Source organism: Triticum urartu, chromosome 1A (assembly GCF_056163025.1).
Source record: "Triticum urartu cultivar PI428250 chromosome 1A, HENAU_Tu73, whole genome shotgun sequence".
NCBI classification, from domain to species: Eukaryota; Viridiplantae; Streptophyta; class Magnoliopsida; order Poales; family Poaceae; genus Triticum; species Triticum urartu.
This window is the reverse complement of record NC_141873.1, coordinates 512,897,342-512,969,430: the sequence shown is the minus strand read 5'-3', so window position 1 is coordinate 512,969,430 and position 72,089 is coordinate 512,897,342. Positions and strand designations below refer to the sequence as shown.

Sequence of the window (72,089 nt, the reverse complement as noted above, 5' to 3'; positions counted from 1 at the left end):
ACCAAAAGTTTAACCAGAATCAGACGTGGTAGCTGGATGGTGTGCACTTGGCGTACTTGTCTGCCGCTTCCTGACCACCATGGTCACCGAGCCGAAGCACGAATGCGAAGCTGAGGGAGGCCCACTCCAGCACGAAGATGGTGGCACCTAGGCCACGTATGAGCCTGAGGATGGTCGTGCCATCTTTCTCCTGGACATAGGACCACAACTCAGCGAGGAAGTTGGCCGTTCAGGTGAACGCAAGCAGCGCCACGGTGCCATGGAAGATGTTGGTGTGGACAGCATCGTTGTGTGTGCATTGTTGTGGGCTCCAGCACTAGCGGCATGGGTGGTGAACGAGACGGAGTAGCTAACCGCGGTGAAAAGGGTGGTGAGCGTGTGGAGAAAGACGAGGAGCACTACGACATGTACCTTATTCAGAGACATTTTGATACGTGGGCTTACATGTTTGAAGGCATTCAGAAGTTGTGTGCTAGAAATGGTCTAGAAGGGAAAGGCCCTATAAGGCAATTTTTCAGAACGCCTCCAAATATTTCTAATAAGTGCCTCCAAAGATTATTTCTGGCGTTCCTTAAACTGACTCCAAAATATTGTTTGGGTATTATTCAAATCACCAAACTTTGTTTTTAAGGTGATCTTCGAGAATTTCCCTTATAGGCTATGACTATCCGAGGCCTTTTCTCAAAGTGCCACTCGTACCAAGAGGCGTTTCAGAAAATCGCCACCAGCAAAGCGTCTCCAGTTGGGCTAAGTCCCTTCACATGGAGGTGTGTTGGCAGCCCAACACCAGCCCATAAGTCCAACACATGTCAGCTGATCTTCGCTGCATCCAACGGCTGAGAGTGCTTCCAAGGGAAGTGAAGCAAGGAGAAAACCCTAGCCACTCCACCCTGCTGGTGGTGGCTTTCATTTGTGAGAGTGAGACAGAGAGCACACAAGAGAAAACACAACCTGAAAGAGAGGAAGAAGAATAAGCAGAGATTCTGTCCAGATTTGCTGCATCTGACTAGACAGTGTTTAAGCTGGTGGTTGGAGGCTCTAACGTCTTTGGATCGACCCCAAACTTGGTGAGCTCATTCCTTACTTTGAGTACTTCGATCTGGTTAACTAGTTTGAGGATTGGGTCAGTGGAGCATCAGATTTGAGAGTTGTTTTGTCAGCTCTGACTACTGCAGTTTCAGAATAGAGTAGTTTTGGAAGACGAACAGTTTGGGTAGGAAAATGATGTCCGATTAAGCTGAAATTTGGAGGGGATGTAAAGAACTCATGTGTCTACTTGTCTGCAAAATTTGGTGTTGTTTGGTTTAGCAGTTTAAGAGCAGTTTGCAAAACACTGAAGGGTACAAAAGCTGTGTAAACTCTGCTTTGCTGAAATCTTGCCTCTTGAGGGTGTTGTTGTTGCCGGTTGGCAATGTGGAGAGTGTGTTGTAAATCTCTCTAGAGGTTCTAGAGCGGACTTTGCACTCATCATTCTCATAGTGAAGTTGTGTGGACGGGTCGGTCTACGGCCATGGTTTTTTACTCCTCAAGTTGAGGAGGTCTTTCCACGTTAAATCATGTGTCACATGTGCATGTTGTTTGTGTTATTCCGCTGCTTACTTGTTGGTTGAAGCTGTCCTCAAAGTTCATCAGAAGTGGAGGGGGCTGTGTAGTGTGCATATTTGCCGTGTCGGTGAATTTGTGCAGTGCATTGTTGCTGTCCAGCCTCAACAAAGTGGCATCAGAGCTTTGGTTTGCTTGTGCAAATTACTGACTTTCTTGTAATGAAAGATGGAAGTGAATACCAGCAGGATGATATCTTTGAATGGTACAAATTACCAAGCATGGAAGGGCAAGATGGAGGACTTGTTGTATGTGAAAAAATACTAGAAGCCAGTGTTCTCCACTGAGATGTCGGAGGGCATTGAGGAAGGTCAGTGGAAGGTACTTCATCGCCAAGCTTGTGGGTTTATTCGGCAATGGGTCGATGACAATGTTTTGAACCATATCATTGAGGAGACACATGCACACACCTTATGGAAGAAATTGAAAGAGTTGTTTGCCCGAAAAGAAGGTACAAACAAGATGTTCTTGATCAAATAATTGATGTGCTTGAGGTACAAAGAGGGCACTCTAATTGCAGATCATGTGAATACATTTGAAGGCATTATAAATCAGCTTTCTTCAATGGGAATAACATTTGAACATGAAGTGAGAGATTTGCTACTCCTAGGCTCATTACCGGACAGCTGGGAGAACTTTAAGGTCACGGTTTGCAATTCAGCACCTAATGGAGTTGTCAATTGGAATCTTATGAAAACCAGGGTACTAAATGAATAGTCAAGAAAGGTGGCTGAAGCTAGTTCTTCCTCACATTCAGAGATGTTGGTCACTCAGTCCAGGGGGAGAAAAAAGAGCAGAGGTCTAGGTAAAGGGGCAGAAAAAGGTAGAAGCAAATCAAAAAGTAAGTATGCTGATTATGAGTGCCATCACTGCCATTAGAAGGGCCACATTAAGTGGCAATGTGACAAATGGAAGGAAGAAAAAAAGAAGAAGAAGAAGAAGCATGATCAGAAGCAAGTTGACAGTGATAGTGACACAAAGGGCAACCGAGTTACTACAGTAGAAGAGGACGTCATGCTTGTTATGCATGAAGAAAATAAGGGCAGATTTGGTTCCACTGTTGACGAGAGGATCACTGTTGTTTCTGATGAAACCATCAACCTTGTGGGTGGTGATGAGATGATTTGGATACCGGACAGTGGTGCTACCATTCATGCTACATCTCGCATAGAGCTCTTCACTAACTATATATCAGGTGATTTTGGTGTTGTGAAGATGGGGAACAATGATAGAGCAGCCATCATTGAAAAAGGAGATGTGCATTTGGAGACCACAAATGGTACAAGGTTAGTCCTCAAATCTGTGAGGCATGTTGAGGCACTTCGTCTCAATATTATCTCGGCTGGTTTGCTTGATGGAGATGATCACTTGAGTAGTTTTGGAAAAGGGCAGTACAAGCTCACCAAAGGCAACATGATTGTTGCCAGAGGTAAAATGGTCTCAGTGTTGTATCATGTTCATGCTAAGCTCTTTAGTGCTTCTGTCAATGCACGAGAGAAGGATGATCATTGTGCTCTATGACACAAGAGACTTGGGCACATGAGTGAGAAGGGGATGACAGTGCTAGTGAAGAAAAAATTGTTGAAGGATGTGAAAGGAGTTCACATCAAGAAATGTTCAGATTGTCTAGCAGGGAAGCAACACCGAGTTGCCTTCAAAACTCTACCTCCTCACAAGAAGCCCGAGAAGCTAGACTTGATACATTTTGATGTTAGCAAAATTTCGGTAAGATCTCTTGGTGGTGCTAAGTACTTTGTGACTTCTATTGATGACTTTTCCAGGAAAGTTTGGGCCTTCACTTTGAGGACCAAAGATCAATTACTAGGTGTATTCAAGCAATTCCAAGCCTCGATTGAGAGAGAAACTGAGAAAAAGATCAAGTGCATTCGCACTGATAATGGAGGAGAGTACATTGGGCCATTTGATGCATATTGCAAGCAGGAATGTATTAGGCATTAATTTACTCCCTCGATGACACCACAGCTGAATGATCTTGCTGAGAGGATGAACATGACAATTGTGGAGAGAGAGAGAGATGCTTGTTGTCAAGTGCAAAGCTACGTAAACACTTGTGGGATGAAGCTTTGTTGACTGCAGTTTATCTTATTAATCTCTCACCAAGTTATCCTTTGCAGGGAGATGTTCCTAACAGGGTATGGTGTGACAAGGACGTCTCATATGACCACCTGAAGGTTTTTGGGTGCAAGGCCTTTGTTCATATTCCTCAAGATGAAAGGTCAAAGCTTGATTCGAAGACACGACAGTGTATCTTTCTTGGCTATGGTGGTGATGAGTTTTGCTACAAGCTATTTGACCCTATAGCAAGGAAAGTTGTGAGAAGCCGTGATGTTGTGTTTGTTGAAGACCAAACAGTTGAGGATGTTGTGAAGACAAAGGGGCAGGTTCCTCCTCAGCAGCAGCAAGACAAGATTGATTCTGACACAGTTCCTGCAGCTCCAGCTCCTGTGCAAGTTGAAGCAGATGCAGAAGATTGACAAGATGATGTACATGGTGGTGCAGGTGAAGAAGATGCTCCCCAACAGCAGAAGCAAGAGTATGATGCTGAATTTGATGATCCGGATCAGCAGGAAGCACCAGCACCAGAAAGTCCACCAGCTGCTCCACTCAAAAGATCCAACAGGGGTCGAATTCCTTCCAGCAGGTATCCCTCAAATCAATACGTGGTGTTATTATCTGACGGTTTAGAACCTGAATGTTTTGCAGATGCAATGGAAGATGAGCATAAGAAAGAGTGGAAAAATGCTATGCAAGAAGAGATGGATTCCTTGCATAAGAATCATACTTATGATTTGGTGAAGTTGCCCAATGGCAAGAAAATTTTGAAAAACAAGTGGGTCTACAGAATCAAGTAAGAAGAGCACACATCACATCCAATGTACAAGGCCAGGCTAGTTGTAAAAGGATTCGGCCAGAGAAAAGGCATCGACTATGATGAGATCTTTTCTCCGATTGTGATATGACATCCATAAGAGTAATCCTTGGCATGGTAGCAAGTCTCAACTTAGAGGTTGAGCAAATGGATGTGAAGACTGCATTCCTTCATGGTGAGTTGGAGGAAGAAATATACATGGAGCAACCTGAGAGATTTCTTGTGAAAGGCAAAGAAGACTATGTGTGCAAGCTGAAGAGAAGTCTCTATGGCCTGAAACAAGCACCAAGACAATGGTACATGAAGTTTGAAACTGTCATGGGGGAGCAAGGCTACAAGAAGTGTAGCGCAGTATGTTTATTCAGAGGTTCTCAAATGATGATTTCATCATATTATTGCTCTATATTGATGATATCCTGATTGTTGGTAAGAATATCTCTAGGATTTCTAAGTTTAAAAAGGAGTTGAGCAAATGTTTTGCTATGAAAGACTTAGGTCCAGCAAAGAACATTCTCGGGATGAGAATTGAGTGAGACAGAAATTGCAACAAGTTGTACTTGTCTCAAGATAAGTATATTGAGAAGGTACTTTAGAAGTTCACGATGGAAAATGCTAAAGTTGTGAGTTGTCCACTAGTAGCCCATTTCAAGTTGAGCAGAAAGCAATGTCCTACCACTGATGAGCAGAAAAAGGAAATGCATCATGTTCCTTATGCTTCAGCAGTTGGCAGTTTGATGTATGCTATGATGTGTACAAGGCTTGACCTTGCTCATGCAGTTAGTACTGTGGGCAGATTCATGTCTAATCCATGAAGACCTCATTGGGAAGCCGTGAAGTGGATTTTGAGATATCTTCGGGGCAGCACAAATCTGAAACTTTGCTTTGGTGGTGGTGAAGCCAAGTTGATTGCCTTTTCAGATTCTGACATGGCTGGAGATATTGACAGAAAGAAGTCTATTTCAGGTTAATTGGTTACCTATATAGGGGGAGCGGTGTCATGCCAAAGTAGGCTGCAAAAGTGTGTTGCATTGAATACAACCGAAGCTGAATTCATTGCATTAACAGAGGCGAGCAAAGAGCTATTGTGGCTGAAACGATTGGCTTGTGAGCTTGGTTTTAAGCAAGACAAGTATGTGTTGTTTTTTGACAACCAAAGTGCTATCTACTTGAGTAAGAATACAAGCTTTCAGTCAAGGTCTGAGCACATAGAAGTCCACTATCATTGGATTTGAGATGTGTTGTATTCCAAGCAAATGCAACTTGAGAAGGTTCACACTGATGACAACAGGGCTGATATGTTGACTAAATTGGTGACAAGGAAGAAACTTGAAGTATGACGTCGGCTCGCTAGCATGACTGCTGGAAGGCAGTGAGACCCTCCATGATGTCGGGAGGGGGAGTTTGTTGGGCTAAGTCCCTCCACATGGAGGTGTGTTGGCAGCCCAACACCAGCCCATGAGTCCAACACATGTCAGCCGTTGATCTTTGCTGCATCCAACGGCTGAGAGTGCTTCCAAGGGAAGTGAAGTAAGGAGAAAATCCTAGCCACTCCACCCCTGCTGATGGTAGCTGTCATTCGCGAGAGTGTGTGTGTGTGACAGAGAGAGCACACAAGAGAAAACACAACCTGAGAGAGAGGAAGAAGAAAAAGCAAAGGTTCTGTCCAGATTTGTTGCATCTGACTAGATAGTGTTCAAGATGGTGGTTAGAGGCTCAAACGTTTTTGGATCGATCCCAAACTTGATGAGCTCGTTCCTTACTTTGAGTACTTCGATCTGGTTAGCTGGTTTGAGGATTGGGTCAATGGAGCATCAGATTTGAGAGTGGTTTTATCAGCTATGACTCCTGCAGTTTCAGAACAGAGTAGTTTGGGGAGACGAACAGTTTGGGTAGGCAAATGATGTCCTATTGAGCTAAAATTTGAAGAGAATGTCAAGAACTCATGTGTCTACTTGTCTGTCAAATTTGGTGTTGTTTGGTTCAGCGGTTTAAGAGCAGTTTGCAAAACACTGAAGGGTACGAAAGCTGTGTAAACTCTGCTTTGCTGAAATCTTGCCTCTTGTGGTTGGTGTTGTTGTTGCCGGTTGGCAACATGGAGAGTGTGTTGTAAATCTTTGTAGAGGTTCTAGAACAGACTTTTTACTCATCATTCTCATAGTAAAGTTGCGTGGACCGTGAAGAAATAAGACAGATCAGGCACATCGGCTATCCAAATCGAGTTGGTTGGTGTTGCTTCCAGCCAGATTCGATAAAGCTGATCGGTTAGCTAATTGGCACCTTCCGCCATCAGCAAATAGTTCACTGCTTGATCAAAACATCGCCGTAAAGCATCTCGGTCCGGAGGAAGCGAGGCATATCCGAGCATGTGCCAACATTGTCGGCCGGATAAACAGGTCACAATGAGGGCGAAAAATCTGCTCCATTTTGTACACACTCCATTTTTACTGAAGGAGGAATACCCTCGCCTGTGCAACCTTTGGTGCACACAACCATTGATTAAAAAGTATTGAGTAACAATCTTTAGAATAACTAAAAGGAAATTACAACTTCAAAGGCCACAACTGGTCAAATAGGATAAAATACCTACACATATTCCAATATTGTATCGTCATTCAAACTGATTATCATGTGCTACTGTCTCTTAATGGTTGCATCCATAAGTTATAAGTTCCCTCACATCCGCATGGTAAAGTAGTGACCACGTATGGATCTATAAGTCATAACTTCTATCAAAAATCATTTTGACAGTTCGAAATAGCTCAAACTCATGCACAATCTCCCACACAAATTCGCGACGTAGTATTAGGCTCTACCCCACCTAGCCAGTTTATCAAGTAGATTTGATATGCTAGTCGGTGTAGGAACATTAATATACACGTGAATAGTATGCCACAAAATCTTGGCAAGCTGGCAAGCTAGAAACAGATGAATTGTTTTCTCTTGGTCACAAAAACAACATTCTTTACTACCTTATTATCTATGCTTAGAACAATTGTCCTTGATGAGAATGACAACATTTTCACAAACCACATAAAAATATTAATATTTACCATAATTGTAACTTCCAAACGTTCTCACCTTCGTAAGAGATCTAAACGAGTTTGCTACGGCTCAATCGATCCTCCCTGTCGCTGGCTTGCCTTTTTAAGAAAAAACTGAAGATATTAGAATCGAACCTTGCAGCTGTTTAGTGCGTAATCCTCTTGGTAACCAACCCAGCTAGCTCCGGTAAGAAAGATCACGCACGTCGGCCATTCAAATCGAGTTCGTGGATGTTGCTTTTGTTAGAATAAATCCGAGACATACCATTAATCATCCGAGGAGCAAGCAATCACACGAGCACGACACCAAGATTTGTTAACGAGGTTCACTGATATGGCTACATCCCGGGGCTTGAGTACAGGCGCTTCTTCCCGTAACACCGTCACAATACCGCACACGGTCACCCGGGCGCCGGCACACGCCGCCGGCTCCCCCTTGCTTGCCTATTCTATTATGTTGGCATATGTTACATCGTGTGTCTATCCCCACTATTTATGAGAGGCCTATGATACAAGTGTCCTATTAGGACACGACTCCATATACTATCTAAACACAATACTACTCAGAGTCCAATTGTAACCTACCTTATACACTATATTCGACACAACTCTAACAAACTCCACCTTGGCGAATATTCTCCACCACCTTGAATTCGTCAATGCGTCAAACTTTCATGTACATTGGACTTGAGCTTATCCCATGAGCATCGCTGCTACTCCAAAGACTCCATGTGACTCCACCTGCAACTTGTAGTCCCTTCTTTTCTTGACCATAGTCAACGCTCGAGAAAAATTAAGTTCATCTTTACTCTAGTCTGTGCTCCCAACTTCCAAGTATCCGCCCGATGCCATCACACACTGATCACTGACCTGCGTGAAAGTGAACAACTCACATATTGGGTGTCACATAAGAGTTACCTGAACTCAATATCGCCGCTCCTTTCTTGACTGCATGTCTGAAACATGAAGGAATTTCACCGTTGCTTGTAGTCATCCCGAGTCAAATTCCCAGTTGTCTCACCACATGTATGACCACCAGAGCCCTGGCCTGTCTCCATGTCCCGTGCATACCGCACGCCTCCCTGCTATTACCGCGTTGAGCCTCCGCTGTCCTGGTCGAGTCTCAAGGTCGCGAACCCACACCACTCAACCCCCACTGCAGAGTACCATTGATCATCACCAAACCGATGACGAGTTTCACGCTTCCATCATACCATTGGGCTCCAGTCCAAACTACGTGCCACTTGCTTTTTCCCCGCTGAATAGGCTTCGACTCTCTGTGCACTTACGCCGTAGCCCCTTAATTCAGCTCCACCTTCAACATGACTCCATGGTAGATGATCATTCCACCCTCGCATCCCGTCAACTTCAAGCTCTCGTGTGCACCGTCTTGAATCAACCCTGCGCCATAGTCTTGTCGAAGCCACACAAGCCCTCAAGTATGCACCACGTGTTTCCGCGCCCAAAAGTCGGTCTCCATCAGCATCACGCTCCTATGTCGCCGTCGCCGATCCCGCACCGTCTTCTGTACCAACCGACGTGCGTTGATCCGTCAGACTAGATAGTCTGACCCAGCCAAACCTTGTCCAACTGCGTGACTACACCACAACACCCAATTGGGGGCAATTAACTGTCAGGAGAAATAGTAGAATAAGGGCAAACCATATGCCAGGAATTTTAGTACTGCCGGTAGAAGTACTTAAGGGCAGAGTAACTGCCGGAAGAAGATGAGCAACGAGGGCACCTAAACTGCCGGCAATGACAAACGCTTCTTAGGTCACTCTAACTGCCGGGAGAAGTACCCCTCAGCCCATTATCTGCCGGGGACTGAGTTGCACGAGATATTGGGCCTAAACGTGCGCTAGCCCCCAAGCCCAATTTTCCTTCCCCAAATCCCTCCACCCAGACCCACCGCCGCCACCCAACCACTCCACCGCTATCCCTTCCAAGTTCCAAACCCTAGTCCTGGCCACCCCGTTCTCCCTTTCCCTGTGCGCCGCCGCCCTACCTCTCTTCCTCCGTTGACCTCCAATTCGGTGGAAGCAGCCCAGCCTAATCATGGCCGGATCTAGCCGCACTGGTCATTGGTGCTGCCGGATCTGGCCGCCTCCGGGCCTCATCAACGCCGCCCCGGTTGTTCACCTCTCCACCGCCACTTCCCCCATCGCATATCATCCGCCTCGCCCAGATCCATGAGAGGGTAAGACCTGGAGAGTAGCCGCATGTCTCCCGAGGATCTGTTCCCGGCGGACCGTCCATGGACTTCCTCTACCGTGGCAGATCGACCACGAGCTACATCGACATCAAGCGACATCGAGCGTTCCCCTTCTTCGTGGGGCGTGCACCTTCTGGGGGTGTAGGCGTGCAGCACCTGCTGCTATGGAGGACGGATGGCGCGGTGCTACTATCATCATCATCGGGCTCAAATTCCTGTATGTATGGATCAAGATGCCATCCCCTGTTTTTTTCCTTCCATTTCTGTTTATAGAGTAAAGCAAGGACACACTCACATTCAGAAAGCACCAATTAAACCTTGTGTATCAAATAACCATTATTGTAGGAGAATTATGAAGTAATTTTCATTTACAAAATTATCTAGTATTCTGATAACGTGATGGAACTTTTACCTTTAATTAACCAATATACATAGCAGTATGCATGGTTTAAGCCTTGAGCATTAGTTCAGTTATGCGTACATTCTGTGAAGCTTTGTTGCTCCAATTTGCCATATGGTGGAGAAACCATATAGTTGAGTTTGTCCTTATCAGCTATAATAGCAAAAGTATATGGTCCTATTTCAGCTTCGAATAGCCAGTTCTATTTCAGGTCAAAGAGTCAGTTTTAAAAACAAAACAAGAAAAGGGTCAGGTATAGCATACGAGGTCAGATAGAAGATTCTTAGAATGTAGGCCATATTTCGTTTTAAAAAGAAGGCTATGATACTGATATTTACTTTCAGTTCTTATCCATCTATCGAAGATAAATATTGCGGGTGAGATTGTCGCCCAAATATGAACAGTTCGGAACCTTCGAACTTGTGCAATGTTCTTCTGCTAACAAAATCTCAAGATTTGGCAATTTTCATCTGTTGTTTCGATTATGTTACCTTATTCAATTTTTTTGCCTTTGTGATATGTAATCTCGCACCTCATCGGCTTTCTTCTGATACAGAATGGCATGTATTTATATGTGTCTTTGAGAAAAATATTGCATCATCGTTATTATATCAGTATATGCCATCGGAGAAAACATAAGGTGCAGTTGAGAATTAAAACAAATATTTTACATTTTGTATTGTGTTCGGTTGTCGAAAACTAAAAGTATAAATACCAACTACACTTTACTCGTTCTGTTGCTAACCAAGTAACCGTCACTACAGAAGCTGGCATGTTCATTTGAAAAATAGATAAAAGAGGGAAAGGGGATACCAGAAGATACAAGCATGTAAGCAATAGTTCTTGTGATTATATTTACCAATGAACATTATGGTTGATTGCTTAAAAATCTTTGCTTCTAATGAAGCTGGAAGTGGATTCTAAGTGTATGGCAGAAGCAGCAATGCGACGAGAAGCAAGGTGGGGAAATAAGCCTTGTACTCACTTACCTCTTTACATTGTTTAGATCTGTGGCTGTCTCACCCCTTGTAAAGTAGTAATTTTTGAAACCGGTTTTCTCCAAGGCATTAGTTGCACCTTTCTTGTACATGTGTATCCTATATATTAGCAAAAACTGTGAAATAGCATAATGCCGTGTTGGAAACTTGGAATTCACGATTGCACTTAAAATGGCCGTTATCTTCATGATAGCTCCAAGCTTTATTCTAGAAGCGTAGTTTAGTTAGATACTGTCAGCTCATGTTGATTCGGAACTTGAGTGTAGCATGATGAAAAATCGGAAGTAGTATGCTGCTTTTACTTGGTAGAAACATGACTTGTCCTCTTGGCACAGTATACATCTCATTGTACTGCCAGTGCATTTAATTGATTAATTGATTCCAAGGCATTCCTAGTAAATAGTATAGCAAAGCTTAATCACCAAATTGGCACACTGGCGATCAATGTTTATTATGAAGGTAGATTTATTTCAATCTGAAAGAAGAACCTTGCATTAATTGAGGCATAATATGCAGCCTCTGAACTATGGCAAAGTTCGCAGTTTTTATTTATGCCTACACTAGAAAATTACTTCACTGGTTATACATCATCAAACCATAATACAGTTATATCTTGCAGCAATACTTATATCAGTAATGACATCACTCGGAATTAAGTGATGGCTATATGTCTTGTGACAGGTTTGACAATGACCTCAAGATCAGCAATATGCTCCTGAACTGATACCTTATGCATGATTCATAAGTAACATAGATTGGTGTTAACCAACACAGGTGGTCAATTCTTTGCTCGATGAACTTCTCGTGCCTACTTTGTTATTTCTTTGCAATTTCACCCTTCTGGATGTAATCAGATTGGTATTGTATATGAGCCAAAGTTGAAAATTGTTTTTAGTCATAAACAGAGTTGATATATTTGCTTTTACTTCTCTGAGTTACTTTGATGTCAGCTTTCATAGTACTAATTGATCTATTTCTTTGCATAACTATATCATGTATAATACTCCCTCCGTCCCATAATATAAGAGTTTTTTTGACCTCTTATATTATGGGATGGAGGGAGTAGCTTATAAGATGCATTGATTTCTGTTCTTGTAGCCAGCTATGACCAATGTATGCATAGGTCCAGAATTTGTGAATACTATAAAGAAAACTATAGTATCTTGTCTACAAGATTATACATTGTAATTCTTATGTATATTGTTGCAGGTTTCTCAAATATACACAAGTTGCTGGAGGTTTGAAGATCTACAAGTTGCTGGATGTTTGGATGATCTAACAAGTTGGTGGAGTGATAATATATATTACCTTCATCCCAAATTACTTGTCTTAGACTATAACGTGTCTAGATACATCCGTATCTAGACAAAAAATTTGGGACAGAGGGAGTATGTAATATGCCTTGTTTGTTGAGCCTGGAGATGTTGTTAAGTTTCACTTTACCATTTTGATGGTTGTTTTGGCACATAAGCCAGGGAATGCTCATTTTGATTGTGCCACAATTTCTTTTCCTAGAAACCGATGTACTTTGCATTGTGGCACAATGTTATGTATTTGATTCGTTAATGTTATTGAATGAGACCTTGCATGTAACATTGATTAAAGTGTATGTATAACTTTGTGATCTGTACTGATTTGCCTCAACATACTGATTGTGTATTAAAATCAGGGATATGTTCCACTGCTTGTGAAGCAACACGTGTGATGGCAGAATACACTGGTCACGGCAGGCAAATTGCCGAGTAAACGTCTTTGCATAGGCAGTCAAACTGCCGGTAAGATGTAGTTCCTACTATGTGAATAACATGCCGGGAAAAAACAAACTGTTGGCAAATACACTGGCCACGGCAGACAAACTGCCGGGAGAAGTAATCCCCGGCAGCCGTTCTCGTGGCAGTTCTATCTGCCGGGAGAACCACTGTCCTGGCAGTTTGTCTGCCCTTTAAAGAGCCTTCTCCCGACAGTTTTACTGTCCTTACATCAGTGTTGTGGCGTAGTCACACGCTCAAGGCTCCCACTTCCATCTTAGCTGACAAGACTTTCCGCAACGCCGGCAAGCATCCCTATTGTGCCAACAAATCTTTCACCCTTGTCTGCCATAACCCAAGGTTTTCAGTTTCTGAACTTCTTCACCTCAAACCTGGTACCCATTGACGTCATGGTTCTTTGTACGGCTGACCCTGTGAAAAAAATACCTGAGCTTTGCACACAATGCCCCATGTACACAAACCGAACCTCCGATCTTCCGGTACTACTAGCAATTCCAACCAAAAAATCCTTCTGGTCCTCACGTGTAGCAGCTCCTTTGGCACTAATTACAATGCTGGCCGTTGCCTTGCTTTGCCAACCCTACTGTGCTATTCCAATGAAGCGTAATCTGATGGATTTTCTTTTCGCCGATTCGATCTGTTGCTTTTGCCTCCTGCCTGAATGCACGTGTCTTTTTTTTGTCCAAACAAATCTCATGTGTTTGCATCAGCATGTACATACGCATGCAGCCATGGCTCATGTACCACACGCTAGCAGCCTGCCACGAACAGCATGTCCCGCCTGCACCCACGGGCTCTGCCAGGCATCTGGGCCACCGTAGCTGCTGCCACCCGTGCGCGCCTCGGACTGGACCGCCTAGTGTCCATGTTCCTTCCATCACCGCATCGATCTTGCCGAGATCGAGTCGATATAGAATACCAACACACCTCGTCTGCTCGATCCGACCTCGCGGAGAATTCGCCCAAAGATACGACTGCCCTAGCGAGTCCGCACCCACCATGATTCCTCTTGTCCGCTTCCGCCTGCTGCTGCATGTTTCAGCCGTTGTACGCTCGTCCGATCGATCCGTGGATCGACCGCCGCACGTCTCAAGCACACGCGCTGCCGCCGATACTTCTGCCTTTGATTACTTTTTTTCAATCTCGCCGAGAACCATGCCGCAGCCGGCTGCATTTCAGACTCAATTCTTTCTTTAGATCAACAACCCATAATCTCCAGACAACCTAGCTCATGATATCACTTGTTAGAATAAATTCAAGGCATACCGTCAATTATTCGAGGAGCAAGCAATCACACGACCACGACACCAAGGTTTGTTAACGAGGTTCATAGATATGGCTACATCCCGGGGCTTGACTACGGGCGCTCCTTTCCGTGACACCGTCACAATACCGCACACTGGCCACCCGGGCGCCGGCACACGCCGCCGGCTCCCCCTTGCACGCATGTGCTATTATTTTGACATAGGTTACATCGTGTGTCTATCTCTACTATTTATGAGTGGCCTAGGATACAAGTGTCCTATTAGGATACGACTCTATATCCTATCTAAACATAATACTAATCAGAGTCCAACTGTAACCTAGCTTGTACACTATATTCTGCACAACTCTAATAGCTTCCAGCCAGATTTGATAAAGCTGATCGGTTAGCGAATTATCACCTTCCGCCATCACAAATATTTCACCGCTTGATCAAAACATCACCGTAAAGCATCTCGACCCGGAGGAAGCGAGGCATATCTGAGCATGTGCAAACATTGCCGACCGGATAAACAGGTCACAATGAGGGCGGAAAATCTGCTCCATTTTGCACACACTCCGTTTTTACTGAAGGAGGAATACCCTCGCCTGTGCAACCTTTGGTGCACACAACCATTTATTAAAAGTAACAATATTCAGAAGAATTAAAAGGAAATTACAACTTCAAAAGCCACAACCGGTCAAATAGGATAAAATACCTACACATATTTCAGTATTGTATCGTCATCCAAATTGATTATCATGTGCTACTGTCTCTCAATGGTTGCACCCATAAGTCATAAGTTTCCTCACATCCGCATGGTAAAATAATGACCACGTACGGATCCATAAGTCATAACTTCTATCAAAAATCATTTTGACAGTTCAAAATAGCTCAAACTAATGCGCAAACTCCCACACAAATTCGCCACATAGTATTAGGCTCTACCCCACCTAGCCATTTATTAAATAGATTTGATATGCTAGTCGGTGTAGGAACATTAATAGACACGTGAATAGTATGCCACAAAATCTTGGCGAGCTGGCAGGCTAGAAACAGATGAATTGTTTTCTCTTGGTCACAAAAACAACATTCTTTACTACCTTGTTATCTATGCTTAGAACAATTGTCCTTGATGAGAATGACAACCTTATTCACAAACCACATGAAAATATTAATATTTACGATAATTGTAACTTCCGAACGTTCTCACCTTCCCAAGAGATCCGAACGAGTTCGCTACGGCTCAAGCGATCCTCCCTGTCGCTGGCTTGCTTTTTTTTAAAAAAAATAAAGATATTAGAATCAAACCTTGCAGCTGTTTAGTGTGTAATCCTCCTGGTAACCAACCCAGCTAGCTCTGCTCTATGAATAAAACAACATTTTGTTTTGTTTTAGTGTTCCTTTGCATCTACAGCCAGAAAACTAGAAAATAAATTTGATGCGTGTGTGGTGCCTTGGACTCGCACCTGAGTCTCAGGTAACTAAGTTGTACCCCATTAACCAGCTCACCTAAATTACTTTTGTCTTTTTAGTGAAAAAACTAACCTTTGAAATACAGGAAAACCAAGAGAGCGTATATAAAACCTATTATTCATGGTGATTTTTAGCCACATTTCTGTGGTGTATCATTCACATGATCAAAGATAATTTGGTGTACGTCACAAACACCTCTATGAAAATCCTATAGTAAATATGTAGTTACCTAGTAGAATATGCTACATTATAACCAATGTCAACTTTTTAGTTACACAACTGCATAGTCCATACTAAACAGTTGGTAGCTAGTTATTCTTTTTGTTGGTTATTACTTATATGTACACACACTTTGATTCATAAAACAAAAGTTATTGAAACATACCCTGGTAATTTTCGTGTAAATAGTACGGTAGCTTATACATCGCAGACCTGATAATTTAGATACAAACACGACGGTAACTTTGACCTGAAGAAATAGTTGTTGAAACATACCCTTGGTAATTTCTATGTAAATAATTTGTAACTTCCGGACGTTTGTATCTTTCCAATAGACACGAACAATCGTTTGATCGCACAACCCCGTACACCAGCCCAGCCCATGTCCAGATCGGTATTTATTTTTCACATATTGATAAAAGTAAAAGTAATCGTCTAAAGTGGGACTCAAACCCACGACCCCTAAAATGTAGCAGCAGTGTAGTAACCAACTCCCCCTGCCTTGATTGTTGTCCAATAAGTAGAAATATGACAGTTTACCTTTTTTCATTTTCATATGAGCCAAAAAAATCATTTTTCTTGTGTTTTTTTAGATTTCTCAAGTTGTTTTGTAGTCCCCCATATACCAACGGGTTGTATACTTTGCCCATGTAACCTCGTTGTAAATATCATGGCAACTTCACATGAGGGATCTTTTGAGTTGAAACATACCCTGGTAACTTCTGTGCAGATGTCATGGTAATTTATGAACCGGGACTCGATAACTTGCATATAAATGTAATGGTAACTTCGACCGAGGGTGAAAAAATTATTGAAACATCTCTCTGGTAATTTATGTGTAAACAACACGGTAATTTCTGCATGGCAAACCGATAACTTAGGCACAAACACCATGACAACTTTCACCTGAAGGAAAAAAGTTGTCAAAATGTACCTCGGTAACTTTTGTATAAACATCATCGTAATAACGCATCATATACATGATAACTTAGGTACAAACACCATGATAACTTAGACCCCGAGGATTTATTTTTTTGAAAAATATAACCTCAATAACGTTTGCGAGAATATCATGGTAATAGAAGCACTGCAAACCTGATATTTAGGTGAACCCGGGGGGATTTGTTGAAAAACATATTTCTGGTACTTTCCGTGCAAATAACACGGTATTATACACACAATAAAGTCAATAACTCACTACAAACCCTACGGTAACTTTTTACCCCGGGATAAAAGTTTGTTGAAAACATACCCTGATAACTTGTGTGTAAATAACATGGTAATATACATACATCAGAGCTGCTAACTTACTTAATCCAGACATGGTAACTTTTTGACCAGGGAGAATTTTTGTTAAAAAATACTCCCAATAACTCATGTGTAAACAACATGATAATAAACCACTAGTAGAAAAAGGGTCAAATGTGAAGCACATTAGTGCCGGTTTGAATTTGAGCCGGCACTAATGTGACCATTAGTGCCGGTTCCAACGGCTAGGCGGGCGGGCATCATTAGTACCGTTCGTGGGCAACCTTTAGTACCGGTTCATGCCACGAACCGGTACTAATGAGGCCAGTGCGGCTGTGGTCAGGCTGGGGCCCCCACGAAGACCTTTAGTACCGGTTCATGGCATGAACCGGTACTAGAGCTTCTTAGTAAGCTGATTTTTAGTCCCACATCGTCAAGAGAGAGGCAGTATGAGCGGTTTATAAGCCGTGAGTGCAGAGACAATGACGAAGAGGTGCAATGCTCACACACACATACACACACACATTGTTTTTACTTATTTTCTATTTTCTGTTGTTTAGATTAATGTTAGATAAATTACGTAGATAATAATATTAGAATGTTAATGTTAGCTAGATGAATTATATGGAAAATATGTTAAATATTAATGTCAATTTTAGATGAATTAGCTAGATATTAATTAGGTATATATATAAGATTTGAACTAGTTGAATTAATATAACTAGTTTATTTTTAGTATGAAAATTAATAGAACAAGTTTATTTTTAGTAAGAAAATTTAGGTATATGAGATTTGATGATCTAATCAAAATATTACTATATAGAACTACCTACTTCATTTTAGTAAGAAATTGATAGAACTAGTTTATTTTTAGTAAATGCTTAGTTGAATTAATAGAACTAATTTATTTAGTTGAATTAATAGAACTAGTAAGTGTTTAATGTTTCACCTATATATGAACATATGTTAGATATTAATGTCAAACGTTAGATGAGTTAGATATAAATTATATGTTAGATATATATTTAATTTAGTTATATGAGATTTCATTATCTAATTAACATTTTATTATATAGAACTAGCTACCTTATTTTTAGTAAGAAAATTAATAGAACTAGTTTAGTTGAATTAGTTGAATTAATTAGTTGAACTAGTTAGTTGAATTAGTTCAATTAATTAGGTATATTTTTCGTAAGTGCTTAGTTGAATCAGTTCAATTAATTAGTTGAACTAGTTGAATTAACAGAATTAGTTGAATTAATAGAACTAATAAGTGTTTAATGTTTCACCTATGAACATAGGAATGTCGTCTGACAATGAACACGATTTTATTATGTGCGAATACTGCGAAGACCAGCGCGGCCTGTGCGGCAGAAATTTTCTAGTTGATGATAGACGCTTCAGCATCAAGCTGGATGAAAACTTCGAAGTGGATACAGTAAGTCACAACGACAAGTCTTTTTTCGTAATTAAGCATGACTTATTCTTCATTTGCTTCAACTTTTAGTTTTAATTTTTCACTATTCTACTAGCGTATCCCCTGCCATGCAAGAATTTTTGTCTTGGATAAGATAGGTTTCAGTCCTAACGAAACTATGGAGGTAAAAAGAGTTTACTTGAAGACCGAACATGGTTGTACCTTCAACGTCAAATTATACAATGCAGACACATACACCTATTTTGAATGCAAAACTTGGCAAGCATTATGCAAGGCTTATGCATTTGAGCCTGATATGGTTATCACCTTTGATATTTGTCTGGAAGATGATATTAAAGGTAATAGAGACATCTGGATCGATGTGCAGACGCCTCCAATTCTACCATTATGTGAGTTTCTCAACCATATTTATGTCTTTGATATGAGATTATTTGAACCAGTTGAATAATTAATAGATCTCAATTTATATTGACAACTTACTTCCAATCAAGCAAACATGTCCGGCGCTTGGTAGACAGGACCGTCCACTGTCCCGGGGCTGAACTAAACTGCGAGGAGACAAGTCATTATGTTTCATGGCTTGAGGATCTTGATGTTGTCAAGACAAATTTCTTTTCTGCACTTAGAAATGTTAGTACTCAAAACGTGCGACCAATAGTGTTCGTACTGAACTACGGTCACATATATTTAGGAAAGATGGTAAGATTTCTACTATTTCTCCTCAGTGCATCTTTTGCATACATTATTTTTTTAAGCTAAACTTCATTGCTAAGTATGTTACTATACGATGTTCTTCAACAGGGACTCCCGATGAATGTTGTGCCTGATTGGATCGAGACTAAAGGTACCATGAATATTGTTAGCTTACGGCCAAGATATCCTACAATGCACTTTAGTGCATTCGGGATTTCTAATAACGAGGAATGCTTAAAGTAAAATACCGGAGCAAAATTGTGAACGATCATAGAGAATTACTAGGGGGCAGCAATCAGAAGTGCAACCCACGATTAGGAGACAGGTTTATCTGCATGCTCCAATATGATGAATCAGCAAAGCTATACATGTTTTATGCTATTTTACCTGAGAGAGAGCAGCATGAGTGATTAATTAGCTAGTTCATGCTCTTAGTACTTGTCCTCTCATGTCCGTGTTCTTCGTCCTGAACTTAATCTCAAAGAGTGATTTGCTTTTGTGGTGTTATGAACGCTTGTAATATCATTACCATGTTGAACTCGATGATATCTCTGCTATGAAAACCGTTGGTGATGATATATATGATGCAAGAGTTTTTATATTAATATGATGATGATGATGATGATGATGAGTTATTATATCATTTATGAAAGAAACTGCATATTAGTTTCAACTGGATGGATTCTAGCTAAGTGATCAAGTATATGCCATATCCATATTACCTCGATCACTTAATTAGGTGATCAAGTATATATAATATGGATATGACATATACTTGATGACTTAGTTAGGATCCACGCATCCAGTCAAACTAATCTGCGGTGCATTCACCTAATGACTTAACAACTCATTATAATGTAAAACAATCACTAAATTAAATTGAAAACACAAAATTAAAGTAAAAATAAAAAATAAAACCAAAACACACCCAAACATTTAGTACCGGTTGGTGTTACCAACCGGTACTGATGTCCTACGCGCGCACAGAGCTGCCTCGTGCCACGTGGTTGCCCTTTAGCACCGGTTCGTGCTGAACCGGTACTAAAGGGGGGCCTTTAGTGCCCACAATTTAGTGCCGGTTACCGAACCGGCACTAAAGGGCCTTACAAACCGGTGCTATTGCCCGGTTCTGCACTAGTGAACGCGCATGAGAGCTGATAACTCATATACAAAATATCACGGTAATTTTTGACCAAGGGGTTGAAAATTGTTGAAAAACATAACCCGATAACTTTTATGCAACATGATAATATACACAATAAAGCTAATAACTCACTGCAAACATCATAATCACCTTTTGATCTTGGGATAAAAGTTTGTTGAAAACATATCCCGGAAACTTTTGTGTAAATGACATGGTAACTTTGTATGACAGACGTGATAACTTACATAGCCCAAATGTGATAACTTTTGGTCCTAAGAAAAGTCATCAGAACATATCAACAAAGGATCTAGTTTTAAAGATCTCGTCGAGACGATTTTTTTGTGGAGACGGCTTTTCAATCGGGGCGACGGTTTGAGCTACAAAACATTTTGAAGTTTGAAAAAAAAAGAATCTAGAATGACATCAGCTTTTCATCCTTTAGTGTATATATGCATGTAATTAGAAGGAGGAGTGCACCTGAAAGAAAAATTAGTCATTCTAATGCACGCATCTATATAAGTAGTGTGAAGTAAGGATCGTTCTTGCCTATTGCTAAAATCCGAACATATGATAGTTATAAAATTCCTAATACTAGTTAAAAGGACTTTGGCTTTCCAGATATGCGGGGATCGGGAAACGGGTCTAGTGTTAATGAAGTATGTGTACATTTATTTAACAGAGTACACACCTGAGGAAGCTAATCTCCACCGGAGAGAATCAAGTTCCTTAGATAAGGTGACTTCCATTAGTCTTGGAACCAAACTAAGTCACGCAACCTATGTGTCCCAACAAAGAGCACGTCTGAACTGGATGTTCAAGGGTACCTACCACAATATTGTGCTTACATACGTCTTCTTACATTGTACAATATTATAGAGTATTCGATATTGTAAGGCTACATGCATATCTCCCAACCAAGTATCCCCCCATAATCGAGTGGTGTGCCCATCTTCAATAATAAATTTACTCATATCAAAGAATGCGGCCTTAGTCCTCATCAAGCCATTTCAAAAGGGCGAATCGTTCGGTTGAGCCGACAGTTGAGACAAGGTCTTGGGATACTAGTTACGTAATAACTGTATCCACACTTCATCCTCCTCGGATGATAAACAATATAGCCATTTAATGAGTAGACATTTAGTTTTAATATCCAAATTATCTATGCACAAACCTTCTTGCTGTCTTGGATGACACAAAATATACCACCTTGCTACTTTGTCTTATGCTCGTCGCTCTACCAAAAAAACAGTGATCTATAGAAATGCAATCTTTTCCAGACCCCCACGGGCACTTTAAAGAATGAGAGCATAAACATAGGCAGACTTGTCTGCACCGAGTTCACGAGGACCAGCCTACCTCTGTACGACAAAAGTTTGCCTTTCAAATGGCTCAACTTCTTTTCAAACATATCCTTAATGCATTTCATCTCTTTGTTGGTTAATTTACGATGATGGATCGGCATCCCCGGATAACTAAATGTGAGAGACACAGTCTCACAACCGAGAACCTATCTATAATCATTCCCTTCCTCTTTGGTGCGTCCAAAACAGAAAAACTCACTTTTGTGGAAATTGATTTTGAGACATGATAATTGCTCAAACAGACACATGACTAGCTTTATAATTACCACCTAGTCCATATCATGTTCCGTAAAAATAATAGTATCATCAACATATTGTAGCATTGAAACTCCCCCATCCACGAAGATGTGGTATTAACCCTCCTAACCGGCCTTTCTTCTTGGCTATACAATTGAGTACCACCTGCATCTGCGGCAATATTAAATAAAACTAGGGATAGTGGATCCCTCTGACGCAATCCCTTCCGAGTCTTGAAGAAATGACCTCTGTCTCATTGACCATAACCCTGACGCTACCTCCTTGTACAAAGGTCATAACCTGCTTCCTCCAAGTAGGATCAAAACCTTGTGACTTTGTTGGGGGGGAATTTGGACTCGAAGAGGCTTTGCTCCATCACCTTGTGACTTCCATGGAATTCCCCTTGGAAACTATCTTTCACCATGATCGGTTGTTTTTTCAATTTGCATTGTATCTTGTCCAAAGTATTCCACAAGATACTGACGATCAAAAATCAAAACCAAGAGAACATATCGCTACGAAAACTAGGTAGGAGTACTACCTTAGCCTGATTTCGAGGATTGCAAAACCATTGCCGATCTCTCGCAGTCAAGTTCTAGATATGTATTAATAGTATAACTTGAAACATACAGCGCAATCAAGTTCTAGATATGTATTAATAGTATAACTTGAAATATACAGCTATGCATGTTTTGTAAATAATGATGGAAATTTAAACAAAATTAAGATCATGATAGAAAGGGTATCTAGTCTCTGTTTCTAGGCGGTGGAATTAGCCACTACCGAGAACTCAAGGACAATTTGCCGGTGTAGTTATTCTGGCGTGCAACGGAAATTGATAAACTAGACGGAATCATATGTGCAGTTTGCGCGTTGGAGATCTAACAACGGTAGAACTAGTCTTGATCTTGATGAACTAGAGACATCAGTGTTCTCAGTTTCCCATTCATGCTTGTTAGGAGCATCTCCCTGCGCAGTCTGAACCACCCTTTTGGGAACACAACGTTTTGTGGGAGATTTCGTCTTCCACTTCACCTCTTCCACCAAAACACAGAATGTAGATGCTGGTAGGCAACTTTGTAATTTGTATGCACTAACAAGTCCATGCTCATCTATCCGTGATTGAGTAACTGTAAATCAAATCCACGATGCATCTCATTTCCAGGAGCTCTCGCCATATGTGCAAGAATTAGTGACCGGTCTTCTTCTCAGACTAGAATTGAAACGTAAAGGAACAAGCTTTGCATTTCGTAGGCTCACTATACTAGGCCAATTTGAAGTTCTTCACCTCGTTTTTATAAATAACCGCAGTATGTGACTCAGCGTATCTGCATGCCTGATGCAGGCAACACTTGGTACATAGTTTGAAAAAGAAATCATGTCCTTGTTTTCTCAACTGCTAGCTATAGCAATGTAAATTGTGTCATTTTTCTGCAGGATTCTGACAAACCACATTTTTAGTCGATGCTCTCATGTGCATTTTCATTCTCTTGTCATCACAATTGCAGGCTTTTGTAAATGCCAATTGTACTCACGACCAACATAGCAATGCATCAATGCATGTGGCTACTCAGGTGGCAAAAATTGTGTTCATCCATCCATCTACACCAGTCCATAAGCCGATAAGCGCATGCATACTTCCATGCTCAATAACTCACACATCTATAGCCGAGAGGGTAACAATGGGAAATAACCCAGATGGTGAGGAGGTAGAAGAGAACCAATGGCCAGCAAGATTGTGAGGGAATAAGATGTATCGGGAATTTGAGTGGCACGTACTGTCGACCCTTGGCATATAGTACCAGCACACCCATCTCTCTCGATCACCCATCACTCACGGTCATCAATTGGCTAAATGTGCCACACAAGATTTACACTACTAGGGAAAAGCCTAGCAGTAGCCCTGGCTTTCGGCCAAACAGTAGCGCGGGGGGGCGCTACAGCTAAAGGTTAGTAGTAGCGTTGGTTTACACACGCTATTGCTATACCTACTTAGGAGTAGCGCGTCTTGCAGAAAGCGCTACTGGTAATTACTAGCAGCGCGCCTCTCTGCCCGCACTACTACTATTATTACGTATTTTATTTCTTTTTTATTTATATCGTATTCATACACCATTATACAAGTTTTCATACGGTAGCAATTTAGAGATTGTTTTTACATCATATTGAGTTATTACATCACTGGGTGAAAGAATCGTGGATTAGTTTCAAGTGGATGGATCCTAAAAACGAGGTGTTCCCTTGAAAATATCAGGCATGCACATACACTTTTATAAATATTGAGTGCATTGGAAATATCCATTTGAAGTTCTTTTATATATTGGCATTTCCAACGCACTCGATATTTCCTATATTATAGCACAAGCCATGCCAAAATTCATGGAAAAATCAGGCATGACCTTTGCTAAAAAAAAGGACATATCGAGCGCCTGAAATTTGCTGGAACGAAAATTAATCAACACTCCGGCAAAACATAGGCCACTCGAAGGTGTTCCTTGCAAACATGGTCACTTGGGCAAGCACATATCCTATTTGAGCAACATTAGGGGCGTGTTCGTTAGCCCTCCAGCTTCTCAAATCCTGAACTCCAGGCCCGGAGCCCAGCCGAACGGTCCAAATCCCGGCTATTGGACAGAGAAGCTGGCTATTAGCGCGGTGTAAAAATGGTGGAGTCGTGGAGTTGGGCAACCCAAGCTCCCAGAAATCGAAGGAGCGGGAGTTGACAGAAATTACGCGCGATTGCCACCGCCAAGTGAACATCGAGCGTACCGATTCAAGCTCATCCCCCCGCACGGCTGCTCTATCCTCACGTTCTCCTCCTCCTCTTATTCCTCACACAACCCATGTGAGCCAGCCAGCAGGAGGCCGCCGAGCCCATCGACCACCCAAGTAGCCGGCCGCCACCCTCTCCGCTCGCCGCCCGCCATCTCTATCGTCCTACACCGTGGTCGTTCGAATCTGCTAGGAGAAGCCGAGGCCGCGGGAGTAACGGCAGCCGCTCCCATGCCTGACCCCGACGGCCTTGCAGGATCCAGAGGAGGTCGCTCTGGCGACCATGGCTACCCCATCCCGACTCGTAGTCCGCCTGCATCGCCGTCCATCGCTGATCCCCTTCTTAACCCGCTCGTTGGCCTCTGATCTGATGTGCTTCGTTGACCAGGAGAGAGATAGATTTTTTTAGAATCTCCAGGAGAGAGATAGATGGGCTGTACATGGTACACCGTGAGGTTGATCAATGGGCTGTGAGCCAGCTAGAACGGGCCAGATTCGTTCTTTCTGGGCTTTCGGCCTAGTGGATCGATTCTAGCAAGAAGCTAGCGCACCGAACAGATCATTCGCTCCGGGAGTTGACGAGAGAAGCTGGCTGCTGGTTACGAGCGACGGAGTTGAGGATTTAGCAGCCATGGAGGACTACCGAACAGGCCCTAGATATACATGTTTATATCTACATCATATGAGCATTCAAACTTGATGGTCATTGCATTTCAATGGTTGAAAATATGAACAAAAACATTTCAAAATATTTTATATATAATCCTAACATAACTAAATTTGCCAATATAGGTTTCTCTCTCTCTCTCTCCAAATTAGTTCTATTAAGCACTTATTAAATAAACTAGTTCTATTAAGCACTTACTAAATAAACTAGTTCTATTAACCACTTACTAAATAAACTATTTCTATTAAACACTTACTAAAAATTCTATTACCCTAGTTCTACCCTAAATTTTCTTACTTCTATTACTAAATTTAATCCCTAAAATTTTCTATTCTTAAAATTTAAAAAACAGAGGGAAGTGGAGGGAGTAGGAACGAAGGGAGGGGTGAGTGAGGGTGGAAGGGAGGAAGGGAGGAGGCAGAGGGATGAGGCAGGGAGGAGGAGGACGGATGAGGCAGGGAGGGAGGAGGCGGGAGTGAGGAGGGAGAGGGAGGGAGGGATCGGGAGAGGGACGAGGAGAGGAGGGAGGTGGAAGGAGGAGGGATGGAGGAACTACCTCGATGGAGGAGGAGTAGGAGTGTCGGCGGCGGCGGGCGACGACGGTGGTCGGGGAGGGCCGGAAGTCGGCGGTGGTAGACGACGGGGTGCATGGGGAGTGAGAGTGGGGGTGGAGAGGGGAGAGTGAGGGGCGGACGGTGAAGAAGATAGAATGGGTTTAGCCGTAGCGCCTGTTAGAGGAATGCCCTACTGCTAAACTACCTAGCAGTAGCGCGTTTCAGGGAAAGCGCTACTACTACGCTTAGCCTAGCGGCAACATTGGGGCAATTTTAGTAGTAGAACTCTTTATCCTTGCCGCGCTACTGCTATATTTATAGCAGTAGCACCTCATTTTATTCAGCGCTACTGCTAAGGTTCTCTGTATAAGGTTTTCCCTAGTAATGTTAGTTCATTCCTCATCATGTTTCAAATGAAGTTTGGTGATATAACCATTCTTCTAAAAGACAAGTTCTCTTTTTCTAACATCATGTGGACATTTCACTTTGAGAGGCAGACCTACATTACATTGTCCCACCAGGGTGCACTATATATCCCTCGTGAAACTGTTTCAATTTAATCAACCTGTGAGTATCTAGTGTCTACTTTTAGGCAGTGTATAGCTATTCTAGTCTCCTCCACAGTCCGAACTGCCAAGGCCAGTCCTGAAAAATCAGGGGCCCTGGTGCAAGTTGATAAAATGGGGGCAAATATAGCACACAAATAAGAGTATAAGACACAAAATATGGCATGGAGTTTAAACAAAAGACTCGAAGAGTGGTTGCTTTTTGCATGTTGCCACATGGTCACCAGAACAAAAATATCCAAATCCATCAGCAATCCTCTGACATGCTTGCCCTTGGACACCCTTTGTGAATCCCTTTTTTATGTCTCAAATATGTATTTAGGCAATGAGAATATGGGGATTAAACGGAACCGGATCAAATAAAGACGAGCAAGTAAACCAAGGGATATGTAGGAGGATTTAACTAACGGATGCAAATTGAGGAAGGATTAGTTGGTTATAGACATATCATGATCTCCTATTCTCCTCCTCGGTTAATTCTGCCCAAACTGCTACAAATTGGAATGGGAGGGTGCCACACAATCATCGGGTGAGTGGGGAAGAAAACAAGAAATGAGGGGTCAAGGAGACAAGGGAGGCGGAGGCAGCACGTGACCACGACAGGGGCATGGACCGCGGGGACTACATCTCACTTAGGGCGAGTATTTCTTCCGCCTTGCTGAAGGGATTCCCTTCCATCTTTAGTTATTGGGCCGGCCCATATTCGCTGCTTTTTCTGCTAGATTTCAATTGCATTCGCTATGTTAGTTCCATGTGTTTTGTTTGGGAGAATATCACACGGAAACCAACATTCGGTGAAAACCGGTGAAAACCACGCAAAGACAATGTTCTTAAGTTTCCAAAAATCTTTAAAAAAATATGGGATGTTAAGAGTGTGATGTTCTATTGCCGTGTAAAATTTCAAGTTCAAATACTTTACAGGACGTGAGCTATGGAAAAGACAAAACCAGCGTTGTGCCAAATAGTAATGTCACTATTCATTGATGCATTTGTCTTTTACATAGCTCACATCCTGTAATGTGTTTTTACTTGAAATTTCACATGGCAATAGACCATCATTCTATTAACATCCAACGTGTTTTCATATTCTTTTGAAGCTTTCAAACGTTGTTTCCACGGAGATTTCTTAGAATGTTGGTTTTCGATGATTTTGTTTACCCCTGTTTTTTTTTCTCTTTTAGATTTTTGTTTCTTCACTAATTATCTTCGGTTATCTTTTTTCACTACTTTTCTTCGTTTTATAAACGCTTTTCTTTGGTTTCTTTTTTCTTTGCTTTGCCATTAGTTTTCTACATTTCTTTCTTGGTTCTCACTGGTTTTTTGTTTTCTTCATTTTTATTTGTTTCTTTCTCAGTTTTCATTTGCTTTGTTGCTTTTCTTTTCTTTTTCTTGGTTTTCATCGGTTTCCTTCATTTCTTTCTCGGGTTTCTCGGTTTCATTACTTTGCATCGGTTTCTTTTGTTTTTGTTTTCTTTGTTTTTCTTTTTGGTTTTCACTGGGCTTCTTTGGTATTCCTTGTTTTTTTCAATTTTTATCGGGTTTTTTTCAGCACATGTTAACTTTTTTCAATACATATTCAATATTTTTTTGATACATCATAAATATTTTATATATACATTAAACATTTTTTAAATACATGATTAACATTTTTTGAAAACTTATTTTTTTATGACTGGGTTTTTTTTCATACATATTTTACGTTTTTTGCATATATCTAATACATTTTCCTAACACAAGTTTCACATCTTTCAAACACAAGTTTAAGATTTTTTTAACACATGGTCAACATTTTTACCATATATATTTAACATTTTTTTCAATTTTTTTATTAACATTTTTTGAATACATGGTCAACATTTTGTCTATATACATTTATTATTTTTTAAATGGTTGATTAACATTTTTTAATAAATTATCAAAAAAATTCTGTACATATTTGAAGTTTTTCAAATGATTGATGAACATTTTTAAATACAAGTTTATCATTTTAATACATTTTCTACCTTTTTCAAATGCTTCATATTTTTTTAAAAATTATTTTTTTAATGTATCTTAAATGCTTGATTAACACTTTTCAAATACGTGTTTGACTTTTTCAACACATTGTATATTTTTTGTATAAATTTTTCGTGGACATGAGAAACATGTTCTATTTACCTATTTAACATTTTTCAAATACTTGGTTCTCAATTTTTTTAAAAATTTATGTAAATTTATTTTGTAATATATTTATTTGGAATATTTTGAACTACAAACAGAAGTGAAAAAAATAGGCAAAAGCAAAAGAAAAAACGAGGTTGTGGCTCCCGCTCGTCTGGGCCGGCCCAACTCGTGCGTCCCTGGCCACCCCTATGTCCGTCTCACCCCAGCCGCCGTCCCACACTGGTCGCTCCGAGTTAGGCCCTGGACCTCCGCCACCGATCCCAGCCTCCGGACGGCGAACGTCGCTTCGATTAGGCCATGCCTCCGGAGACGAGCCTGTCCGTGTCTGATGTTAGCCTGGAGCGGCCAGACCTTTCGGAGGTACCATGGGAGACGAGGCTCGCTCTGGCTGAACGACCATGTCCGCTGGTGGTGAACCCTGAACAGAGGGCCCTTATTGGTGACCCCTGCCCATCCCTATCTGTGTTTCAGCATGCAAAATTTTCATTCAGATATGATTCCTGATGTCTAAGCTGCAAAATTCCTGCTCTTCGGGTACAGTAGTGTATACATAATTACATATAGAGGTACTGATTGCTTGTCTGCTCGCTCGTATGACTCCTCATGTCTAAGCTGCAAAATGTTCTTCAATTGGATGTAAACTAGAATCAAATGCCCAAAATATGCTTTGCTATTTGTTTGATTCTTCATAATAGCAGCGCAATATATCTGCCAGAGTTCTTAGGAGCAGCGCTAATATCTGAGAGTTCTTAATAGCAGCGCTAATGTATCAGCCCTGCTGTTCCTTCATATTTTCAGTACTCCCTCCGATCCATATTAATTGTTGCAGATTTAGTACACTAAAATCAGTGACGATTAATATGGATCGGAGGGATGTACGAAATCAGCGACGATGGGTAGCATTTATTATGTCTATGGTTTACAGAATTTGCAAGCTTTGTAGTTCTTTCTCCTATTTGCTGGTTTCAGTTCCAACATGTTTTTTTCTACCTGCATGATGAACTGATGGCCTCTTCTTATTGCCCTCAGAGCCAGCTATGAAAAATTCAGACAAGTATATGCAAGAAATCAGAGAGTATTGGAAGAAGATCGATGAGCTAAATGCAACCCTTCCTGAGAAGGATCAGTTCTTCACTGTTTCTATTCAACCTCGATGTCCAGAACCAGCTTCCTTTTTCACGTACTACAGACTCTATGCATTGGACGACACCAATCCAAGTGAAATTTCTACCATTATCATCTTCAATTAACCATCTATATACACTGCTGTAATGCTGAATTTTATTTTCTGTACTTCTTTCAGCTCCCCTTACAAGCAAACGATTCACAGAGCCGAGAAAAGACTACCCGGTATTGACTATGCTCCAAATATTCTCATTCAGATATGTTGGCGACTTCCTGGATGGTCAGAGCATGCTAGTATATGGGTTCATTGCTATCCGGGACGAGTTGGATTGTCTGCGGAATTACATCTTCAACTGTCCTAGAGAGCAGGCGCACGATATAACACCGGTCAGTTAATGTGATTTGAGTAAAATATGATCATCTGTTTAAGTTTTCTCTTCAAATGGCAACATGATTTTGTTAGTATATCTGGAACAGAGTGTCACTCTGTAAACTGTGCGAGTGCACACGCAGCCCAAACGTGTTCGAGTCTCAGACTCCGTGGGGCGCTCAGGTCATTTCTTCTATAAAAAGCCAAGGGCTAGTCCTAGTTGGTCTCATTTTTTTCTTCTATAATGCAGCTTAGAAGAGCCTGCCTAGAATTAAAACTGGTGTATGTAATAAAGAATTGTACAACCAATGCAGTCAGGGTATCTTGATTTGTTATGTGCATATTAAGAGCATTGGATGGTAATGAAACTAAGATGTGATATTATTAAATTATGTGCATATCGTTCAAGTTATTCTATAATTTCTTATCACGTGCATTACATACTTATATACTTCACATGATACTCTGCTATCCTGTAATCTACGAGGATGCATTATGTACTTATATACATCAGACTTTATATATGTGCAAGAAGCAGGAAATGTGTTGGCCGGCAACACCTCAACGCAACATGTCATTATAAAGTAATGAGTTGGGTGTAACAGTAGTGCTAGTTATACTTGAAATTTAAGATCCCTGATTCCTACTGGCATTCTCTTTCTGTCATTCAAAACATTACCGTTGATTGAGCATTTCTTTTGTACTTGAAATAGGATTCCCAGACGTTGCCGCTCATATCTCCTGTTCGTGGGAACTCTATTCTCGATGGTGTTCTTCTTGAGTACAGCCTGAAGGTCAAGTCTAATGGCAGTGACAACGCTGAGATGGATTATGTATTAGCTGATGGTTGCATTGAATATACAGATCACATGATTCTGCGTGGCACTACACTGAAGTCGAGGCTTTTTGGCAAGCTTGGCCCAGTGGACTTCCATTATACTTTCCTTAGGCAGGGCATCGAAGCAACAGTTGACATTGAGATTCCAATGGCTAGTCCAGCTTGGGGCGTGAAGGCAGTGACTGCATTTACAAGTGGACTTTCAGATGCAATTGTTCTGTATGATGGGTCTACTTCTTCTCCTGCACAATCAGTGTTCCCTATATCATCAGTTGTTACTGTTCAACTGGGTCATGAGCTAAAGCTTAAATTTGACATCACGTCTAAGGATACAGTGCGCAAGGGGTGTGCGAGGAAAGCAGCGTCGGCGCAGTACCAAAGGCCTGATGTTGTGATCGATGGAGAGCCGGAACCAAAGACATATTCCCGTTTCCTCACTTTCATTTCAGAGAAATGTTCATTTGACAGTGGTAAAGTTTCGATCGGTGACGAGTTCAAAGCTGAGGTTACAGTGACCTGGTCCACCATGGGGCCGTATTAATCGGTGGTATGTTTTCTTCCTGCACCAGTGGTTATGTTGTCTTATGAAATTAGTTTTAACCTTCTGTGTCTTGATTTTCCTTCTTTCGTGTTAATTCAGTTGTCTGACTGAGGTGAAAACTCCAGCGCGAATCAATGAATGGATGATGTGTTGAGTGGAAACGGCAAATATCCTTGTTCCAGATCAAATTGTAGCATCGTTCTTCTTCTTGTTAGTCATCACTTGGCAGACGGATCACACTTTAATTGAATGTACCTTTCGCCGTTTGGAGTACTCTGATCCGGCTTTACCTTTGTGTATATATGTTGTTCCGATGACTCCTGGTTTGTTACTCCGTACGTAGAATTGTCTCCTTGCTTTGATTGGTTCTCTCTTGTTGACGTTCAAATCAAATATCGAAGGGTTGATTTTCCTTTTTTGAGTTGGAGAATGTTTGAATTTAAGGGTGTTAGTGTCTGCTTTTAGGCGATGGAATTAGCAGCTTCATATAGAAGTTGACGACGATCCCTTTCGTATCTATTCTGGCTTGCCGCAAATAAGAGGTGTTGTCTGGAGATTGATAGATCATGGATCACTAGCAAGAATCATGTCCATGTCGCCCTTTCGCATGGAGGTTGAACTGTGATATAGTTGATCTTGATTTGGATGGACTAGAGAGGCCAATACCGCCTCCGGGACCATTGCTCTTCTCAATTTTTCCCTTCATTTTTCTTTAGAAAAGAGACGCTTTGCTTGGCTTTAATGAACTGAAGCCCTTAAGGTTTACAGGTTCAGCAGTAATAGAAAAGAGCAGTTTTAACATGGTCCCTCTTACCCCCTCTTTTCACATGAGAGGTAAAAGTATAAAATAGATCTTAGCCGTTGATCTCATCAATGAATGGCTTGATTGATTCTTACCTTCTTACCTCACATGTAAAAGAAAGAGGTAAGAGGAACCATGTTAAAATTTGCCAATAGAAAATGTAAGTGCTACTACAAACCCTCAAAATGGCAGGTGGTTCAACAGCTCACACACCGATACAAACCCAAAGGGCCCTATGCTCAACGGCGAAACAAAATGGAGGTGATGATCGATCAGTGGACATGACCACGGTCCCCTTCCTGAGAGCCGAAGAATGCATGCGAAGACGGCGAGTGAAGGCTTCAATGATCGACAAGTCCTGGGTCCTGCCAAACTGCTTCCATAGCTGTAGAAAGATAGTCATTTTGTAAAGGCCCTCAGCATGGTGTTTGGTGAACATCCTTTCAATACGAGCTTTGTTACGGATTCGCTATGCAACCCAAGCTATAGCCGCGAAACCAAGCCACGTAACAGTATGAGCGGAGCCAGACAGTCTACTACTGAGGGTGTTGATATGCACAAACTAAGCCAGAGTCCAACTACACCTCTCTAATGCATCCCCATAGGAATTGGGCCATGATGCAAGAGAAAAAGATGTGATTACTATGCTCCATTGTACCACATAAAGTGCAAAGGACGTCCTCGGAGCCATTCTGGGCTTCAACTCCACTAGGAAGCCGATCACACACATATTACCATAGAAATACTTTGATCTTGGTGGGGAGCTTGACCTTCCATATGTCCATGACCTAGAATATGGCTGCCCCATCATGCAACGCTCTATACAGGGAGCTAGTCGAGAACTGGCCTGAAAGCTCTAACGTCCAGTGAAATGCATGTTCGATGGTGATACAACATTTAACAAGGTTACTAATCGCCTTTTTCATCCCTCTCATCAGGTCGCAAGGATCGGTGGAACAGAGGCTCCAAATGTCACTAACCAAGGCGTTTGGGGTCGCGGGCGATGGAGAACAGTCCATGGAACTCGCTCGCGAGAGGGACGTGACAAATTTGCTTAAAGCTCACCTTGAAACTTGATACAAATGATAAGAGAAAATCGTAAGTTTCAGATGCAAAGTCTTCATTTTCAAATATTAAAACTTAAAATTTACTGTGCACTTGTGCTGAATCGCAAGGAAAACAAGCGGCCAGGCAGGGCTAGGCAGGTGCATGCTCCCTCACCTGCTTACCCCTGCGAATTTCCGGTCAATTTCCCAACTGCTAGCCAGTCATCGTATTTGATATGTTAACTGCTTTTATTTTCCTTTGTGATTATTTTTCTAATAGAAGACATTTTTATTGATTCATAATATAGTACCGAGGGCTACGATAGTAATGAACCACACCGGGCTCTACATAAGTAGGATACACACAACCAACAACACAAACACACATACCCATAAGATACGCCAACAAAGAGCTAAGTCATGCAAGACCAAATCTATACACCTCCAAACAGTTTCGCTCGTGCTGCCTCCAGGGGACAGCTCAGCCGAACCCTAGCCGTCGCTGCCTCCGATCTCCCTTCCTCTTTCTTTCCTCGTCGCCGCCGGAGGAAGCCGGCGAGCGAAGTTCGTCCGGGGGATGGCGGACGGCGATGGCGGGCACGTGTCCTTCCTCCACGAGGAGGCCTCCAGCTGATGCGTGACGATGCCCCTAGGCACCATGCATGGAGGAAGAGTCTGGGTGCTGGGGCGGTGGCCACGCCACCACGGCTGTGAGGGTGGGGAGACCATGGCGACTGGTGGCGGTGCATCAGGGGTTCCACTGCCAAGATTCGATATGTTGCTGGTGGTATCAGCTCGAGCACTAGCCGGCGGCCCGGGGCGGTGGCTTCACGTCTGGGGTGGCTATCTCCGCCGGCGAAGTTGGGGACCGAAGGTGCATTGGGCGTGGAGGGTTTGGGCAAGGCCCGGATGTGATGCTGATGGTGTCTGGGGTCAGCTCAATCCGGCAATCGGCGTGCACGGTGTTGGGAACCTGGTAGGTTTATCCTGGATCACGGAGCGGCGGCTCTGGGCGGCGGTCCAATGGGTCTTTGCTTCGGTGTGGCGAGGACGGTCGGACGTAGTCGTTGTTGGTGGTGAAGAGGTCTACGGCGTTCGGTGTCACCTTTTCATCGTCGATGAACGTGGCTCTCCTTCCTGCAGTGGTGGACTCAGGCGACAACCTGCTCCCCCATCTCGGCTCCGGTGGTTTGGAACCCGGTCACGAGCCAGAGCGAAATCTCCGCTCGGCTTGACGATGCTGGCAGCAACGACGCCTGCGGGTGTCATATCCTGCTTGGGGGCGTCGTCATGGTCCTGATCATGTGCCCCCTCGAGCGTTTGGGGAAACCCTTGTTCCGGTTCACTGGAACAAATAGGGACAACATCACGACGTCATTCCCTTCATGAAGGCGCTTTGGTTGTTCACAGAGTCCTCGGTGCTGGATATTGGGGCGCCTCGGTTCTTGATTGGGTTTCCTCTCAAGACATGGGACTCCGGGGCGCAATGTATGCCATCGCCGGCGCCTCATGTGCATCTTCTTCTTTAGGCCCGGCAAGGTCCTACAACCTACTTGTTGATCCTCTAGGCACTATGTGTGGGGAGGTACCTTGATCCTCGTGGCCTTGTTGATCCTCTAGTCGTTGCTGTGATTGGGATGTGGCTTGCAACAGTAGTGATGCGGCTTGTTTGCTTTATACCATGTTTTCCTTGCCTTCTTGGCTGGAGATATGGCCAGGCGAGTTCTCTTACTCTCGATTGTAGTAGGTGTGTGGTTTTTTTTTGTGATGTTGTTACACGTAGTAGTGTTCATGTGTACCGGTGATATCCACATGAGTGGGTTGTTGTGATTTTGTTAATGTAGTAATGTTCATGTATACTGATGATGTTCACATGAGTTCTACACAAACACCATGATTACCTGCAAGTAGGTCCATAACCTCTCAAGCAATGAAGCACACTCTTACAAAGGGGCCCCGCAAACTACCCCCGAGCCTGAAGCCACCACAATTTCTAGGGAGCTTATTAACTTAGTAGATTACTGCTAGTATGAGGGAACATTTTGCCCATCCAGGCCATGTTCTAAAGGTTCATGTAACATGACAAACGGAACAAACCAACAGAAAGTGTTTAGCCGCTTAGATGTGCATAGCGCCAACCCTCATGTACACGCCAAAATCAGGCACAGCTGACTCTGGGACAATGCTGAAAACCCATACATCAAGTAACTTAAATTCAAATCCTCGATGCATCTCATTTTCAGGAGATCTCGCCATGCAAAAATCCATGGCCAGTCTACTTCTCTGACTAGAAGCGGCATGTCAAGTGACAGGCTTACATTTCCTAGACTAAATACAATACTGCTAGGTCAATTTGGAATTGCTTGCCAGATATTTATAAACAAGCAGTAGGCACATGAGGTGACTCGGTATCTAGGTATTCGGCATATCTTATATGTACAATATAAAGGAAATCGTTGGGATTCTGGCATTCCGTATTTATGAAGCCAATGCTCTCACGTGCATTGTCAATCTCTTGTCATCACAACTGCAACTTTTTTTTTATTAAATGTTGGTTGTACTCACAACCTAACTAACAATTCACATGCAAAGGCCGGGGGTGATCTTTCTTTTCCAAACTAAAAAGGACCTAAATAACAATACATGTGGCTACTGAGGCGTTAGTAAAGTTCGTGCCCCTCCATCCATGTACACCCAATACATAAATACATTGCATGCTTCCATGCTCGATGGCTCACAAGAAAACTTCGCTGAGAGGATAACAATGGGAAAGGATCTAGTCGTCGGTCAGGAGGTAGAAGAACAGAACCAGCGCCCAACAAGATCATTAGGGAATAGGAAGCGTCAAGAATTTGAGTGGTACAGTACCCCCAAGGAGTGCTGATGTGCGGTACCAGCATACACATCTATCTGTCTTACTCATCTACTGACTCAAAGTGCTGTTCCACCAAGTCATGTTGATGATACATGAATAGCTTGGGAGAGTTCAACGGTATGCATGCTGGTTACGATGCCTTTCCACCAAGTCGTGTTGCCGATGTAGCTACTCCGGCTTGCCGCAGATATTGATAGGTCACTGACCTGCTCTAAGTGCAATCCGAACCACACCGCCTGGGCGCCCTGCTGCGTTTTCTAGGAGATTTTGCCGTGCTTTAACCTCGTCGGCTCAAACTCAGACTCAAAAGGCTTTGCTCCAACACCTTGTAAACTTCTTGGTTAACTCCTCCAAGACTATTTTTCCAATTTGTACAGTACAAGTCCAGCTTATACACCTAAAAAAAAGTCCACACTACACAGGTCCCGCAAAAATGAACAATCACAACTGAAGACTTCATTTAGCTGGGAATTATTTATACCCAATTTCAGCAGAGTGCAAATAATTTTCTGGTCTCGCTCTCTCACAATCCAGTTTCAGATATGTATTACGAAATTCAAGTAATACAGTTTTGCATGTTTTGCAAATAGAGGTCATTTTTTTTAAATGGCATCGTTGATTGGATTTTATTGAGGGGGATGCCTTGCGGTGCACTTTATTCATTTGAGGTAATGGTTACATCCTGAACAAAAAGGATAATGGGATCTCCATCCCAAAATAAAACAGAGTTTGTATCATAAGCATTGCCTAGCTAATCTATATTGAATTGGATTTAGTGTTCTACAAATATGTGTTATATATTAACCATCTTCAACCCGCCCAAAATAAAACAAAATAAGCCCATAGAACAGAGTTTGGGCGTTTAGTTCGGAGATTCCATGGAGGAGTTTTTATAAAAATAACAAAGAAATTACAAAGTTAGAAGCCCAAAAAAATGAAAAAAAATCCATCATGTGTTTAGATGCCCTATTTATATCCACAAAATTTGACCAGAATAATTCTCATTTGTAGGCTACACAAAAGAGACGCACATGTGAGAAAGAAAACAGAGCAGGATTTTAATTTTTGCAATGTGTTTTCAAATGGGCCTATTTTTGAAAACCTTAAAAGTCATCATAAACAGTAGAGCACGCACCCAAATCTAACTAAGCCAATGGAAATGATAACACTCATAAAAAACTCAGAGCTACTTGCGAAAAATACACTTGCATCTAACCCAGGGCGTCGCCATCACATAGCAATAGCAACCAGGCAAAGACCACATGGAAATCTCAGACACGATAGGATTTAAGGTACTTATAAGTTACTGCAGGTACCACGAAATGTTCTGCTGGCACTACTAGTATATTACTGCCAGCATGAGGGGACGTTTTGCCCAGCTAGGCCATGTTCTTCTAAAGGTTCAGGTAGCATGGCCAATGGAACCAACCAGCACAGGGTGCTAGAGCGCTGAGAGGTGCATCGCGCTAAACCTTATCTACACGCCAAAATCAGGCACAGCTGATTCTGGAACAAGCTTAGCACCCACTGCCACCACCGTTGTTGGCATCCCCGCCCATGTTGTTGTCCCATCCACCACCGCCTTGGCTCCTGCTCCCTTCGGCCTTGTCCCAGGATCCTTCGTTCTTTGAAACACCTTCTGAAATGGCATGGGAGAGAAACTTAGTGCTTTGAATTGGATTGTAAATTTTGCATAAGAAATGCCAAATAGACAAAAACATTTGAACAGATTGAAGCAGGAGAAAATTGATGGAGGCTAGGGCCAGGGGGGGAAAATGGTGAAACCACTTAGAAGCTAAAACAAATTTGAGTGTTTTCTCACTCTTTGCAGTGAAGGATCCTCGGTGGTCATACCTGAGCCCTGGTTCCTTTTGGCGAATTCCAGCTATCTTCATTGCTCTTTCCCCATGACCCTCCTCCGATACCAGCGGTAGTGTGGGCAGGAGGAGCACCCCTCTGGCCCGGGATAGAGGATTTATTGCCATAAGCTGCTCTACCAGTTGTAATACCGCCAGCAGGAGGACCCCACTAAGGCTAGTCATAGTGGGAGTAACTTAGATAGTAACATAGCGCATTTCAAAAAAAAATTGCTTATGTGGCTTGTAATTAATGAGGGAAAAGGTGTTTACAGTAACATAATATGTTACTGTAATATAGCGCTTCCCGAGAAAGGATGAGTCTACAAGCTAATTAATGAAGCTATATATAACACTAATATTATGTTAATTTGCACTATGGAGATAGTAACTTAAACTAGTGTCATATGCATGACATTAGTCTAAGTTACTACTAGCCTAACCCCGGATAAAGGATCCATCGCCAAAAGTGGCTCGTTTTGACAAACATCAGGCCCCATCACCAAGGCACGGGGCAGCACACACGAGGCGAGGGAAGCAGCGGCAAACGTGGTTGCCCTGGTGGGGTGGCCTCGGTACACGTGTCAGGGACGGCCGAGTGGCCGGCTCCACGGCTTACTCAGTTGTTAGGTCAACTCCACCGCGCGACCCTATCCTGTCCGCCCCGTCCGTTTGGGGTAAAAGGGACAAACAAGACGGCCCAGCGCGCGGGCGCAAACGGACAAATGTCCGGATTCCATCCGCTTTCGACCCATCCCCGGCCCAAACTTGCGCTCGGTTTGGGGTGAAACGGACGCGCGCGGACGGCCTCGACGCACGCCCTTGTCCCCCCGTGACCCGCCTGTCGGGGACACTAGCAGTCCCTCCGCTCCCAACGCTTCATCCTCTCTCCCCGCCCCGCCCCGCCGCCGGCGCCGCCGCTATTCTCCGGCCGCCTCCTCACCGCGCAGCCCCCCCGCCGTCCGTACCAAACCACGTCTCGACATGGCCGCCACCACGCCCGCGCTTCCGCCGTAGTTTTGGTCGTCGATCGGAGGAGGTTTGGCCCTCGCCGTCCTTGCCGGTGGCAGAGGGGAACGACTGCCGGCGACGTACCACGGCGGCCGAGGCAGATTCCCACGAGAGCTCCAGAGCGGCCTGTAGCCGGCCGGCAACCACCCTGCTGCGTCGAGGTGATCATCGTGGCCTCTTCGCCACCACGAGCGCAAGGTGTTCGACCTTTTGCCAACAGAGGTATGGACAGTGGAGACGAGTTTTTCTACCATCACTTCCTTTGTTCATCGGACGATTCGTCGTCGGATGATGACGATCTTGTGGTGGCTGCACTGGTCGTTCACGACCATATTCAACGGCAGCTTCCTCGGTACAGGGGGTCAGTCCCTGGCCGTGCTCCCAACCTGAATCGCAACAGGGAGAGAGGCCACGCTCTGCTCTATGCAGATTACTTTGCCAACACCCCGCTCTTCAGGCCGGATAAATTTCGTCGCCGTTTTCGTATGGCCAGGCATGTGTTCAATCGTATCCGAGAGGGAGTGGTTGCTCATGACCCATACTTCGAGTGCAAGACGGATGCCCTTGGTAAGCTTGGATTCTCCTCCTACCAGAAATGCACCGCGGCCATCAGCATGCTTGCATATGGAATTCCAGGCGATCTGGTGGATGAGTATGTGCGTATGAGTGAGACAACATGTTTGGTGTCAATGTACAAGTTTTGCCAGGCTGTGATCGAGGTCTTTGGCCCAGAGTACTTGAGGCAGCCAACTGCCGCTGATACAGAGAGATTGTTGGCGACCAACGCAGCTAGAGGCTTTCCAGGTATGCTTGGCAGCATAGGTTGTATGCACTGGGAGTGGAATAACTGTCCATTTGCTTGGCAGGGCCAGTACAAGGGGCATGTTAACGGGTGCACTGTCATATTAGAAGCGGTGGCATCACAAGATCTTTGGATATGGCATTCTTTCTTCGGCATGGCAGGTTCTCACAATGATATCAACGTGCTGCAGCGTTCTCCAGTCTTCGCGAGGCTTGCAGAAGGCCACTCCCCACCTGTCAACTTTGAGATCAACGGCCACCATTACAACAAGGGATACTATCTAGCAGATGGTATATATCCTCAGTGGTCAACTTTTGTGAAGACAATCTCGAAACCCCAAGGTGAGAAGAGAAAGAGATTTGCCCAAATGCAAGAGAGTGTTAGAAAGGATGTGGAACGTGCTTTTGGTGTGCTTCAATCCCGGTGGGGTATCGTTCGAAACCCTGCACTGTCATGGAATGAAAGGAAGCTTTGGAAGGTGATGACTGCTTGTGTGATCATGCACAACATGATCGTCGAGGACGAGCGTGATGAGAGTATCTTCGACCAAGGATTTGATTATCAAGGTGAAAATATTGAGCCCCTGCACCAAGACCCGGCCACATTTGAACAGTTTGCCCAATTCCACCGTGAGATGCGTGATTGGCACACTCATGTGAATCTTCAAAATGACTTGGTTGAGCACGTGTGGGATCACGTTGGCAACCAATAGATATATTTGTCCATTTTATGTTCAGTCAAGACAATTTCGATTTGGTTGTAAAACTATTTTATTAAAGACAATTTTAATTGGGTTTTAAAACTATTTTATTTTTCAGACAAATATTTGGGTTTGAAACTAGTTTTAATGCAAATTTAGGCAATTCTTGACCCTGACGGATAGGATGGGGCAAAAGGATGCGGCCGCGCGCTGGGCGCACGGCCACCGCATTCCAGGGCAGGCTCGGATACGACCCCAAATCCCTACCCAAAGGGACAAAAACAGAACAAAACGGACGTCCGTTTGGGATCGCGCGGTGGAGTTGGCCTTAGCGTGCGCCGGGTTGCCTTATGTCGAACACCTCTACTGCTCTGTTGCTGGGCCAGTGGACGGTCCTTGCTTTACAGTTCCGACCACTTTTGGTGTGTTGTTTTTTTTTTTGAGTGGTAGCCTGCTAGCAGGTCGTTGGGGAGTCTACTTCTCAGTTTGTTCGGGTTTGAGTGAGTACTACTCGGTTTGTCCGATTGATCGGTATGCATTCATTTGATGCTCCTTAACGTGCTATGACAACAAAGGATGAATGTAAAATAACACAACATGAAGATAGTCATTGACATCATAGTTAGCAGATAATTATAGGGAAAAATCCTTCAAATAGTTCAAGTGGCCTTTTGGTTGCATTCTTGTCTGCAATTAGACTTTGCGCCAAGAAGACGACGGGTCATCTAGTTTTATAAATAGCGATGGAATTTTAAAAGGAAATAACATATTGGGTTGGATTTAATGCTCTCCAAATATGTACTATTACATATTAACCGGGGTATCCCATCTTCAACCCATCCATCCTTGCCACGGATTCCATGGAGCCCAATTAAAAAACGAATTTAGAAAGCTTTAAAGTGGAAAAAAATTATGACTAAAAATATTTCATTTGTTGGCTACAAAAAAAGAGACAAATACATCCCCATAAATATGTGCATTTTCAATCTCTTGGCATACAACTGCGAGCTTTTATAAATGTCTGTTGTACTCACGGACGTGAACACTCAAGTCCTGGATAACAAATTAACAACGCGTGTGGCTACTGAGGTAGTACAACCTGTATCCATCCGGCCATCTACACCCATTACATAAATACATGGGCGCTCCCATGCTCAATGGCTTACACAGCAACTTTGGTTTTGAGGATAACAATGGGAAAGGATCTAGATGTTGAGGAGGTACAACAGAACCGGTGATCTAATGCCCAATAAGATCATTAGAGAATATGATGCATCGAGGATTTGAGTGGTACAAGTGTACAACATCTCTGTAAGATCTATGTGGGATGCATTTGACGCCCCTGACGTGTATCTAGATAATGTAATGTTTGCTCGGCCGAAGCTTGGTCGCTAGAGAAGGGACTGTGTTTAGCTGAATCTATTGGTTACCACTGAGTTCTGCACTTCTGATCATCTTTCATCTCAGATAATGTGGAGGTGGTCTATATCATGAAAGAGGAAGTGCAGGCTGCAGGATTTATTTATTTTTGAGGAAACAGCAGGTATTCTGCCAACGCATTATAGAAGCGATTTTAAACGGTTGTTATTACCTCGCCCGGGGGTTATCAAAGGTGGTATATGAGCATGAAAACTGGGAGGCCAACTCGTCGCTCATGAGTCTACTGTACTCATCTAGTGAACCGTGTAATCTGGATAACAAATGAATAAAAAGGTGTTTTACGAGTTTAAAATATACTATCTGCATATTGCAAGTTAATAAAAAAATATGCTCCCTTGTGCATTCTGTGGGTTAAAATAATTAATAAAAATAAGTGTGTAAAATGGTACCAGTACATTGACCCTGAAGAAATTTGAGGAATACATTTGATTGCTTCAGTTTTGGTAAATCCATGGCTTGCGTTTTTTGAACGTTTTTTATTTTCTCCATTTCCACATTTTTCAGTTTTTCACATACGTATATCAAATGTTATAGAACAACTTACACATTCTTTTTGTTTTTCACACTAATGTATGGTGGTGGAATCTTGAAAGAAATTAACATGTTGGATCGGATTTTTTTTCGCGAATACGCAAAGCTTGCATATCACTTCATTGATAGAAGGAAGCGGAATGAGTACAGAGAATGATACAACACATGACACGAAAGCAAGAAGACGTGAACATGACACCCAGAGCAGAGGCAAGGGATGCTCGGCCTAAAGAGAGAGAAAAACACTGCCTAACCCATGAAGCCCGGAAGAGGCAAGCCAAACCAGTACGCATCAAACATCTCAAAAGCCAAACATCGAGGACGCCTCGAGCAAACATGATGGCTCCTTCAAGAAGGGGAGCGACGTCGTGACGTCACCACCATCCGATCCGAAGAACCGGACCTGAGGTTTCCCTCATTGCTCGAATAGGGGCTCAGATAAAGGCCATGGCAGTGCCTCCAAGAAGGGACACGACACCCACGAGTGCCACCACTGCCAGCATCGGCAAATCGAGCAGAGATTTCACCCTGGCCTAAGTCCGAGCAACCTCATGTGTCGCCAGAGTAGGATCCGGAGATGATGAATTCAAGCCACTAGTCAACGCCTCTAACCCAGAGAAGTGGGGATGCATCTGCCGTCGAAGTGTGGCGCAGGTAATTGACAAAAATGCGAGCTTTGGATCTGACTCAAGGACGAGGCGCCAAAGTGGACGGGGTCGGGGGCTCGGGGCGCCGGAGCGGAGAGCCGATGTGGAGGAGGGGCGGCTACCGGCGACGCCGACAAGCTGGGAACCGAAGAATGCAACTCCGAGCTGCCGGGGACGGAGGCGCCGAAACACCGATGGGCAAAGGAGCTGGAGGGGACGCAGCAACCGTATTGGTTCGGATTTAATGCTCTACATGTATTATTATATATTTTACCGAGCTATCACATACTGAATCCGTCCATCCTTGCGACAGTGGCCAGCATTACAAGCTCCACACTATAGCACATAGGACATAGTTCCATGAAGCCCAGAATTTTTGAAAACAATATTTAGAAGCTTCCACAAAACTGAAAAAAAAATCTCACATGTACATAGAGATATCCTCTATATATCAACAAACTTGACTAAAAATATTTTCATTTGTAGGTCCTTGGGGAGGCCGGTTCTCAGTTTGTTCGGGTTGAGTATTTAATAAAAAACTACCACATTTTATGAAACTGTGCCTACAAACAACCACTTTACAAGTCAACCATCAACTCGCAACTAGGAGGGACATATGTTATTAGGGGCCCAATTGCAAGTCAACCATCGACTCGCAACTAGGATGTGTCATAATTTTTTGTAATTGCCCCAATTGAAAGTCAAAATCCACTCAGAACTAGGGGTGTATGTTTCTACCAGCCCCAGTTGCAAGTCAGCCATCGACTCGCAACTAGGATGCGTCGTACTTTTTTGTAGTTGCCCCAGTTGCAAGTCAACCATCGACTCGCAACTAGGGGAAAGTATGTTTGTAGGGGCCCAGTTGCGATTCAACCATCGACTCGCAACTAGGGGGCGTATGTTTGTAGGGGGGCAGTTGCAAGTCAACCATCATCTCGCAACTATGGGGCATATGTTTGAAGGGCCCCCAATTGCATGTCAACCATCGGCTGGCAACTAGGGGGGACATATGTTTGTAGAAGCCCAATTGCAAGTCAACCATCAACTCGCAACTAGGAGGGACATATGTTTGTAGGGGCCCAATTGCAAGTCAACCATCGACTCGCAATTAGGATGCGTCATACTTTTTTGTACTTGCCCCAGTTGCAAATCAAACATCCACACATAACTAGGAAGTGTATGTTTGTGCCGACCCCAATTGCAAGTCAGCCATCGACTCACAAATAGGACGCGTCGTACTTTTTTGTAGTTACCCAATTGCAAGTCAACCATCGACTCGCAACTAGGGGGAAGTATATTTTTAGGGGCTGAGTTGCAAGTCAACCATCGACTCGCAACAAGGGGGCGTATGTTTGTAGGGGGCTAGTTACAAGTGAACCAAGTCTCAACTAGCATGTGTTGTAATTTTTTGTAGTGGCCCCAGTTGCATGTCAACCATCGACTTGCAACTAGAGGGCGTATGTTTGTAGGGGGGCAGTTGCAAGTCAACCATCGACTCGCAACTAGGAGGCTTATGTTTGTAAGGGCCCAATTGCAAGTCAGTCATCGACTCGCAACTAGGACTCATCGTACATTTTTTTAGTTGCCCCAGTTGCAAGTGAACCATCGGCTCGCAACTAGGGAAACATATGTTTGTAGCGGCCCCAGTTACAAGCTAGCCATCACCTTGCATTAGTTTTAGCAATGTCTCATTTAAGTTTCAGTCCGTTTGATCCATCCCTATAAATTTCGTGCAATCTTTGATCGGGGTTGTTTTGTCCCGCGCGTTTGATGTCACTCGTTTGTTGTCCATTCTGCAACCCATCGCACAGTGCGTCTTTGTTTGTTAGGCATTTTTTGTCCTTTTTCTGTGTCATAATTGAAGAGATGAGTTGCTTGTATAAGTCGAAAAGATGAGCTGACCGCTGGCTCATCAGTTTCGTTCTTCGCTCTCTCTCTCTCTCTCTCTCTCTCTCTATCTATCTCTCTCTCTCTCTCTCCCTCCCTCCCTCCCTCTCTATCCTCTCTATCACATTCCTCTTTGTCTTTGGAGCAGAGGCGGCATGAGGATGGATCTCCTTCTAAATACTACAATGCCACGCAACGACCCATTTTTTGTTTTTATTTGCAAGTCTAAGCCTTTTTTCTCTTATCCTAGTTGCAAGTTGATCACCGACATGCAACTGGGTCCAACCCATTTTGGTCTCTGGTGCAAGTGTACTCCCAATATTGAACTGGGTCGCCTCTTTATTTTCTTTTCCTAGTTGCAAGTCGACCATCGACATGCAAACCGGAGCTCGTCTCTTCTATTTTTCTTGTCGCAGTTGCAAGTCAATCACCGACATGTAACTGGGCCTGACACATTTTTATATTATTGCAAGTGCACTCTTGTCATGCAACTGGGCACGCCTCTTTTATTTTTCTTGTCCCAGTTGCAAGTCAACTGCCGACATGCAACTAGGGTCCAACCAATTTTTGTCCTATAGTTGCACATTGACAACCGACATGCAACTGGATATCCGACCCTTTTTTTGTCATTGGTTGCAAATTCACCCTCGACATGCAACTAGGTGGCCCAACCAATTTTCCCTAGCTGCAAGTCCACCATTGATATGTAAATGGGTATCACCCTTTTTTGCCCCTGTTGAAAGTCCACCCTCGACATGCAATTGGGTTTGACCCATTTTTGTCTCAATTGCAAGTGCACCCTCGACACGTAACTGGAGGACCTCACGCTTGACTCGCAACTAGGGATTTTTTTGTAGTTTTAATTTGCAAGTACACCACCGACTCACAACTAGGGGGCTTGCAGTAGTTGTAGTTGCCTCAGTTGCAAGACCACCATCAACTCGTAATTGGGCTTCTAGTAGTGTAGTTTCCCCAGTTGCAAGTCCATCCTCGCTCACAACTGGTTGTAGTTGTCCTAGTTGCCATTCCATCATTGACTCGCAACTAGGTGCTTTTTTGTAGTTGTAGTTGACCAGTTGCAAGTCCACCATCGACTTGTAACTAGGGGCTTTTTGTAGTTTTAGTTGTCCCGGTTGCAAGTGTACCATCGACTTGCAAGTTGGGGCTTGTAGTTGTGTGGTTACCCCAATTGCAAGTCCAACTCGACTTGCAATTACAGGCTTTATATTAGTGCAGTTGCCCTAGTTGCAAGTCCAACCTCGACTCGTAACTGGGGACTTTGTATGTAGTAGTGTAGTTGCCCAGTTGCAAGTGGACGCGGATTCCCTGACATGCCGTTGGCACACTGGCATGTAGACCTGGGCCCACTCGTCAGTGGCCCCACGTCAGGGGGCAGTACGTCAAATGCTCCCGCTCCATTGCAAGTACAACCTCGACTCACAACTAGGGGCTTTTGTAGTCGTGTTTTTTCTCTAGTTGCAAGTCCACTTGCAACTAGGGATTTTTGTAGTTGTAATTTCCCTAGTTGCAAGTCCACCATCAACTCGCAATTGGGGGGCTTTGTAGTTGTGTAGTTGCCTGAGTTGCAAGTCCATCCCCGACTCGCAACTGGGACTTGTAATTGTAGTTGCCCCTGTTGCAAGTTCACCCTTGTGTGTTTGTCATCCCAGTTACAACTCCAACCTCGCCACGCAAGCAGGCCATCATTTTTTCTCATCCCAGTTACAAGCCCACCCATGACTCGCAACTAGAACTATAGTTGTTGTTGCCTCAGTTGCAAGCCTACCCTTGACTCGCAATATGGCCCGACCTTTTTTACTTTGTGCCTAGTCACATGTTCATCCTCGATTCGCAACATGGCCCGACCTTATTTTTGTTCACACCCAGCCGCAAGTACCCCTACTTGCAAGAAAGCTGAAATTTGGTTGTTGCCCAAGTTACAAGTCCATGGACTTGCAACTAGACTTTAATGTTTTTTGTTGCCACCTGAAGTACAAGTCCACCTCAATTGCAAGTCGATCATACGTGACTCGCAACTAGGCTCTAAGTTTTCGTTGTCGCGATTACAAATTCACATCAACTTGCAACCCGAGGAGCGACCAATTTTTTATCCCAGTTACATTTTCTATCTTCAATAGACAAATGTGAGCGACCCCAACCCTAGCAGTTACTAGTCCACCTTTTTTGCCTTTAGATGCTCAACATTATTTGTTATGTATTTTTTGGGCCCAACCAATTTTTTTTTCAAATGTCCCATGTGCAAGCCCCATCTTCTACCCATTTTTTATACTTTTTGAAAAAATGCAACAGAGTCGCAGGGTCCCATTTTTTCATATGTTATGTTTTCCTTTCAAGCAATCCACCATTTATATGTTTTTTAGTCCCGGCCGATTGATTTAATTCTTGACCTTTTTTGGAAATGTCATTGTTGTATACAAAACGAGAAACACCGTTTCATTCATATCCTTTTGTGTAATCGTTATTTTCAAAACAACTTAACATTTTTTTAGGAACATATAAGGCCAATTTGTATTAATTCAACTGCCCACCTTTTTTACTTTCAGGTTTTTTGTTGCAATATTTGCTAAACAGTATTGAACCCTTTCAGTTTCTCCACTTTTACCACCTCTTTATCCCTTCGAAATTTGTGTGGTTTATTTTTTCAAATCCTCAAACTTTTCTCAAATTCATGAATGTTTTTTTCAAAACCAATGGATTTTTCAAACTCATCAACTTTTTTCCAATTTTGTGCTTATTTTTCAAATTCATGAACTTATTTTGAATTTTGTAAAAAAATCAAATCCATGAACTTTTTTGAATTTACAAACTTTTTCCTTTTTTGCAATTTATTTGCTTTTCTGGAATTTTTGCATTTTTTTAGAAGTCAATAGTTGACATGTCAGGTGGTCAACCATTGACAAAAAGCAAACGATGTCACGTCTGCCAAGCGATCGTGTCGGCCGCTGATTGGCTGGCCCATATGTGCACTTGTGTGGGCGCCCGAAACCCTAATCAGCGCAGAAGGCGCCGATTAAGAGGTCTTATTTTTTGTTGCCTCAGCTGCAAGTACAACCTCGACTCAACTAGGTCTGAAATTTATTTCGTCTCAATTGAAAAGTCCACCATCGACTCTCAATCGGGCTTGATCCTTTGTTTTTTTCCTTAGTTGCATAGTCACTCTTAATTTGCAACTCACATGTATGTGGAAGGTGAACAAGGGCAGCAAGCAGAACAAGCCTACCATATGTTTGTACTTCTATATATGTTATCCATAGATGACCCAAATAATTCTATATGAGTTGTCAAACACGAAACTACTTGCATGGGTATTTTATCCTGGGTTTTCAGTTTAATTTGTGCCTTATAAATGACCAAGAAAAAGGTGTTGCAAAAAAGAATGATGAAACGTCTGAGTGGCATCCATTTAGAGCTAGCTACTGTAGCTTGAGATGAAGTGGACCCACACAATGGCTCCCGGTGCACCATGATTGCTTTAGCACGTCGAGCTATTTAGTGATCCGTTGTAGTGATTGGTGTATGTACTCGGTATGCTCTAGTTTGTGTATATAACTGACGGAGTACTGTGCTTCTGCTGTTCTGCATGTTGCGACTCGTATCACAGGAAACAGACACCGGAAGAGTAAGACGATCAGTCGAACAGGCAGGCCGGAAGAAACAAAGAAAAAAAGACAATCAAACAACCATGAGGTGGGATGTGCTAATTTCTAGGATGAGGATGATGTCATATTTAGATGTGAGATAATTATGTCACATCTAAATGTGTCCTAGACACATCCTTGTTGATAACTGCAAATTCCGTGTGTCCGAGTTTCATATTTTTCTTTCTATCCCTGTCAACGTACTAATCCGTTGTTCTTTGATGTGCAGTTGGTACTGCGGGCGGATGCATCCATGTGCTAATCTCCTGGCACCGCGTAGACGGAGCCAAACGAGTTGGGGCCTCCAGCCGGCTGGTAGTGGACAACAACACCGGGTTTGTTAATTAATCAACAAGTCACAGATTGTCCTCTTTTTTGATTGGTCTGGTGTGGATTATCAGGCCTGCCGCGCAATCATAGATTTATCTTTTGATTTATGCGGGTGGACAGAAACACCCTTTCTAAAGTTTTCTAGGGATTGTAATGAAGCACAGTAACACACTCCAGCATTCATTCTTTGCTTGATATTAGCAAACAATGTAAAATAACCAAGCTCACAACATTCTAAAGCGGTCTATTAGCTACTTCAGCAGACAACAGACAGAAAGAAGTAAGCAGTATTTGATTTGCTCATACACGTGGAGGGATCGAATTCTGCCCAAAGTTTGTCGCAGCACTTGTGGTCAGCGGCGAGGATGAGCACCCACACCCGCTCCTTGTTGCTGGCCTCTGCATCCTCGTCCCTTGAAGCGGGTCTATGCGGGGAGTTGATCTAGAATATCCTATTGTTAGATATAACAAATAGGTGACAAGAAATAAACAAGAACTATGTAGTACAATATATGTGTCACACAGTATACTTTGAAAATGTGTAATTTGAGATTCTGATATAGATGTAGGCCTGTAACACACCTTGAACATGCACTGAAAATTGTTGTTTACAGTTTGATTTCTAAACCTGATGAAAACCCCTATTTAAAAAAGATTTAATAGAATTTGTAGTGATTCTTTTGTCAGATTGATAATATATTGCAAATTATGCTTGATGGTTAATTTCTTGGCATAAAAGGTGCTTATTTGAAATTTGGTTACTACTGAAATTTTGTCAAGATACTTGGACTTGTTCATTGTTCTGTCAGGTTCCAATCAAGAGTTAACCTGAGACAATAGAAAGTACTGTCTGTGTAATTATTGATGGTTCTGGAATAAGGATTAAACCAAATCAACGAAACAAATCCTCGAGGATGCCTTTTTTGGTAGCTAGCCAGGTTAAACTTTTCAATCCGTGCTCAGCCCTGTACTCATAGGTCCATTGTTTCAATATTTATGAAGCACCACATTTCCAAATACATTTATTAAGCACCCTACCAATGTCAAGTTTTCAGATCTTGCGTACTTTCTTGTGGTACATGCCTACAAATTTTTGTACAGTCTATAAAAAAACGACGACTGTCCGGTCTGGTCATAAATGTAGCCTAATCATAAAAAATGAAGTACACAAAAAACTTCATAAACATAGTTGTCACAATTTTTTATTAACCTTGTTTTTACAATCTTTCAGATTATTCAGAAAATGAGTTACACAATTTTTTATTTAGAGAAAGAGTTACCACCATTTTTTTTAGAAACAACTTTCATGTTTTTCTTTAGAAACATTTTTTACCACTATTATGAAAATATGTTCATATTAAAGATTACAGCTGCAAAAAATATAACAGCTGCATGATGGTTAATCAAATCAAGGATGGTCGAGAACTTGCAGATGCTACGTTTTTTATTTTGAAGTTAAGACTCAACTTGGAGCATTGGAGCATTTGAGAAATCTCACCACCAAGTCGACATCCAGCAATGGCATCTAGAGCACAAAGGTCTAAAATTGAAAAGTACACAATCTGTCAAAATGCTCTCACCATCTCATGAAATTGATGTGCTCGGTGAGGCAGAGGACGATGGTGTAGTGCTGCCAAAGCTCGGTACTTCCTTCGCTGCACTGTGCTTGCTCTTCTAGGTGTCATCCAACGTTGCCCTTGCGCGCATCCGCATCAGTCTCCAACCTTGTTACAATTAATATATTAACGCCCATTGCTTCAAAGGGATATATATGAAAAGACAACAGAATGGAAAACCATAGAAACATGGTGGACATGACTAAACAGAGTTACTATATGCACATCTTTGTAGAGAAGGTAAGAACAAAAGAAATTTCTTCCTCTGCTCCAAGTGTGACACCTCTGAATCTTTCAGTTGTAGAAGAAGACAGAATGGAGATTAGACTAATCTGCCTTCTCGTTTTGAAGATCACAACAACATTTACTACATCACAACGCACAAGAACCTAACGGTTACGTCAAACGGAGTTTGGAAATCAACAATCATGAGTTGTGAGATAACAAAATAATCACATCTGACTTGGTCACTCAAAAGAACTTGTGCAGGTGAGAACCCTTAATGTGCTACTGCTAACGCCATAATTTATTTGATTCAAGTGGAGAGCTTTTTTATTCCTCCAAAGCCCAAGATATATAGCATTTTTCAGAGAAAGGTAACAGCCTCAACAGATTCTAGATAAGAAAAGGTCACGGAAGTGCATGAAGCTGGATTTGAGAGTGAGACTGAGAAGAAAAGACTACGGGGTAATCAAAGTAGAATAGGTGATTCAAATAGAATGTTTAGGATACATATGTTTACAGTTGATTTTCAGTTCGTAGAAATATAATGTTTGGTACATCTGGACTGAAACAAAACTCAAAAAAATTGTACCTTCGCTGTGTGATTTCCCTGTCAAATACCGAGCATACTATCAGTAGGCTGTGTAGCAGGCCAACAGGCAGCAAGCCAGCAACTCAGCCTGGGTTGGCCAGATCGACGGCGCGGCTCAGCTTGAGGTAGAAATCTTCAAGTCGCCCTCGGCTCCGGAAATCGCCCTGGGATGACTAGATCCACGGCGCGGCTCGCCGACGGCCGGATCCGGCTGCTCACCGCGACACCTGGTCTCACCACTGCTCACTGGACCCGGCCGAAACAGATAACTGTGGCGGGGACCGAGGAGTGGAGGGGATGGGAGGAGGCAGGGACGCGCCAAGGTGGGGAGTTGTGGCGGCTGGGACGGCGTGGCGGAGAGGGTTGGCGGCGCGACGATGTGGCGGAGAGAACGAGCAAGAGGGGTGAGAGAGTGTGGTCTTGCAGAGGGGTGCCATGGGGTGAGAGAGTGAGAGGGTGGCTGCCGTGAGGATAAGTCAGGATAGGTGGAAAAACTAATTTGGTTTGTCTCTTTTGTTTTACATGTTTACGTGATTAGCAACTTGGTTCTTTCTTAGACCACATTACACGGTACACGTGGAGCCTGGCACTACATCCAGCACCCAACATGTAACAAAGCAGGATCTAGATAGTGAGTTCAGTTTAAATTAGCATAAATTAACAAGCAAGCATGACATTATTTATACGACAGATCCACAGCAATGTTAAACTCCTAGGAGTTTGTAGTTTTAGAGAAAAACAGTACTAGCAGTTTTCACATGAGACAATGATGGATTGGGGATAGGAGGAGAAGCTTGAGGGGAAGCTAGACTATGCTCGGCGCGGCTTGGCGGGGAGAGGAGGATGTGGGTGGCGTGAGAGGTTGTCGGGTAGAGGAGGAGGTCAGCAACGACGTGGCGGAGAGAGGATGATGTACGTGACACCATCGAGGGATTAGAGGGAAAGGAGACATGACAGCTGGTGTGGAGAGGAGGTGTCGAACGACGCCATGGAAGGAAGATGATGATGTGCGGCAATGACAAAAGCGGATGGACTTCGACAGTGGCGTGAAGAGGAGGACCATCGAAGTTGTGGAGGAAGGAGGAGGGGCGGCTGACATCGTGGAAGGGATAGGAGAGGTCGGGAGACGGCATGGAGCGAAGAAGAGGCGCCACTCCTGCAAAAAGCTGACGACCACATTCCTGATATTGTGCATGAATATCATAAGCGCATCAAGCTAATCTTAATTTGTAATAGGTTATTAGTTGAATCATCGCTCTCTATGTATACATCGTCAAATTACCTTTTTTACCATCTTACATTGCAAGTGAAGTGGATTTTAATTATTACTCGATTGCACTCGTGCTATCTTTTCTATACATGTGAAATTTAACATGCATTATGTTTATATATAACTTTAACAAAATATTCCAAAAGTCTGTGGCAACGCACGGCCATTCTACCTCTCTTATGACAAAAATAAAAATAAATGGCAATAAAATTCTAACAATAAATGTTATCAAGGATTGATATATCTACCTATCACAAGAGAGGTAGGAGTAGTATGTTCTAGAAGATGTGTTTTTCTGTAGTGTTTCTAAATGGTAAATTGTATGGTTTCAAGCACCTAAGAAAAATGTCCTACACTGATTTGATCTGTTTGCTCGCTCGCCCCTCCCCCCTTGCGGGCGACATGCGAATCCCCGACCCCCCCCCCTCTCCTCCAACCCCTCCCCGTCTTTCCCCCCTGCCGCCGCCGGCGTGGTCCGCCAGGTCATTCCCACGCGGTGCTGGCAGAGGCGGGCCGTTCTTTCCCCGCTCGCGCGTTGGGGGTGGGGTGGGGGGCTGATGGTCGTGGTGCTCCTCGGGCGAAGGCGGGCCGTTCTTTCCCCGCTTGCGCGTTGCGGGCCGTGGGTGCCCCTGATGCGGCGGCGTGGCCGTTGGCTACAAGGCGCGTGGTGGTGCGGCTGGCTGGCGGCGTCCACTCCGCCCAGATCTAGGCCATTTTGGGCCCCATCTGGGGCGGGCCGGCGGTCCGGCGGTCCGATGTGCGGCGGTGTGGCTCCCTGGTGGTGGTGGCGAGGCATCGGGGGGTGCGGGTGGTGGCGGCTTTGTCAGCCGACGTGCTGCAGTGTGGCACCAGGGGCTGTCCTAACCCATTTGGGCCCGGTCGGGCCAGTAGGGGCCTGGTAGGCCCCTGTCATCACGTCTAGTCGGCTTCGCGGCAGCGGCGAAGGTTGTCCCCTCTCGTCGGCTGAGTTGTGGATGCCCCCGAGCCCCTTGGCTCCTCTTCCCTCCTCCAGATCTCGTGTCGATGGCCTCAGGAGACGACGAAGTTGGTTCAGTGAACGTGGTGGCAAAGGCTGATGGGCGGCAGGTTGGTTGGTACACTTCAGATCGTCAGGGGTGGTGGTGGTTGCGTTTGGGTTCGTGAAATCCCTGGCGGCTCGTCCGGCATCGACGTGGTGCCGCCTGCAGGCGCCGCCGGACCTCCCTAAAGGTCCTCGGGTATACGCCTTCCCCACTGTTCTCTGCGTACCGAGGGAAACCCTAGGACTTGTCCGGGCAGCAGTGGTGTCGTCGTCGCATTCCTTCTTGAAGGTGTTGCTCTGTACGCGACGGTTTGGGTGCTAGGAGCGCGGTGGTACTTCACCGGACGGTGCAGCGGTTACCGGTCATCTTTGTTTCATTGATCTACCGATGTCGACATTTGTTGCCAATTATTATCTTTCGTTTGACATGCAACAAATACAAATTTTCAAAATCCCGTTACAACGCACGGGCAGTTTACTAATCTCAGATAGTATGGAGGTGGTCAGCACTATGAAAGAGGAAATGCAGGTTGTTGGATTTATTTATTTATTACTACCTTTGTAATCTTTTGTAAGACCTTTTAGGTCACTACTTTAGTGATCTAGAAGGTAGGTAGTGACCTAAAGGTCTTTAAAAGATTTACAAAGGGAGTAGAAGCAACAGGTATTCTTCCGATCCATTATAGAAGCGGATTTTAACGGTTCGCATTACCTCGCCAGGAGTTTGCAAAGGTGGTATATGAGCATGAATACTGGACGGCCAACTCTGTTGCTCATGATCTCAATTGTACTCATTTATTGAACGGTGTAACGTTGATAACAAATGAATAAAAATGTGTTTTATGAGTTTAAAAAATACTATATGCATTTTGCAAGTTGATAAAAAGAATTATGCTCCCTCTTGTGCATTTTGCAGGTTAATATAACTAAGATAAATAAATGAATGTTTAAAATGGTACCAATACATTGACCCTCAAGAAATTTGAGGAATACATTCTTGCTTCAGTTTGGGTAAATGTCATGGCTTGCGAATTTTTTACGTTTATCATTTTCTCCATTTCCACACATATCAAAAGTTATAGGACAACTTAAAATGATTTTTTAGAGGTGTATGGGTTGATGACTAATGTATTGTGGAATACATTCAATTAATATAGCAATGCATGTGTTGTAAATAGATGTGGAATCTTGAAAGAAATTAACATGCCGGATCAGATTTAATGCTCTACAAATATGTATTATATATTTAGCGGGGTTCACATCCCTGTCGCGCCATCGAGGTCCCCGCAGTCGCCACATGCCGCCGTCGCAACTCCTCGCAGCGCCCCTTCCTCTGTCCTCGCTCGCTTTTGCAGGAGAACAACACGAATAGGGAAGACGCCCGTGCGAAGGAAGAATTGGCTCGAGGGGGGGGGGGGGGGGGTCAGCCATCTCCGGCGAGATGCTGTCGGGCCTAGTCAAGGAGGTTGCGGTGAGAAAAAAGATGCAGCGCAGCACGAGGTGGTCTCGGGCAAGAGGAGGGAGAAAACAGGACAAGGGGTGGGACCCCGCACCTTATGTGTCGCGCTTCAATTTGTTGGGGGATGCGCGGGTGGGACGCGACCGGCGGACGCACCGTCCCCAAATGTTTTTCAAGAGATTTTGTGATTCACCTCGTCAGCTCAAACTCAAAGGTTTGCTCCAACCCTTTGTAAAAGTGCTTTTTTAACTTTTCCAAGACTATTTTTTCGAATTTGCACAATATCATGTCCAGCTTAAACAACTCAAAAATAAGAAGTCGAAAGTACATAGGTACCGCAAAAATGGACAATCACAACCGAAGACATCATTTAGCTAGGAATTATTTAAGCCCAACTTCAACAGAGTGCAAGTAAATTTCTGGTCTCACTCTCTCACAATCTAGTCTCAGATATTTATTGCATAATTCAAGAAATACAGATTTGCATGTTTTGCAAATAGTAGTCAAATTTTAAAAGAAAGTGGCATTGTTAATTGGATTTTATTGAGGGAAATGCCTTGTGGTGCACTTTATTCATTTGAGATAATGGTTACATCCCGAACAAGAAAGGTAATGGGATCTCCATCCCAAAATAAAACAGAGTTTGAATCATAAGCATTGCCTAGCTAATCTAGCTTGGATTGGATTTAGTGTTCTACAAATATGTGTTATACATTAACCGAGTTATCTCATCTTCAACCCGCCCAAAATAAAATAAAATAGCCCAAATAACAGAGTTTGGACGTTTAGTTCGCAGGTCCCACAGAGCGAGTTTTTAAAATAACAATAGAATTACATAGTAAGAAGCCTCCAAAAATATTGAAAAAATGATAATCCATCGTGCACTTAGATGCCCTCTTTATATCCACAAATTTCGACCAAAGTAATTTTCATTTTTAGGATACACTAAAGAGATGAACATGTGGGGGGGGGGGGGGGGGGGGGGGGGGAGGGGGGGGGACAGATCAGGATTCTAATTTTCAAATGTGTTTCTCATATGAATTTATTTTTAAAAACCACAGTCACCGTAGACAGTAGAGAATCTAACTAAGCCAATGGAAATGATAACACTCACAAAAAGCTCAGAGCTACTCCCTCCGTTCCGAATTACTCATCGCAGAAATGAACGTATCTAGATGTATTTTAGTTTAGATACATCCATTTCTGCGAACAATAATTTGGAACGGAGGGAGTACTTGCGAAAATACACTTGCATCCAGCCTAGGGCATCGCCATCACATAGCAATAGCAACCAGGCAAAGACCACATGGAAATCTCAGACACGATAGGATTTAAGGTACTTATAAGTTACTGCAGGTACCACGAAACGTTCTGCTGGCACTACTAGTATATTACTGCCAGCATGAGGGGACGTTTTGCCCAGCTAGGCCATGTTCTTCTAAAGGTTCAGGTCGCACGGCCAATGGAACCAACCAGCACAAAGTGCTAGAGCGCTGAGACCTGCATAGCGCTAACCCTTATGTACACGCCAAAATCAGGCACAGCTGATTTTGGAACAAGCTTACCACCCACTGCCACCACCATTGCCGGCATCCCCGCCCTTGTTGCTGTCCCATCCGCCACTGGCCACCTTGTCCCAAGAACTGCCGCCACCTCCGCCTTGGCTCCCGCTCCCTTCAGCCTTGTCCCAGGATCCTTCCTTCTTCGAACCACCTTCTGAAATGGCACGGGAGAGAGATTTAGCGCTTCGAATTGGATTGTAAGATTAGCATAAGGAATGTCAATAGACAGGGGCATTGAACAGACTGAGGTGGGAGAAAATTGATGAACTCCAGGGGGCAAAAAAAGGCAAAAGCACTTAAGCTAAAACAAAATTGATTCTTTCACTCTTTGCGGTGAAGGATCCTTAGTGGTCATACCTGAGCCTCCAGTTCCTTTTGAAGAATTCCAGCTATCTTCATTGCTCTTTCCCCATGATCCTCCTCCGCCTGCAGATCCTCCAGTACCAGCGGTGGCGCCGCCAGCAGGAGCCCACTGGCCCAGGATAGAGGATCCATCGCCAGAAAATGGCTTGTTTTGACTCCAGGTGTTGTTTCCATCCTTCTTTCCTGCCTGATCATCACCACCAGATGGTTTTGGAGCTCCCCAGCTATCGTCGTTGTCACTCCCCCAGCTGGACTTGCCCTTTGAGAAAGATTGATCGTCTTCAGCGCTTCCCTTTTTATCAGCATTCCAAGCAGAAGAGTGAGACCAGCCACCACCGCGGTCTTGACTGGAGGCCCTTCCCTCATTGTTGTCATTTCCATTGTTTCTGTAACCACCACCACGGCCTCTGTTTCCCCTGCCAGAGCCCCAACTGCCACCATCCCCGTCTCCTGACCCAAAGTTGTTACCTTGATAGCGATCACCTCGACCAAAGCGACCTCTGCCCCTTCCTCTGCCACCATCGGAATCCCTACTGTTCCACTGATCTTCAGACCTTCCTCCACCTGATCCATCATTTGTGTTGCCTCCTCCATTCCATGAAGATCCACTGTCCCCAAACCTTCCCCTACCTCTGCCACGATTCCCACGTCCAAATCCACCCCTACCATATCCAGCATTATCATCACCATATTTTGGCTTGTTCCAAGCAGGTTCTTGATCTCCACTTGAGGAACTTGGTTTGCCCCAAGAAGACGAGCCAGCATTGTTCCAACCCCCATCATTCCCATTGCCCCCTTTAGTACTCCAGGGGTCAGCTTTTTCCTCTGCTGCAGTAGAAGACACCTTGCTTGCCCACGGATCAGTTTCTTGCTCTTTGCCTACCGAGAGGATCAAATACAAGCACCGCAAGGTGCCACAAGGAAAATATAATCAGAAGTTTAGCCCAAATGTCAAGCAGGGTATCAAATATGATCAATTGAATTAGTCCTAAGCACCTTTAGTAGTAGAACTGATCTTGTTTGACCACGGATCATCTTGTTGTTTTTCACCTAAACATGAGAACAAAAGATAAGCTTGTGGTACGTACATCAAATATAGAGCAAAAAAGAATAACTTTGCTTCAGAACTACCTGATGCAGCATCCTCCCATTTTGCCCCAGTGTTACAGGAAGACTCTTTCGCCTTCGTATTCCAGCCATCATTGTTCTCAGCACCTGCAGCCTTGCTTGACCAAGCATCAGTTTGTTGTTCTTGGCCTACAAGATACAGAAGTCAGCACATAACTATAGCTCAAAGCATCAAACCAAATACAAAATGGTTATTCCAATTATATCTTCATCACCTTTAGCAGTCACCTTGCTCGCCCAAGGATCACCTTGCTCGCCTACACAAGAGCATATAAGAGTGAGACTTGCAGCATATCGAGTACTTGTGCCACGATTTTAAATACCATCAATACTCAGCACATGCAATAGAAGCCATCTTGCTAAAGCCAAGGATCAATGTGTGCTTTACCAACACTCACAGTCAACTAGTCAATCAAGAGTAATAAAAGAGGCACAATTCTAAGCAGCATGAGATATTTACTAGTGTATTCCTGTTGAACATCATTAAAGTAGCACGAGATTAATATATGTATGGCATTGACGGAATTTTTGATGGAAAATATCAGATTTGATATATGTGATCCAGAACATAGAAGTACACATCTACCAACAATGATCATTAATAAAGCTACAACTCTGAATGAGGCTGCTCACCTCCAGACAGTTTTTTATCCTCTGAGGAATTCCAAGCGGGAGTCTGATTTTCAACACATGGCTTGGTGCCTTCATTGGCACTCCAAGGCTGACTGTTTCCCCAGTTTGGTGTATCACTACTGCTCCTTTCCTTTCCAAACTCAGAACTACCTCGATCTCCATTTCTCCAACCATTGTCTCTTCCTCCCCCTCGTCCTCCATATTGGCCCCTCCCTCTTCCCCTCCCCCGGTATCCACCAGAATCTCCACCTTCATTACCTACCTGTGTATCAGACCCCCAAGAGGGCTTTGCAGAACTGTCATTACGCCATGAGCCCTTCCAGCTTTCTTGGTCATTTCTGTCACCAGAATCCCAAGATTCCCGGCCCCGGCCTCTCCCACGTCCTCGCCCGAACCCACGGCCACCTTCAAAGTTTCCAGCAGGTCTGCTCCAGGTGCTATTCTGATTATCCCCCTCAGCTGCCTCTCCCTTGTTCCAGCTTGATGAACCAGCACCGCCAGAAATTTTCGGTTTACCCCAATCACTGCCACCAACTTGGTCTGATGAGCCAGCTTTGTTCCAGTTCCCACTTCCATTATTTGTTTCTTCAGACTTGGCACCTGAATCTTTTGGATTGCCCCATGCTTCATCTTGTCCTTGGCCCACAGCAACAGTATCCCAGCCTCCAGAGCCGCTGTTTTGGCCTGACTCTTTTGACTTCCCCCAGGCATCATCTTGAGCAACAGGCAAAGTAGCAGATTTAGCCCAGGCATCATTATCATCTGAACCGACACAAATAGCAACAGTGGTATCCCAAGACCCACCCTTGTCTGCGTCCTTCGGAACTGTGCCTTTTTCTTGATCTTGGTTTGACTTGCCAAAAGGTTGGCCCCATCCTTGACCATCACCCTCCAACTTCTTCTCTGGTGACCATGATGACTTCTCCCAGCTATCTGCTTCTTTCATAACTACTTCTTTGACCTTACTGCCCCAAGGATCTGTATCACCACCAGTTGCCGTGTCCACCTGCTTGCATGCCTCACCCCAGTTGCCACTCTTTTCACTATCCTTGTTGACTGCTCCTCCACCCCAAGAGCTGCCACCAGCATCAAATCCACCACCTCCGGCTTCTTTACCCCAGGCATTGTCGGTGGAGCTTTCCTTTTGTGTAGTGCTGTTGTTCCATATATCAACAGCTGCAGATGTTGTTTTGTTACCCCATGGATCAGAATCACCATCAGCAGAAGATGTTGGTTTCTTAGACCAGGGATCAGCTTCTGTTTCTCCATCTGAAAAAGATGTAGAAATTACTGAATCAGCAAAATTATAAAAACCTCAAGATGCAAAAAAAAAAGTTACCAGTTACACCCATTAGAAACCAATATGCAAGACATTATTTGCTACACTACAGGCACAGTATTAATGTATCACGGATTTTACGACATATATATCTACCCTCAGTCCACAGTTATCTGGACTCTACTGATAACACAACCAACACACAGAGGAGGGGTGATACCAACTGCTTTTTTATAAACAGAAACTGAACCACCCACCCTAGCTGAGCAAATCAGACAATGGAAATAACCTTGATATTCTGGACTAAACTTATTTCTATAGCTAATATCATGACTTGGAATTTGAAGCCATACTTGTGTTGCTGGTTTTGTTTTATACCACATGATGCAGCTCAACAGTGACATAAAGAGAGGGCAAAATTGTCTGTTAACTGTGTGGGCATGTGCACAGCAAAATCACGTAGTTATGCACAAAGCAAAGATTGAGAAGGCTAGTTGGTAACAAATAGGATGTCAGGCATCCAAATCTAGAAAAATCCAGTGCCAACCAGTTTTAAAGCCCGAGTTTTCCTTTCCTCGGAAGCAGGTCCCCTATGGCCTAACTCATGCAGTTTTTTATCCACTTGCAGCTTTACCATAAATGATACTACTACACCGTTTGAGCGACAAATAATTCCAGACGGAGGGAGTACTCTGTAGCCTTATGATCAGATGAATCAGGGGACAAACAAGCTCTTGACATGAGTAGAGCATGGTGTTACACGTGCAACATCCAGTAAACCCTAGTAGATAGCATAGCTGATGGAGTGTGGTTGACAGAAGATAAGAGGTGTAAAGATTAATCTAGAGGGTATAAGAACATCAAATAAGAACTTGCCTTTGAATATTGGACAATTATTATATGCATTACTACTTTATACATGTATCAACTACACATAATATATCCCCAACCCCCTAGTGCAAAGGCGTAAAATGTAGGTTCCCAACCATCATTGTGATCAAACAACACAAAAATCAATGAAGCTCCAAATTATACGAAAAAGGGAGGCTCCCAACCATGCTACCAAATAGGATGGCGAAGGGCAGGCCTAAAACTAGATATTACCTGCATTCTGGGCTGGTAATGCAGAACTTGAAAAAGGTTGCCAAGAATCACTGCAGCAGATAATAAAACTATTATGTGACTGGTAATTAGTACTGATGCAAATAATAGGTACACAGGCCATTTATTCCTCCAAGCGATATTGTACAGATTCTGTAAGTTGACTAGGTTTATAGAAAAAATATCAACATTCAGCAATAAATAAATATGAAATATATTTCATAATGAACATAATGATCTGAATTGGCATTGTAGATATCGATATTTTTCTCTATAAACTTGCTCAAAACATAGAGAAGATTGACTTCTCAAAAAAAATATACACCTTATATTTTGGAACGTAACTACATGAAAATATAATTGCATATAAATGATAGCATTACACAAAAACGACAAAGTAAGTTCATTAGCAACCTTTTTCTCATGGTTGGTAACAATTACATTAGCAAGTCAACCTCACAACACCATCAGCAAGTCAACCCAGTTTGGCTTGTTTAAAAGAAACCAGCAAGGAACTGAAAAATATGAAACAAACCTGCCAAGAGATGCAAATCCATTGTCCCATGAGGTTTTAGCAGCTTCTGAACATAAATTTAGAATCAATGTAAGTAACAAAAAGAATGTATTACAAGACCAAACTTATGAGGTGCTATAATTAAAAAAAGTCTTCTACACCTTATAAACAATTCTACATTCAGTTTTCAATTTCTCACATCTTAAAAACTCAATCAGACTGGGCAGATGGTCTCATTATAGGCAGTAGGTCCGCCGCAAATAGTTTTGGAGAAGATCGGCAACACTTTCCCTTGTACACGCAATAGAAACTAATCTAGCAAGTAGAAATAACTGGTATACATATGAACAAAAACTTACCGGTGAATGGTGTATCCTGAGTTCCAAAATTACCAGATGGAGCACTGGATGAGTTATCCCTGGTGTGACATATAACACAATGAGAAGCAAATGTGGAAATGAAATTATACATCAATGACTACTCATGCAGTCACAATGTCACTAAAACAAGCAACAATAAGTAAGAGAAGCTTGAAACACGATTTGTCTGCTTACCCTCTTTTAGTTGGGACTGAGAGAAACTCTGCTTGCACTGCAACATAATACAAAAGAGTAAGGCATTGTCCATAGAATGGCTCCAGTACAAGCATACTTACAAACTAACCTGTAACAATCTTCAGTAGAGAATCTAGCTTAACAGTTACATCATTTCTAAATATCCGAACTACACGGCAGAGATAACCCTTCAAAGGACCCCTTCGAAAACGCAGCACCTCTCCGACTTGGAAGAGTTGTTCTCTGGGTGCCCTGTAAGGCCTTTCATCTGTATGATCAAGGAAATCAGAACAGAACTTAACTTCTGCTGACAAACATCAAACTTCAAATGACAATACATAGAAAAAAAATCATGGAACACTTACTATTTCGTTGTTCATTTTGCTCAGATGATATGAAAGCTGACTCCGAGAACATAGGGTTGTCCTGATACATCAAAAACAAAGTGACCAAAAGAACCTTTCTGATTCATTGGCAAGTGAACATAGTGCATCAAACATACCGAATTTGTCACGTCCCTCCTTTTCTTTACATTTTCACATGACCCACACTGAGCACAGAAAAATCCACTGTTCTCACTTTCGCTTTCATCATATATAAAAAGTATTCCCATATACAAGTGTTTAACAACTCCTTGCTTGCCCTGCAAGATAACATCAAACAGATCAAAAAGGTGCCAGACGGAAGGAATTGGTTTACTAAATAATTATAGGAACTGCAAAATCATAATTTGCAGCTATGGAGCATGTTAGTAGAACAAAAACTCATCTTACAAACTGCAAGGTTGGAACAATTAGCAGATACTTGACAAAAGTACATTCAATACACCAATTATTTTAGTCAAATGTTATCAATAGAAGAAGAATATGCATAGTTCCACATACTGCCCAGAAAATAAGACACTTCATCATAGCAAACTCCTGATTGAATGGAAATAAAAATTTCACCTGAACTGGTCCTTCCAGAACTTTAACAGTGTCATTCATGGATATTGACTTGTTCTGATGGTCAACAGCTGTAAACATTTTGTCTACAATTCCTTTCTTAATATCTTGCTTTCTAACTGTCACAGCAGATCCTTCAGGGCCACCTTTTAAAATCTACGACACAACCAATCATTCTTAGAATGGTACGACACAAAAATGCGGAACTCGAGAGTGCATGAGAAGAATACTACCTTAAAACCATCTTTCTCAACAGCAATAATCACTCCAAAATCTTTTCGGCTGCTCATTAAGAAATAGAAATAATTATTGCATCCTGTAGCAAGTACTTACTCCTTCCGTTCAAAATTATTTGAAGTTCAAGCTTTGTCCCAAGTCAAAACTTAAAAGAAATTTGACCAAGTCTATAGGAAAATGTGCTAATAACTACAACATCAAATATATATATATATAATATATATATATATATTACGAAAGTACATTTTTATGGTGAAGCTGATTTTGCGCTGTGGCTGTTGATACATTATTCTCTAGACTTGGCCAAACTTAAAGAAGTTTGACTTAGGACAAAGCCAGAACTTCAAATAATTTGGAACAGAGGGAGTAGTTGATAGTGACTAGTGAATAAAGACCAGAAAACAGACACTCACCCAAAGGTTACAAGATCGTGGAGGTTGAATTGAGCATCATCATCATCATCATCACAGTTTTCAGTAGAAGTGGAACCTTTAAGATTTGATGCCTTGGAGCTTTTGTCTTTAGAAGATGCTGATTTCTTCATATCCGGTTCTCTGGGCACATTTCTTTTCTTATTATGACCATAGATGCCGGAGACCCAATCCATGTCATCGGCAGAACTTTTAATGCTTGGACTAGAAGAGAACTTGAGAATCTCGGTATCCGTTGGTTGTATCCCCCAGTAAATCAAAGAACTAAGTGCAACTCGCTTATACAGGAAACCATCTTTGAACATCAGACCATCAAGCACTTCAAAAACATCACCAGTCTGACGATCACGCTTACTTTCGATATGAGGTCCAAAGAACCTAGAATCAACAAGATCATGGAAACAATGGCAGAGCCTGATTAGAAACAAATGGTAGCAGAAGGCTACTGGGTGTGGGACAAAGAAACATTGGACAGAAGCACTTACTCTAGCTCCTGCGAGCTGATTAGTCGCGGCGCAGGAACTGCCGCACCTTTTAGGGGAATAGCACCACCCTGCAAAAGCCAATGCAGATAACATGAGTCCCGTAGTGGTAATTCCAACTGTCAACCATACAAGATGCAAAGGGGAAGTGAAAAGAAATACTCCCTCCGTTCATAAATATAAGATGTTTTGGGTATTTCAATATGGACTACATACGGACTGAAATGAGTGAACAAACACACTAAAAATGTGTCTACAGAAATCCGATTCAGAAAAAAGTTATAACACCTTATATTCATGATTGGAGGAAGTAGTTGTTAACAAGCACATGAATAGAATTAAACATTCAGGTCACATGGTATCACAGACAATACACATCACAAGGGCTCACGTGTCATAATTTCTCCTGTGCTATAAAATAATATGAAAATCAAGTTTCTAGGACAAAGGTCTGAGCTTGATGCTAAAGCCCCCGATAAATACAAACTTAAATGCAGTACATAGCTCATCACTGCTGGCAAATGGCGACGCAAGAGTTACAGGAAGTAGAGACCAATACATAGTAAAAATCAGCAGGCATAATCTCATGATTGACAGGCAACACATTCAACAAAACAAGTTTGCAGCTACAGGAAGTATTATCAAACTACAAAATCAGATGGCATAAGCAGGCATAAATTGAACTCAAGCCAATAAAAAAGTTCCAGAGCTTTTACTGCAATAATGAAAATATAGGATGCAGACACAGGTGTAAGAGCATTACGAATTTTTTTGAAATAGCATGGAGATCAACTCTTGGTATAAGCTTTATCAACACTTTTTTCCGCCCATCATCCGCACTGACAACCTAAAAGAAATGGCATTGATGAACAAAGAATTTGAGAATATATTAAGATATCCCACACCCCTATTATGATACCTGTGCTAGATCTCCTTTATAGTTTCCACTTTTCATGCGCACCCATGTACCTGGAGAAACTTCAAATGGTTTTGCACGAGTTGATAGCAAGCTACGAACTTCAGCTACTGGGACAGTACTAGTTCGGTTTACATAAACATCGCAAAATCCTTTGCATGCCTGTAGCAAGAGGTGCACATATGGTCAGTGGGTCATTTTGCAACCAAAAAATTCTGTACAGCATATAAATGGGCAAATCTTACAGGGGAAGAAAACTTTATTGACTGTCAAAGACAAATTTTGTTTTTCGAATATCCAATGAGAAGCATTTATTCTCCATTCTGACCTTCCAATTTTATTAATTTATATGAAAGAGAAAATTGAATTGGAGTGTGTGAGAAGTAGAAGGAAAAATGAATTGCAATGCACAGAGAAAACAAGACATTTTAAACCTTTAACAAATCTGATGTTGAAGTATCACCCAATATCATCTGATACCACATAGTGTAATGCATAGCTGGATATACATCATCTCATGTTGTTTAAATAGTTCTTAGGAGCATGGATATGTTTTATTCTTTAATGGAAATCAAACTACGTACCTCAGTAACGTCACAAGCCTTCTCAGCTTCAACAAAAACAGATCCTCTCACATGATCAAGTGAGAATGCTGAGATAATTGGCACTTTGGTACCGAACTTTTGCAGATGAAGAAACTTCTGCATGAAGCAGAAAGCCATTTGGCGCTCCCGCCCAACCTGAAATGCAGCTACATAAATAAGTGTCCGCTATTAAATGCTAGGACATCATAAAGTCAAAACATCTAGCAATCACGAACCATGCATTTGACCCTCCAGATGATAGGATCTTTTACACCATCCATGGTAGACTCATCATCATCATATTGTTCGGTAGAGCCACCATAACCGGCATATCTCACACGATTAGAGTAACGGTCATTGATAAATTGCTCAAGTTCATCACCGCTCAGCTCCTCTTCCTTTACATTTCCAAGAAATGGAAGAGGGTGTGACCTTTCAACTCTTACACCTTTTGTCCTCCCCGCAGTAAAGAAACCTGCAATGTTCATCAGTGGGATGACATCAGCAGAAGTTGCAAAAGAATTGTTTGGATGGTGAAGGTAAACTGATGGTTGGTGCCTAGAAAGGACAAGAACCTACAACTCCCTGGTAATTGTTCAAAAGAAAACGTCAACTTTATAACCGGTCTATGGACCCTGTACATCAAAACCAGTTATTTACAATCACCCCTCATGCCCCCCGCCTCCTCTCCTCTTTTTCACCCTCTCCCTTCGCCTCCCACCATCTATCCCTCTCTCTTCCCTTGCCATTTTATTTTTCCCACTCTCCCCTTTTTATCTTTACTACAGCGAGCAAGGCGGGGCAGCAACCCGGGCACCTTGATACCTGATCGACCACAAGGTGACAACTTATAAAGTTATAAACAGAGTCCTCACTATGCACCACAAAAGCCAGCAGATGAAACTAACTATAAATATTATTCACTCCTTGGTTACTGAAAAAAGTATGAACGAAAATATGCACCCTTATAATCTGATATTATTTCATATTTTTATGAAAAAATCACCTTACAGACAAACAAGGGCAAGTGCACAAACATGAATTTAATAATTTTGCCCCTTGTGTGCTTGTAAAAAGTTGCAAATCTGCAGAATTTGATATGAGCCCCTAAATGTGTGCCATCATTGTAAAAGGAAAAGGCCCCGATGACCTCTAACATGTCCGACTTAGTAACTCACAACAAACTTCATGCATGAAAACAACTCGATTAGGACCCACTTCCAATGAAGTGCAAAAGCTAACACAGTTATGTATCTTAAAACCATTATTACAATGGTTCATGTAAAATCCAAACTGCTGTGGCAACCATCAACGACACATAATACAATATATACAAGACATGCTCTATCCCTGATGGCTAATGCAATGGTCACCAACTCAATGCCACGTACTCCCTCCGTCCCATAATGTAAGACGTTTTTTGACACTACACTAGTACATTATGGTACGCAAGCAAACTTGTGTACCATTAAACTGTATTGTAAGTGAGCTTTCCTAACAGGTGGTTCAAGCAAAAGGAGAAGCAACAAATCGTAACCCCCCCTTTGTAGTCATGCCACGCCAGTAAACATATCATCACTTCACTTCCCAAAATCGCTTGCTAGAAACCTTCCATTCCCAGAAGAAAAAGAAAATTCGATACCACGAATCAATTGGCCCTGCATCATAACACCTTAAAAACGAAAACTTCTGGACATCTATTGGTTGGGATCCCATGACCGGACTCTACGGCTTCTAAAATGCAACCCTGGGGGTAGGATGAATTTTGACGCGGTTATCTAGAGATTGCCGCTGTTAAAGGATGGGGAAACAAAAAACCCCAACCAACGAAATCCCAACCAAAGACAAACTAAAAAACCCCAATCAGCACATAGACCTAACAAGGACATCGAAGCACAACGAAGAATGCATTGCTCCGAACCCTAGACCCCAGCCGAACCAACTAATCGATGCCACCCAACCAACGAGGGCAGGGTTCGCCGCCTCGGGAAAGCCGATCCGCGGTCCCGTACCGTCGTCGAGGTCGTCCTGCAGCTCCTCCGCCTCCTCCTCCTCTTCCTCCTCCTCGTCCTCCTCGTACTCATCGTCGACGCCGGCGGCGTCGTCGACGAACTGGAGGACGCCGGAGCGGCCGCGGCGGCGCTTGGCGGAGTAGGACGAGGGGCCCGCGCCGCCGCGGCCGGCGCCGGCGCCGCGCCGCTTGGAGCCGGAGGAGGAGCCCGGGTCGTCGGTGGCGATCTGCTTGCCCTTCCCCTTCACCGCCATTGTGGGGCGGAGCGGAGGGGATCAGAGCGAGTGTGGGGGTGGGGGGAGGGGAGAGAGTGGGGAATGGGGGTGGGGTGGGGAGGAGGAACGGCAGGTGTCGCGGTGCGGTGGAGGAGGGCAGGGTTTTAACCAGGAGACCCCCCCCCCCCCGGCGCCATCTCCGAGGTGTGGCCTCTTTCAGATGCCCCCCTCGCTTTGTTTGTAATTGTGCTTTGTGGGGAGGGAACAAGCGATGGTGGTAGGTGGTGCGGGCCCCCGGGGTTCTCTCGCAATCCCAAAAGTTAAGAGGCGGGTAAAAGCAAACCCTAAAAATCACCGCACCTCCTGAGCCGTCAGATCCGGTTTACAACATGATCCTCGTAGGCTCGATGCACCTCTGTCGTCGGATTTTTACCCGTGTGTTATGAGCTGTCGATTAGAAATGGTGTGCCCTGATATCCGAGCCCCTGTCGGGGCATTTTCAGCATTTCACCAGGAGCTATATAAAAGGCCCGAACGTTCGCAATGGAAAACCTAGCTGCCTCTTCTCCCTCTCTCCCAAACCCTAAACCAGCCGCCGCCGCCAGCCTTCCTCTCCTCATGATTCCTTCTCTCTCCCATCCCAAACCAGCCGTCGCCCCCAGCCTGCACCGCCGATCTCCTCTCACCCAACCTCGGCACCGCCCCCACCCTCTCTCCCATCGGCGCTTGCGCCCACCGCTGCTCTCTCACCCTTCTCGAAACGGGTGAGGCGGAGGCTAGATCCACCACGTCGAGAGCACTACTACCATCGTGGTCATGCAACTCTGTTCTACGACGGGAGTAAGGAAGGCAGATCCCACCTCACAGGAGGATTCACATCATGGACTTTACGAACATGGTGGTCGAACCCCTCACAGGTCCATTTCGGCTGGCGAGTGAGGGGGCATGGAGCTCCGACCCAGCCGCCATGGAGCACGTCATGGTGGGGGGCTTCTTCCTCGTATGACCCTATGAGGGACCTCCCAGCATCCTCCTCCCCCCCCCTTCATTTGGATGCAAATTATGGTGCAAGTTAGCTTCTTTTCTTTGTCGCTGCTCAGGGTTCATTCCTGATTTCACGAAATTAGCTTTGTTTTCAAGGTAGCACAATATTTAGTTTCCCACGCTAGATACATTTTGGCGAGAAAATGTCTTCTCCTGTTGGGCGGGATCCATAGCTGTCCTCCCAATTAAATGGTATGTGTATAAAACAGTTGTTGTGATCTGTAGTTACCATATTATGTATTGCCATAATCTATGCCCCATCCCTGTGTGTTATGTTAGAATCTAAAACTGTTAGCACTATTTTTTGGAGCATGTTTACAAAGCTGCTTAACTTCTTCTCATGTAGGGGTGCACCATGCAAACAGGGAAGGGGATTAACAAAGTAAAGAGTTCATGAATATGATTTATTTTCTCATGATTTTTGGAAGCATCCGATTGGATGTGTGTTTTGAATATGTACATCCTAGGGTGTCAATTCACCCTTTTGTATTCTCTAAATCAATGTGAATGTTGATTAGCTTTCAAACTTGGGTGCACATTTTGAATATGTACGCCTAAGGTGTCCATCAATCCTTTTGTATTTTTCTAAATTAGTGTGAACATTGATTAGCTTTCAAATCCTGAATCGTACAATAAATTGGTGTGGTTCATGGGCTTTATTTCAAGTGATAAGAGTTGTGATTGACTCACTAGGGTAGCCATGTCTTAGTGATAAGAATGTTAGCAAGTTGGGCATGAAAGTGTCATATTGACAGACAATTGCTATTACATGGTTTCTTCATTTATTGATCGTTGTAGCTATATTCTTGGCTATGACTGAGGTGTGCTGTTGTCTTAGGGATTTAATAGGTCTAGGGTTGTGACTTCTGCCACAATGTGCACCGACACCCGAACCACCTTCCCTGTGATGATATTGAAGGAAATATACCCTAGAGGCAATAATAAAGTTGTTATTTATATTTCCTTATATCATGATAAATGTTTATTATTCATGCTAGAATTGTATTAACCGGAAACTTAGTACATGTATGAATACATAGACAAACAGAGTGTCCCTGGTATGCCTCTACTTGACTAGCTTGTTAATCAAAGATGGTTAAGTTTCCTAGCCATAGACATGTGTTCTCATTTGATGAACGGGGTCACATCATTAGAGAATGATGTGATGGACTAGACCCATCCGTTAGCCTAGCACTATGATCGTTTAGTTTATTGCTATTGCTTTCTTCATGACTTATACATGTTCCTATGACTATGAGATTATGCAACTCCCGAATACCGGAGGAACACCTTGTGTGCTATCAAACATCACAACATAACTGGGTGATTATAAAGATGCTCTACAGGTGTCTCCGATGGTGTTTGTTGAGTTGGCATAGATCGAGATTAGGATTTGTCACTTCATGTATCGTAGAGGTATCTCTGGGCTCTCTCGGTAATACACATCACTATGAGTCTTGCAAGCAATGTGACTAATGATTTAGTCACGGGATGATGCATTACGGAACGAGTAAAGAGACTTGCCGGTAACGAGATTGAACTAGGTATGATGATACCGACGATCGAATCTCGGGCAAGTAACATACTGATGACAAAGGGAACAACGTATGTTGTTGTGCGGTTTGACCGATAAAGATCTTCGTAGAATATGTAGGAACCAATATGAGCATCCAGGTTCTGCTATTGGTTATTGACCTGAGATGTGTCTCGGTCATGTCTACATAGTTCTCGAACCCGTAGGGTCCACATGCTTAACGTTCGATGACAATATGTATTATGAGTTATGTGATTTGATGTACCGAAGGTTATTCGGAGTCCCGGATGAGATCACGGACATGATGAGGAGTCTCGAAATGGTCGAGACATAAAGGTTGATATATTGGAAGGTTATATTCGGACACCGGAATGGTTCCGAAGTGTATCGGGTATTTTCCAGAGTACCGGGAGGTTACCGGACCCCCCCGGGGGGGATTAATGGGCCACAATGGGCCTTAGTGGAGAAGAGAGAGGGCCGGCCAGAGGTGGCGCACGCCCCTCCCCCTTACCCAGTCCGAATTGGACAAGGGGAAGGGCCCCCCTCCTTCTTTCTCTTCTCTCCACTTTCCCTTCTTCTCCTTCTTGGACTAGGAAAGGGGGGAAACCTACTCCTACTACGAGTAGGATTCCTTCCCCCTTAGCGCGCCCCTTGTGGCCAGCTGGCCTCCTCCTCCCCTCCTTTATATATGAGGGAGGGGGCACCCCATAGACACATAAGTTGATCTTTAGCTGTGTGCGGTGCCCCCCTCCACAGTTTTCCACCTCGGTCATATTGTCGTAGTGCTTAGGCGAAGCCCTGTGTCAATAACTTCATCATCACCGTCAACACGTCGTCGTGATGACGCAACTCACCCTCGGCCTCAACTGGATCAAGAGTATGAGGGACATCACCGAGCTGAACATGTGCAGATCGCGGAGGTGCCGTGCGTTTGGTACTTGATTGGTTGGATCGCGAAGAAGTTCGACTACATCAACCGCGTTACTATACGCTTCCGCTTTCGGTATACGAGGGTATGTAGACACACTCTCCCCTCTCGTTGCTATGCATCTCCTAGATAGATATTGCGTGATCATAGGAATTTTTTTGAAATACTGTGTTTCCCAACAGATATGGTACTTTGGTTATGTATGTAGGAGTAGGACTTTGGTTTAGATTTTAGTTTCTCTATGGGGCTTTCCATATGTCTATTCAGACTTCAGATTGTTTTATTCTTTTCAT

At 43.3% G+C, this 72,089-nt stretch overlaps 3 protein-coding genes and 1 long non-coding RNA gene across 4 annotated transcripts; 2 read left to right on the top strand and 2 right to left on the bottom strand.

Moving 5' to 3' along the window:
• The first annotated feature begins 28,892 nt into the window (after positions 1–28,892).
• Positions 28,893–31,899, top strand: LOC125537048 (uncharacterized). Its single transcript, XM_087539658.1, has 5 exons — positions 28,893–29,135; positions 29,726–29,914; positions 30,000–30,208; positions 30,905–31,576; positions 31,670–31,899. Exons 1-4 carry the CDS (start codon positions 28,994–28,996, stop codon positions 31,568–31,570), a joined length of 1,206 nt encoding a protein of 401 aa, XP_087395784.1. The 5' UTR covers positions 28,893–28,993; the 3' UTR covers positions 31,571–31,576; positions 31,670–31,899.
• Positions 31,900–39,384: 7,485 nt separating this feature from the next.
• LOC125533011 (uncharacterized) lies at positions 39,385–40,674 on the top strand. Its single transcript, XM_048696823.2, has one exon. The coding sequence runs from the start codon at positions 39,385–39,387 to the stop codon at positions 40,672–40,674; it is 1,290 nt and encodes a 429-aa protein (XP_048552780.2).
• Positions 40,675–49,310: 8,636 nt separating this feature from the next.
• Positions 49,311–52,048, bottom strand: LOC125523870 (uncharacterized). The gene is made up of 3 exons (XR_007290467.2): positions 51,587–52,048; positions 50,737–50,880; positions 49,311–49,598 (listed from the first exon to the last, which is right to left on the bottom strand). It is a non-coding gene; the product is annotated as an uncharacterized LOC125523870 (long non-coding RNA).
• Positions 52,049–56,645: 4,597 nt separating this feature from the next.
• LOC125523859 (uncharacterized) lies at positions 56,646–68,385 on the bottom strand. Its single transcript, XM_048688926.2, has 22 exons — positions 68,077–68,385; positions 66,301–66,539; positions 66,065–66,220; positions 65,484–65,642; positions 65,328–65,411; positions 64,568–64,635; positions 64,065–64,460; positions 63,648–63,696; positions 63,418–63,570; positions 62,973–63,113; positions 62,836–62,896; positions 62,580–62,738; positions 62,471–62,507; positions 62,276–62,334; positions 61,938–61,983; positions 61,406–61,455; positions 59,023–60,291; positions 58,605–58,646; positions 58,393–58,518; positions 58,258–58,311; positions 57,256–58,140; positions 56,646–57,052 (listed from the first exon to the last, which is right to left on the bottom strand). The coding sequence occupies exons 1-22, from the start codon at positions 68,327–68,329 to the stop codon at positions 56,898–56,900; spliced, it is 4,641 nt and encodes a 1,546-aa protein (XP_048544883.2). The 5' UTR covers positions 68,330–68,385; the 3' UTR covers positions 56,646–56,897.
• Between the last annotated feature and the right edge of the window lie 3,704 nt (positions 68,386–72,089).

Excerpts from the sequence above, each read along its gene's own strand:
- LOC125523859 (XM_048688926.2), bottom strand. The coding sequence starts at position 68,329 with ATGGCGGTGAAGGGGAAGGGCAAGCAGATCGCCACCGACGACCCGGGC. Across the intron at positions 58,647-59,022 it reads GGATAAAAAACTGTCTGGAG|GCGAGCAAGGTGATCCTTGG; the intron begins GTGAGCAGCCTC and ends GCTCTTGTGTAG. Across the intron at positions 57,053-57,255 it reads AAAAGGAACTGGAGGCTCAG|AAGGTGGTTCGAAGAAGGAA; the intron begins GTATGACCACTA and ends GTGCCATTTCAG.
- LOC125537048 (XM_087539658.1), top strand. The coding sequence starts at position 28,994 with ATGCCTCCGGAGACGAGCCTGTCCGTGTCTGATGTTAGCCTGGAGCGG. Across the intron at positions 29,136-29,725 it reads TGAACAGAGGGCCCTTATTG|AGCCAGCTATGAAAAATTCA; the intron begins GTGACCCCTGCC and ends TATTGCCCTCAG. Across the intron at positions 30,209-30,904 it reads AGGCGCACGATATAACACCG|GATTCCCAGACGTTGCCGCT; the intron begins GTCAGTTAATGT and ends TACTTGAAATAG.
- LOC125533011 (XM_048696823.2), top strand. The coding sequence starts at position 39,385 with ATGGACAGTGGAGACGAGTTTTTCTACCATCACTTCCTTTGTTCATCG.